Below are 60,948 nucleotides of genomic sequence, written 5' to 3'. Positions count from 1 at the left end.
CACCAACATTAACACACTACATACAACATAAAACACAGAAATACACTCAGAGGCGAGGCAACATTGCCACAGACACTTAAATTTTAAGATTCCAGTAATTGGAAAGGATTACCAACTGCAGTACACTTTAAAAATAGGCATTTGCTAACTCTCAATTTTAAGACATAGCCATGGTTCACTACATAACAGAGTGGAATTATCACAGTATCATGTAGTAATTGTAGGAGAGTATTGCCACGTGTGAAATTTAACAATAAAGCTAAAACTAAAACACTTTAAATTTAAAACTGGTTAATAGACTAGCAAGCACTGGCAAAATCAGCTTTTTTATGTGATGCAGAACTAATTTATTTTAAGGAACTTTGCGATAACTGCATGCTGTTTCTCTTAATAGTAGTATCGACAATGACAATCCAAAGAAAATTTGCACCATTGTTACGGACTTTCTAACAAGTCTGGCATAAACATTTTTGTCTGCTACTTAATTACCTGCTTGTAAAAAAATAAAATATAAAACTGCTTAACCTGAAAAAGAACAATCCTGCAGGTGCCACAGTAGCAGACGCAGTTTACAAAGCCCTGGAGTTTTGATTGCATCATAAATTCCAGATTTCCTAAATCCATTGATAGAAATGTCCGGTCTGCTTTTAATTTTTTTAAGCAAATTGGATTCATCACATTGCAATTCTCATATTCACTCTGACATCTGACACATTGTGATCCAATCCAAACTGTCAATAAAACCAAAATAAATTCCACTCCAAAATGTGTTTCTTATGCTTTTCACTTAAAACCTGACATTAGGGCGCCTGGGCTTAATAATTCCTGCCACCCGAACACAGATGCCAATTCCCATACTGTCCATATCCGACAGGTGGTAACCCTAGGTGTATTTAATGAGTGGTTTGTAAAGATGTATTGAGTGATTTGAAGGTGTGGTTTTGTTGTATTATTGTTTGGGTTGGGTGTGGTCTGGCAGAGGAGATGGTAGCAGCTCGTCGTGAGAATGCATGATAGGCAGTGAATTAATTAACAGTTGCTGTCGACCATGCAGATATCAAAAACAGAATATGACCATCTCCAGGTGATTAATTTATTAATCTGTATATGGTTGCATGTATAAAAACCTGCAGCATCTTCTGATCGGTGTGGTTGTTTTGGAAGGAAGAACGAGAGAGACGGCAAAATTGAAATTGAAATTGCAAGTGAAAACGAAACGGAATGTAAAAACGAAAATAATAAATTGCTACACGTGCTAGAAGCAACAGCACGGTACTTGTTTGTGTCAGTTTGTGTCGAGATTTGATTTTGTTTTATTACTTATTTTGCTCTGTGAGCAGTGTTTTGTTTAGTTTTTTTTTTGTGTGTTTAAATAAATACGTGTGCACCAGCGCTTTCAACCCTGCAAGTACCTGACTGACTCCTAGTCTGTTATATGTCACCACTAAAGTCGTCCTGCCACAAAGCCATAAAGTCCTCTATAGTAGAGAACGTGAATGCTGTCTGTTTTACCAGGAGAAGAGTCAACCAGGTGGTGAAAAGGTGAAATTCAGATATTAGGTCTCGGTTGACTTGCGGAGCGAGACAATAACGCCTTACCATGCATCCTCCGGCATCCCAAACAAAGCTGAGCGAGCAAGCATGTAAATGGGTGGAAGCTAAAACATAAAAATAATTGTGAGTGAGCTGTTTTCTGAAAAAACAGAAGAACAAATGCATCGGAGAACAGAAGTTTGCTAACTTAGAGGCTTTCTTTTAAATACAAACTGCATTCGCGAAATTGGATTAATTTAGATTTAAATAATGTGCTGAGTCTATACCTGTGGCAGGATGGGATGTGTGGTGTGTGACAAGACCAGGCAGGAGTACACATAACTCTGCAGCAGTATGTTTAAATAAAAACAAAAGACTTTTCAAACAAAACAAAACACTCTTGAAAACACAAAACAAAAGGGCACGCGGGCCGAAACAAAAGGTTCACAAAACAAAATACAACAACTCTAACCAAATGAGTACTTTGTAAAAACTTCACAAAACTAGTAGCAATCGTCTGTTTGGTGTTCTGTCTCTGTGCATCCTTCCCCAACCACCCCCTTAATGAGTCCAGAGTTAGTTCTTTTATACAGTGGCTGGAGCCTTAACTACACATCAATCAAATGACCTCATTAAGGCTCCAGCTACATTCTACATTTTATGAATGAAGAATTAACCCCATCCTTGCCACAATACACAATTAAAAAGAATAAACAATTGCAATACTTACAAAAATGAAACAAAGTAATATTTATTGGAAACAATAATAATGCAAAAAATAATCAAAACAGCACACCTTTATACACATATTCATAAGGGAGTGGAGCACCCCACACATGGCCAAGCTGGTGAGCCCAGACGAAGCGGTACTGGTTACCCCAGGCGAAGCAGAGCTGGCGAGCCCAGACAAAGCGGTACTGGTTACCCCAGGCAAAGCCGATCTGGCGAGCCCAGACGAAGCGGTACTGGTTACCCCAGGTGAAGCCGATCTGGCGAGCCCAGGCGAAGCCGCTCTGGCGAGCCCAGACGAAGCGGCGCTGGTGAGTAGGCCTCCATAGGACATGCAGCCCCAGGAGCCTAAGGGTTGCAGACTCAGCAGCTTTAGGTGGTGCAGGACAGGGCAGGAGAAGTCCCTCCGAAGGCGACAGCAGCATGGGACCCTCAGGAGGAGACAGTAGGTGCCGACCCTTGGGAGGCGAAGACACATGCGGACCCTCGGGAGGCAATGGCAGCTCCAGCCTGACCCGTGCCAGATGCTGGACATCTGGCTTTCACCCCACTCCCCGCAGCAGCACCTACAATGGTCATGGAGGTAGCAGGTCATTTTGCTCTGCTGGTGGAGGCAGGAGTAGCAGGTAGTCTCCCTCCTGCTCTGAGACAGCGGTGGGGCTTCTCCCTCCTGCCATGGAGACAGTGGCGGGGCTTCTCCCTCCCTCTGTGGAAACAGCGGCGAGGCTTCTCCCTCCTGCCGTGGAGACAGCGGAGGGGCTTCTCCCTCCTACCGTGGAGACAGCGGCGGGGCTTCTCCCCCCCACCATGGAGACAGCAATGGGGCTTCTCCCTCCCTCCGTGGAGACAGCAGTGGGGCTTCTCCCTCCTGTCATGGAGACATAATAAACGATTGCAATACATTAGAACCAGGTACCATTTACAAAAATGAAACACAGTAATATTTATTTAATGGAAACATTAATAATGCAAATAATAATCATAATAGCGCATTATAAATATTCATAAGGGGCACCTCGCCACAGTACCCCTTATACAAGAAGATTAAAAAAAAATCAAATGTGACATCATCCAGCAGAGAACACAAAAGGGATGATTTCAAACATTATTTAGGGAGATGCGGGTATGTGCCTGTGGAAGGGTGGTGGGTAATTCACTGACATGGGAGACAGAACAGATGTACTTGAAACACCACAACGGTGCCCAGTTTTGCCCAGAAAACACGTCAGGAAACTCCGCCACCAGACCGTGAGCCTGACATTTCTGTGCTGGTGTCAGATTCTCCGCAATCTGTACCGACCCTTTTCTGGAATGGACCCGTGGAATGGCTCTAGGGCTGGCCTTCTGACATTCCCCACAATGATCACAAAACCACTTGACGTCGCCATCCAGCCCCATCCAGAAGAACCGTGACACAAGCTTTGCTTTAGTTTTATCCCTTCCTAAATGACCAAATAGGGGAATAGCATGAGCCAGCTGCAACAAATCCTCCTTAAAGGGCTGAGGATGAGCAACAGATGCGCACTTCCCCGGTCTGGGGTAATTTATCAACACGGTACAGGTCTCGATTAATTTTGAAGTGAGGGAACGTGGTGGCGCGTCTGGGCTCGACCACCCGACCATTACCCACAGCTGCTTGGTCAAAGAGCCTGCCCAGCATGTCATCACGCCCTTGCTCGAGGTGGAAGTCATGGGAGCGAGCTAACAAATCAGCTCCCATGGCTTCCAGCTTGGGGTCAGGTAGATCCCGATCAGAGGCAGCCGAGCCAGACCCCTGCGCTGGCTCCACGGCCTCCCCCCCAGACTCTTCACCAACCGCCCCCACCTGAAACTTCTCAGACCCCCCTCCATTGCAAGCCCTCATTCTTAGTGACCCAACGCCCCTATTTAGTTTTACGGGGTTTAAATTTATGACAAAACCATTCTGGATCAAGAAAGGGAAAAATCTTTCCAATTACTTCCTCTTTCTTAGCCAATAAGGAGGACAGGGCTGTCAGGACAGCCAACCAATCTTTAAACTGCTCACAGTCCCGTCCCAGAACTACCGGTACTGGCAATTGAGGACATAATCCTACCTGCACCTGTGTCACCTGCTGGCAAATAGTCATATTCACACTGATCTTGGGCTAGGAGTGTACATCCCCATGAATACATTTAATATGCACCTGTCCCAATATATGTTTATGCCCCGGTGAGATTAGGCTCTCCTGTACTAGAGACTGACCACACCCTGAATCCAGGAGAACCTGGGTTTTTGTACCATCCACTGTCACAGGAAAAACAACATCTGTATGCTGAAGTGACTGAGGTAATTGAACGCGCCTACCTGGTCGGCCAAAGTCACACTCCATCACGAGGCAATCCCGGGTGAGGTGGCCCACCTCCCTGCACATCCAACACCTCGGTGGGCTTGTTTCTCACCCCGAGACTTTGGCAAAAGTTAGAAAAACTGGAGCCATAAAAGGGGCTCGCCAATAAGGTGGCCGCGGGAGACCTCGGTCCGACACTGCAGCAGCCCGTGGGTAGCCCCACCCTGCCCCAGATCCTGAGCCAGGAGCTCCTGTCGACACCCCCCCCCCCACCCCCGACCAAATCTCTGACTACCCCTTCCCCCCAGTCCCTTTGCCCTCTCCGGGTCCATATGAGGGATGATCCAGTAGCCACTCTCCTTCTAGGCAGTCTCGCAGGGGTTGGCTCCACTGCCTGGTACTGTTCTGCCAACTCGACCTCCCGGTCCAGAGTATCAGGTGCCTGTCGCTGGACCCACAGCCGAGGTCCCAGGGTGACACACTCCAGAAACCGCTCCACCACAATTAGCTCCACAAACCTGGCTTTGGTGACCGCATCCGGGTTCAGCCAGCCCATTGCGTAATCCTTTAGGCGGTGGGCAATGGCTCGGGGGTGCTCCCCTGCCGCAAACTGCTCCTCCCAAATTCCTTCCAGTAGCCCTCCGGTGTGGCCCCCACAAGATTAAGGATGGCTGCCTTCAGCATGGGGCAATCCAGCATGCGCTCCGGGGACAGAGTCCTCGCCGCTGCTTGAGCCTCTCCGGTGAGCTGTGGCAACAAGTAGCTAGCCCACTTTGCTTGGGACCACCCGGCCGAGGTCGCCATGGCCTCAAACACCTTCAAATAGGTTTCAGGTCGATCCTCAGCCGTCATTTTAGTGGGTCTTTGCAGTTGGTGGTCTGGAGCTGCGGGTGGCTGTCTGGCATCCACGGCTTCTTTTGGTGGTGAGGTCTTTGTACTGGTTCTGTGGGTGCACTGCTTTTATGGGCAATGCCAGTGAATCCCACTTCCTAACAGCACGTGTGGAAGGGTGGTGGGTAATTCATTGACATGGAAGACAGAACCGATGTACTTGAAACACCACAACGGTGCCCAGTTTTATTTTCTGCAAATACACTCTTTTATCCACAGAGGGCACTGTTGCCCCTGAGCTGTCTATCAACGATGATAGACAGCACCAAGGGAACACCAAAGCTGGTAAATCAATTAACTGCGGGTGCACTTGCAGGTGCTCAAAATAATGATGAAAACAGAAGGCGAAAGGAAAAAGGAAAATAAAACAGTAATAAAACTACAAATAAAAGGTGCTGCACTTGGCAGCGTTATCCAGGTCGCCACTACCCGTACGACCCGGATCACCAACGTACAATAGCGGCTCCCTGCCTGCTCTAAACAATATTTCAGGGGTCTGCTCAAGGGTTCCCCACTGTCAATGTCTAGCTTGTGGGTTGGTGTCTTTCTCCCAGCTGGTTCTCGTTCCTCGACCAGCGCTTCCGCACATACAATGCATCAAAAAGAGCAGACCTGAGGAAACAGTACAGCATTATCTTATAGGGCTAACAATCTCCCCAAGACCCGCCTCCCAGCCATTCAGAAAGAGGGAAAGTCCACACACACCCTTTCCAAACTCCTGTGTCACTGCCATGACTCACAGACGGTTATTGGACGACTGCTGCCCTCTTCCTGCAGCACTATGTAGATGCCAGCAGAGTCAGCACAGATCTCCCCCTGCTACAGTGACAGTGAGAGATGTTTTAGGTATTTTAGAATGACAAGTGAAAGGTTTGATGATCTGTTAAGGCTGTATGCCTTGATAATAATAATAATATTTAGAACAAAAATGCTCATAAGCCTCATAAGCAGTGCTTGAAATGGGGCGGTACTCAATGGTATGGAGTACCGCCACTTCTCAATTTCACATATTCGAGTCCCACCACATCTGAATTTAAAACATTTGAGTAGCACTTTGGCGCTTATCACTGACCATTTGCCTGTTTCCTTTTCCAAACTGTCAGCTGCAATTATGTGACTTTCTAGTTGTTACTTTGTTGTCCCAGCAGCAATGGCAAGGTTTAAGTTACAGCAGAGCAAAGACTGCAACTCCCAGAGTGCATTACAAAACAACTGCAACTCCCTGAGTGTATTGCAAAACAGAGCGGGGGAATGGTCCAGGTCAAGTTGTGATTACACGCAATACTGATTAGATGGGATGATCTGGAGAGAGAGAGAGAGAGAGAGAGAGAGAGAGAGAGAGAGAGAGAGAGAGAGAGAGAGAGAGAGAGAGAGAGAGAGAGAGAGAGAGAGAGAGAGAGAGAGAGAGCTGGACAGGGAGATAGAGGCATTTCAAGCACTGCTCATAAGAAATGTTACAATAAATCTGCAAATACAAGTCCATTCAAAGAAACACAGTGGTACTCAATTACTCCTGAAGCAAGGGGTGTATATTCAGGAAGAAACTCCTGACATTTCAACAGACTCACTGACTGACTCACAAACCTCATTGCAAAATGTACAAACAGACCTGCCTTTGCAGATAGAAGGGATATGAACATGAGCTTATTCAGAGGGGGCAGGTAAAGTCTGGTCTCCTATCACTGGGATAGGCACATGAAAGGCACAGCAGGGTTGTCTGGTTTGGTTTGGTGGGTACTGCAACTCCAGAGGTTCAAACAGCAAACTAAATGTATTACTTCAATTTGGTGCTGCCCTCGTATTAAAGACGCCCTCGTATTAACGCCACAGTCATATATCAGCTTTATAATAGAGGCCGCCCTCAAATAAACGCCGCTATCAATAAAGAAACATTAAGGTATTTTTTTCTCCCCCCTACTAAAAAACACACAGTAAACAAATGTGCAACACTGACTATGTACCTGTAACGCTCTTGAAAAGACATGGGGGCCTCAGTCTAGCAAGTAAATTACAAACTAATGTACACACATAGTAAGCACTTTTTTTTTAAATGTAGTACATAATAAACTACTTACAGAACAGCAGTCTGAAGTTCTTGTTTTGTTTTTAGTTCAATTGTAATTCCTGTACAAATATAAACAATGTGCTTACTATCTATGAGAAGATTTAGTTTTGGTTTCTCTTGCAGAGAAATTACAAACAAGCAAGTTACAGTGAGAGAAGCCCCGAACCACTACGACAAAGCTGTTCCAAGCCGCTTTCTCCTTACTAGTGAGCTTCTTGGGGAATTCATTGCACTCCAGGATCTTCTTTATCTGTGGTCCAGTGAAGACACCGGCTTTGACCTTTGCCTCAGACAGCTTAGGGAAGAAGTCTTGAAGGTACTTGAAGGCTGCCGACTCCTTATCTAAAGCACTGACAAATTGTTTCATAAGGCCCAATTTGATGTGCAGTGGTGGCATCAGCACCTTCCGGGGGTCCACCAGTGGCTCCCACTTGACGTTGTTCCTCCCCACAGAGAATTCGGTCCGCTGTGGCCAGTCCCGCCTGTGGTAGTGCGCCTTGGTGTCCCTGCTGTCCCAAAGGCAAAGATAGCAGGCGGAAAACCGCCTTGGAGACCCATCAGGAATGCCACCATTTTGAAGTCTCCTATGACCTCCCCGCCGTACTCATCATACTTCAAGGTGTCCACCAAGGTCTTGATGCTGTTGTAATCCTCTTTGAGGTGCACCGAGTGAGCCAGGGGAAGAGATGGGTACTTGTTACCATTATGGAGCAGCACGACGTTGAGGCTCCTGGATGAGCTGTCAATGAAGAGGGGCCACTCATTCTGGTTACAACCGATTCCGATTGCCTCGAACAGACTGGTCACATTGTGGCAGAAGCAGAGCCCATCTTGACGGGTGAAGAAGCTGGAAAAAGGTTGGTGATGCTTTCTCTGATCTGCGACTTGCACACTTTCATCCAACAAGTTCCATTGCTTGAGCCTAGATGTCAAAAGCTCAGCATTGGACTTGGTGAGACCAAGATCTCTAATCAAGTCATTGAGGTCTTTTTGGTTAGGGTAGTATGGGTTTCTCTCCTCAGCTCCACCTGTTCTGGAAAATAGGTAAATTTCAAAATATCACTGTCCTGGTCACAAAAGCAAAGTTTGTGGGGAATAATGGCTATTTTCTATACTTTTGAAGCATAAGCAATTAGGAAATAACACTTACTAACCAGGAACCAAAAAAAAAAAAAATTGTTACACGGTGTCATTACATAGGTGCACCTTGTGCTGGGGACAATAAAAGGGTACTCTAAAATGTGCAGTTTTGTCACACAACACAATGCCACAGATGTCTTAAGTTTTGAGGAATGTCCACCAGAGCTGTTGCCAGAGAACTGAATGTTCATTTCTCTACCATAAGCCGCCTCCAATGTCGTTTTAGAGAATTTGGCAATACATCGAACTGGCCTCACTACCGCAGACCACATGTAACAACGCCAGCCCAGGACCTCCACACCTGGCTTCTTCACCTATGGGATTGTCTGAGACCAGCCACCCGAACAGCTGATGAAACTGTAGGTTTGCACAACGGAAGAATTTCTGCACAAACTGTCAGAAACCGTCTCAGGGAAGCTCATCTGCGTGCTCGGCATCCTCACCAGGGTCTTGACCTGACTGCATAACCGACTTCAGTGGACAAATGCTCACCTTCGATGGTCACTGGCACACTGGAAACTGGCACACTGTGTGCTCTTCACGGATAAATCCCGGTTTCAATTGTACCGGGCAGATGGCGTCGTGTGGGAGAGCGGTTTGCTGATATCAACGTTGTGAACAGAGTGTCCCATGGTGGCACTGGGGTTATGGTATGGGCAGGCATAAGCTACGGACAACGAACACAATTGCATTTTATCGATGGCAATTTGAATGCACAGAGATACCGTGACGAGATCCTGAGGCCCATTGTCGTGCCATTCATCCGCCGCCATCGCCTCATGTTTCAGCATGATAATGCACGGCCCCATGTCGCAAGGATCTGAACACAATTCCTGGAAGCTGAAAATGTCCCAGTTCTTTCATGGCCTGCATACTCACCAGACATGTCAGCCATTGAGCATGTTTGGGATTCTCTGGATTGACGTGTACGACAGCGTGTTCCAGTTCCTGCCAATATCCAACAACTTCGCACAGCCATTGAAGAGGAGTGGGACAACATTCCACAGGCCACAATCAACAGCCTGATCAACTCTATATGAAGGAGATGTGCCGCTCGGCATGAGGTAAATGGTGGTTACACCAGATACTCACTGGTTTTCTGATCCATGCCCCTACCTTTTTTTTAAGGTGTCTGTGACCAACAGATGCATATCCATCCATAGATTAGGGCCTAATGAATTTATTTAAATTGACTGATTTCCTTATATGAACTGTAACTCAGTAAGATCAAATTGTTGCATGTGGCATTTATATATTTGTTCAGTGTATATCTATCTATCTATCTATATATCTATCTATCTATCTATCTATCTATATAGATATAGATAGATACTGTGTGTGTGTATATTTATTTTTAGTAATAAACATTAGCATGCTCGCTGTTCACATGACAATGTAGGTTGGCTGTAACACGCCATACCAATCTATTGAGTGGCTGTAGCACGTCATACCACTAATCAATTTGAGCGGCTTTAACACGCCATACCATCAATTTGTTGAGTGGCTTTAAGACTCCATGCCACCAATCGATTTAGTGGGCTATAACATGTCATGCCACCAATCTACTGCTTACCCGGAAGACAAATTTTTTTAGAAAATATACAATAGTCCATAGGTAGAGTGTTTATATAAAATGATTAAAATGTTACAGGCAAACTATCTGGGTATTAGTGCTCAATTTGTCTGCTCGTCAGGTGTGATTACTTACAAGAATAAACATTTTATTTATCTACATATACTACCAATGTTTGAGTCTCTACATATACTACCAATGTTTGCGGGCTTTTCCAGGCCTTCACACAGTGCAAGCCAGGGAGTGGATGCACACATTGTGATCAGTAGCAATGCATAGACTGCAACATGCTCAGTAATGCATAGACTGCAACACGCTCAGTAATGCATAGACTGCAACACGCTCAGTAATGCATAGACTGCAACACGCTCAGTAATGCATAGACTGCAACACGCTCAGTAATGCATAGACTGCAACACGCTCAGTAATGCATAGACTGCAACATGCTCAGTAATACATAGACTGCTAAATGCTCAATTAGCATATTATGTAGCCAGTTATGTTATTATAGTTACTGTAACATATTTTTCTTAACACTTTACATTGTATAATTCTGTACAGGTTTACAAGTAAACATTTTATACCAATCAAACGTTGATATTAAGCCTAATATGAATCAACTACACATGAACATTGCCGTAGATACTAAACACTTTTACATACTTTTTATATGCGGACATATTACAAAGATTAAAGTCAGCGAAGTAAAGTTAAAAGGACAATGACGAAATTTGCGTCTAAATAGGATTCACAAAATAATAGCATATTTTTAAGTTTCAAATGCTCTTCTGTGTGTGAGCCAGTGTGGGAAAGCAAGGGTGGGGGGTGGGACCACCAGGAGTGAAAGAAGGGACTGCATTGGCTCCGATATGAGACCAGCTCTTGTAGTGTAAGAAACTAGGCTTGTACTCCGGTCCTTCCCAGTCTCAAATAGAAACATTCAGGTGAGACACTCCTTAGTGGGGTTTTCAGAAAACCTGACACGACTCACTGTATTTTATTTATTGTCATTTTCAATATTAGTCACAGGAGCAATTGGGACAGCATTTCATAATGGCAGTGACACACTTCACTGGGACAAGGCCACTCCTCAGGTAGACATACCTTCTCTGTGAGGAGCACATCCTCTGTGTCAACCATCCTGACTCTCCAGGAAATGTGTTAAATGGAATTACATCATGTCAGTCCACAGATAGGCCTTTGTTATTTTGCAAGTTTCACTGTAATTACAGCATGATGAACGCAGTGTCTGCATAAAGCGCAGTTTATCCTGCTCCATTTTCTACACCTGCTGTGCCAAAACTGGGGTCTCTGTGTCCAACATACCCCAAAGGTATTTCACTTAACTGGTTTCACAAACATGTGTAGCAGACAGTGGGCCTCATTTACAAAAGGGCACTAAACATTCTGGTGCACCATAATTGCAATTAGTGTGCAGCACGTTCATGATTTCTGTATTTACTACTGCAATTTTATTCATTATCGTGGAAAACTGAGGTATATTATGGCGCACACTGATTTTATTATTCCACACTATGGCAATCAGAATGAACATTTGTATGGTAATGCAAGATAATGTATTTAAATGAGACACCCTGCTCTGAATAATGAGATGAGATTTATTCACACTGTATTTACTAAAGGGCGATAATCGCAGTGTGCACCTTAAAGAGAGTGAGATAATTAGTTTGTTTGGAAACCAGGCTTTTGCCACTGATAGGTGCACTATATAAACCTATTGTTCTGGGCTGAAATCAATCTGGCATCATGAAGGCATTATAAAGTTCTCATGTAGAGCCTTGAAAATTACCTGTAAATAACAGGTTATATTAAGTGAGAATTAATGTTACAATTTCTTAGATTTTAGTTTATAGTTCATTACACTGGTACAAATAATAGAGTGGTTAAATAAAACACAGGACCAAACCAGGTACTATAATTTAAAACAAACTCTCTCACTAGAATTTCTAACTTTTTAGTTTGCGTTGCCTCTGCCTGTCCCCTGCTGAGTGCTGTGTGTTGAGTGCTCATTTTCAGTCATTGTAAGCCACCCCCATCTTCACAATATGCTACTGACCAAAAGATATGCTTGCATGCTCTCTGATAATTCCATGAACTCAAGTCTATGATGTGAGAGCATTAACTCACTTCCGGGGTCTACTCAGAAGTTACTCCTCCCTCTCTTCATTATCATCTGAAGCAGAACTACACACTTCCTTTCACAACTGATTGAGTTAGCAGACAGCAGCAGCAGCGTGTGCTGGAGCATGGTAACTGGGGTTAAGATGTGCTCTCCAATCAGGACTGAATTACTGCTTTGCTTGTTCCTACTCTCCCTGGTCGCATTGGACTGCAAATACACCCCAAGAGTGATTCACCCTGCAACAGGTAGGACTGTTCTGAAGAGTCAGTTATACTGTAGAGTCCAGCAGTTCAGTTAATAGTCGTATTGCTACAGTATGGAATCTACTGGCATGTCCCTGGTCATTTACTCTTTATTTTCTTGCTGCAATTTGGTATTAAATTAATTTATATAAACTATTAATGCATATAATGTTTTACAGCTGTCTGACAGAGATGTGTACTGCATATAGGACAGTTGGCTCTGTTTTAGAATGTACTGCCATGCTAACGAGTGACATGCTTATTATCTTGTCTGCCAGGATTGTGTAAATAAGACAGCATGTGCTCCCTGAGATTAGAAACAAACCCAGATCACCACTTATATTCTCACATGCACACTTGCTAAAATTATGTTTTGCTGCAATTTACAATTCTAACAAATAAAGTCCACTGAGCTGTATATATGAGTTGAGTAACTGAAACTGGGGTTCTGGTGACGGGTGACTGGGAGCTCTGGTCATTAAGAGTAATCCCTTCATTGGCAATAAACCCCATAACATTAGGGGCACATCTGATCACGATGGGGTTATAGTTTGACTTCTATGTCTCTTAACAGCCATATAATTCAATACAAGTATTAGATTGTATTGTTTTACGCTGATAGCCTTTTGTTTAAAATAACAAAGTGAAATTAAACAGCGTCCTAAATCTGAAAACACACACAATAAATATGTACTGTCAGGCTACAGAGTATTAGTATAGAAATCCTAATAACCGTATAGAACCTGCATACTGGGAGTCCTTGACAATCTGAAACTATACTTTTCATAGGTTTAATAGATGCCAAGTAGTAAAGTTATTAAAACATGTGTGGTAGTAAAACCTGATATAATTAAACAAATACCCCTCTGACATTCACAGCACATATACAGTAGCTTATTGTTAAAGATAGCACTAACAAAAAACAATTCCATTATTTTAATCAAAGGCTATAAGTATAGTGAATGAGTCTCTGAATATCACAAATGTTTGTGTTAGTAAAAGTCAGAATATTGGCAAATCTTAAGATTTACTGGTAGAAGTTGGCATTTAACAAGTAAAGCTGTACATGTCTGAAATAAACATGGAAAAACTTTACTTCAGACATTTATCGGTAAATCTCAAGAAAGGCTAAGTAGCTTTGGATAATGACTGAGTATTTCTAATCGCTTTAGTTCAATATATATAATTGAATTTGTATTTAACAGCATGTTATTTTTCATCAAACTACTGCTATTTGGAGTTCAATATCCTTCAACATCATTGTCAATTGTTTCATACTCAAATTTGGTAAAATGTGGGTTGTTCTACATGTTCAGTACCATGTTGAACTAGTTCATGATTCATGATTATTTTGTTAATGGAACATTTGTATGCAGAAATACATATACTGTTCTGACATCAATGTTTTTTTGTTAATGGAAAATGTGTATGCAGAAATATATTCTTTGACATTAATGATAATTTGGTTAATTGACAATGCAGGAATAAATACATTAGTTGATGAGATATCTGCATTTACCAATAATCTTTGGTAAATCATAAGATTAACTAGTAAATATCTGCAAGGCAATCTATTTCCTGATCATTTCTGACATTTACCACCTTATTTGGTAAATGTTGACTTTTACTGGTAAAACTTAAGATTGACCAGATTCAGACTTTTACCGTAACATATGCATGTCAAGCATTGATCACTGTTACTGTGGCGGGGTTTACATGCAAGTTTTAATCGCGCTACTATAGTGCATTCAAGATGTGTCACACACAAATGACGCATGACTGTGCTCGTTCCAAAAGCGCACGGCAAAAAAAGTGTGCGACTTAAGTGCAATACATTTGGTAAAGTGCGTGCTAATTGGCCTAATTAGTCCCATAGCAATAAACTCGACAGTCGTGCAAAATACCTCACGATAGACTTTCATGAAATACCACGATGCCTCCTCCACTTCCCCTATATAAAAGAATGCTCTTCTCTGGGAACGTTCCTTCCATCCTGTTGTCCTCCTCTAGACTGCAGCGTAAGATTTTCCTTGTCCCAGTCTTACTAATACAAATCAGTTAAATATCCATCCATACATTATTATCAATCCGCTTTATATATATATATATATATATATATATATATATAATATATATATATATATATATATAATATATGATGGACTTCAAAAAGGGTCATTATATTGTCGACAGCAGAGAGGAAACCTTTTCTGCATCAAGGTTGGTTATTGTAATTAAAACTAAAGGTGCTTTTCTCAACTACTAAAACTCTGTTTAAGATTCTACTTTAATTGATTATTGCTCCTAACATGTCAAATGCAGATATAAGAGTATTTACTTGACTTAGACAGATGCATTTGTGATGCGGCACAGGCTCAGTTTGATTTGAACTGTTTAGAACGCACATCCAGATGTCTTGAACATCATCTTCATATTGTACTTGCATTTCTTACTGCTCTTCGTGCACTACCCATACCAAATGTATATATTTACCGATACCTTAAATCTGAACTTACTGCGCATATAGACGATGTATTAATTCTAACATAAAGTAAAATCAATATAATGCAAGTGCTCATTTTTGTTCTTCATTTGTTTTTTGATGTTTCCGTCAAGCTTGCAGAGCGCGTGTTCTGACTCCAGATTTACTGGACACTTTTAGACAAAACGGGATTTCAAATTTACTCGAATTTACACATCAATTACATTCAGGGGAATTTCGAAAATCCATTCTGTCTCAAAGCGTCCAGTAAATCTGGAGTCAGGTGGCCCCCTAACTACAACCTTTAGGTTTTTGTTGTTGTTGTTGTTTGTTTTTTTTTTTTTTTTTTTTTTTGACGCTATGCAGCGGTTCACAAATACTGTACGCAACACTCCTATTATTCATTACAGATTAGGAGGAAAGGCGAAAGGCCCTTAGTAGTCCAACGGAATGCCTCATTCAAAATAATATACCGGTATATATTAATTATTTATTATTTGTTCATTTAAAAAATATACAATTTTAATAACGTTTTGGTTAAAATGAATGTTAGGCTACATGTATTACAAAAGTAAGTATCAGGACCCCGCTGAGCTTACTAACAATGTGCCTGCTCCAAGTCAATCCATATATATCAGACATTGATGTGTGTGTGTGTGTGTGTGTGTATATATATATATATATATATATATATATATATATATATATATATATATATATAAGACACACACACACAAGTACATTTACTTTCAAACTGCATGAATTCATAACGATTCCTGTCAGGGTCATTCTCAATAGCCTAATTAATGCCAGTCCTAATTTGCTCATTTGTTTCAGTACCTAGGGGTCTACAGATCACACACATACCTCATGACAAGACTCACTGATGAGTGTTCAGAGGCGTGGTCTCTCTTCTCATCCAGTCACAGTGAGTCTGTATTGTGTAACAGAGGGATTTCCTGATAGGAAGTGCTACACATTGCATGCCTCATGTCAGTGTTCTGGTTTCAAACACAAAAAATAGAGCACTTTAGTCATACTGTATTTGCTAATTGAGCAAGCTCTTTGAGTAACTATATAAAATGAGCTCATGTCATTTATTTTGGACCAGTTCCAGTCATGTAACATGGTTCCTTAACCAAAAGTATACAGTGCTAAATTATACATTCCTCAAATATAAATACAAAATGGAATACACACCAGGATATTCCTCACATACAAAATTAAATAGGCCCGAAACTAAAATCATACAGCATCCCCTGAGGGAGTACCTCAGTGTGGGAAAATCACTAAAGAGGAAGAGTCCATGCATTATGAAACAATGCACTCAAAAGGTCAAACATTTTAGAGAAGTTAAGAGAACCAGTAAGAAAATGAAAGAAATCAGTAGGAACCAGCAAAGCTTCTTCTCCCAGCCCTGTAAGCATGCGCGCCTCAGTTCTGACCCACACACCCCCTGCCTGCCGTTCAGTCCCTGGCCTCTCCCGGAAGACTGTTACCCCCTGCCTGCTGTTTAGTACCTGGCCTCTCTCCCAGGAAGAGAGGCCCCCTGCCTGCCGCTCAGGAAGGGTTGAGTGCTTGAGATGAAAACATTAGACTGAAGTGTTACGTCTAACACCATCTCAAGGAAGGGTTGAGTGCTTGAGATGAAAACACCAGACTGCAGTGTTAACTGCAACATATTTAGGCATATTTATGAAGTTTTTTTTTTTCACAGCAGCATAACTTTATGACAGCCATCATTTACAAAAGAAAATGATATTTAGAGCCAATCGTTCAAGGCTCCTGCATTACTAACCTGCTATAGTGTTATTAAAAGAGAAAACCAAAACTGTGGTATTTTCTGGTATACTACCGGAACCTTGCAAAGGACCATATGGACAGCTGGAAATAATTAATCTAAACGCATGGCTGAAGATGTGGTGCACACGGGAAGGCTTCACCTGTCTTGATCATTGGACCACATTCTACAACGAGGACTATCTGTATAGACGGGATGGACTGCATTTAAATAAAAAGGGAACCAGTCTACTTGGAGAAAAGATCCTCGAGCAGGTTCAGAAGCATTTAAACTAGAAAAGAAGGGGGTAAAAATCAACAAAAAAACAGAAGGGAGACCGCATCAAAACAAGAACAACAACTCAGGTAAGACAACCATTAAATGTATTTATCTAAATGCTAGAAGTATCAGAAACAAAATTCTAGAACTTGAAGCTACTGCACTAACAGGTAACTATGATGTGATAGGTGTTACAGAAACGTGGTTATCTGAGAGTGATGGGGACGAATATAATATTTGTGGATATACACTGTATAGGAAAGACAGGCAGGACAGAAGAGGAGGAGGGGTAGCGCTATACATAAGAAACAGTCTTGAAGCCCAGGTGATAAACCTGGACAAAGAAAATAAAGCTGAATCAATATAGGTCAGAATAACGGACAAAAATTCAAAGGGCATAATAATAGGAGCATGCTATAGACCGCCAGATTCAGACGGTGAGCAAAATAATCTGTTATACAATGACATTAGAAATGTGTGTAGCAAAGGAGAAGCCATACTAATGGGGGATTTCAACTTCCCCCAAATAAAATGGGAAAACCCGATGAGTAGCACGAAGGATGAAATTGAAATGGTGGAAATGACAAATGACTGCTTCCTAACACAATTTGTGAAGGCACCCACTAGAGGGGAGGCATGCCTTGATTTAGTCTTTTCAAATAACAAAGACAGAATAACTAAAACAGAGGTCAGAGAAACACAGGCAAACTCAGACCACAACATGGTCTCATTTGAGTGTTTTTTAAAACCCCAAAAGTAATGACTAAAGCTAAGGTTTACAATTTTAGAAAAGCAAACTATGAAGGTATGAAACAGAGACTAACAGAAGTAGATTGGAGTAAAATAGAGAAAACACCCACAGAAGAAGGATGGTTGTTCTTCAAAAATGTAGTACTAGAGGCGCAAAACAATTACATCCCTAAAGTAGACAAATCTAAATGTAAAACTAAATTGCCAAAATGGTTTAATAGATCAATTTAAAAAAAATATTCAGCGAAAAAAGGCACTTTACACAGCATTAAAAAAGGACTAAAAAGAAAGTACGCAGAAAGAGTCCACAGAACTGCAAACGCAAGTCAAAAAGGAAGTTAGAAAGGCCAAGAGAGAAATAGAAATGAACATTGCTAAGGGAGCTAAAACCAATTCCAAAATGTTTTTCCAATATTACAACAGAAAGAGAACATTCAAAGAGGAGATTAAATGTTTAAGAGATACAAATGGCAAAATCGTAGATGAAGAAAAAAAAATAGCAAATATATTAAATGATTACTTTTCACAAGTTTTTACAAAGGAAGATACTGACAACATGCTCCACATGTCATCCAGTTCCTATCCAGTTTTAAATAACTTTAGCATAACTGAGGCAGAAGTGTTAAAGGGACTAGGAGCTCTTAAAATAAACAAATCCCCTGGGCCAGATGAGATCCTCCCAGTAGTACTCAAAGAAATGAAAGAAGTAATTTACAAACCGCTAACCAAGATCATGCAGCAGTCTCTTGACACAGGGGTGGTACCGACAGACTGGAAAATTGCAAACGTAATACCGATCCACAAAAAGGGAAACAAAACTGAACCAGGTAACTACAGACCAGTAAGCCTGACTTCTATTATATGCAAACTTATGGAAACTATAATAAGATCCAAAATGGAAAATTACCTATATGGTAACAGGGTCCTGGGAGACAGTCAACATGGTTTTAGGAAAGGGAGATCGTGTCTAACTAACTTGCTTGATTTTTTTGAGGATGCAACATCGATAATGGATAATTGCAAAGCATATGACATGGTTTATTTAGATTTCCAGAAAGCTTTTGACAAAGTCCCACACAAAAGATTAATTCTCAAACTGAACGCAGTTGGATTCAAGGAAACACATGTACATGGATTAGGGAGTGGTTAACATGTAGAAAACAGAAAGTACTGATTAGAGGAAAAACCTCAGAATGGAGTGTGGTAACCAGTGGTGTACCACAGGGATCAGTATTAGGTCCTCTGCTATTCCTAATCTACATTAATGATTTAGATTCTGGTATAGTAAGCAAACTTGTTAAATTTGCAGACGACACAAAAGTAAGAGGAGTGGCAAACACTGTTGCAGCAGCAAAGGTCATTCAAAATGATCTAGACAAGATTCAGAACTGGGCAGACACATGGCAAATGACATTTAATAGAGAAAAGTGTAAGGTACTGCACGCAGGAAATAAAAATGTACATTATAAATATCATATGGGAGATACTGAAATTGGAGAAGGAATCTATGAAAAAGACCTAGGAGTTTTTGTTGACTCAGAAATGTCTTCATCTAGACAAAGTGGGGAAGCTATAAAAAAGGCTAACAAGATGCTCGGACACATTGTGAAAAGTGTTGAATTTAAATCAAGGGAAGTAATGTTAAAACTGTACAATGCACTTGTAAGACCTCATCTTGAATATTGTGTGCAGTTCTGGTCACCTCGCTATAAAAAAGATATTGCTGCTCTAGAAAGAGTGCAAAGAAGAGCGACCAGAATTATTCCGGGCTTAAAAAGCATGTCATTTGCAGACAGGCTAAAAGAACTGAGTCTGTTCAGTCTTGAACAAAGAAGACTACGTGGCGACCTAATTCAGCATTCAGAATTCTAAAAGGTATTGACAGTGTCGACCAAGGTACTTTTTCAGCCTGAAAAAAGAAACAAGGACCAGGGGTCACAAATGGAGATTAGACAAAGGGGCATAAAGAACAGAAAATAGGAGGCAATTTTTTACACAGAGAATTATGAGGGTCTGGAATCAACTCCCCAGTAATGTTGTTGAAGCTGACACCCTGTGATCCTTCTAGAAGCTGCTGATGAGATTCTGGGATCAATAAGCTACTAACAACCAAACGAGCAAGATGGGCCGAATGGCCTCCTCTCATTTGTAAACTTTCTTATGTTCTTATGTTCTTATGTTCTAATTATACACTGAACAAAAATATAAACGCAACACACAACAATTTCAAAGATTTTATTGAATTACAGTTCATAAGGAAATCAGTCAACTGAAATAAATTCATTAGACCCTAATCTCTGGATTTCACATGACTTGTAATACAGATTTGCATCTGTTGGTCACAGATACCTTAAAAAAAAGGTAGGGGCATGGATCAGAAACCCAGTGAGTATCTGGTGTGACCACCATTTGCCTCATGAAGTGCAACACATCTCCTTCACATGGAGTTGATCAGGCTGTTGATTGTGACCTGTGGAATGTTGTCCCACTCCTCTTCAATGGCTGTGCCAAGTTGCTAGATATTGGCGGGAACTGGAACACGCTGTCATACACGTCAATCCAGAGAATCCCAAACATGCTCAATGGGTGACATGTCTGGTGAGTATGCAGGCCATGGAAGAACTGGGACATTTTCAGCTTCCAGGAATTGTGTACAGATCCTTGCGACATGGGGCCGTGCATTATCATGCTGAAACATGAGGTGATGGCGGCGGATGTATGGCACGACAATGGGCCTCAGGATCTCGTCACGGTATCTCTGTGCATTCAAATTGCCATCGATAAAATGCAATTGTGCTCATTGTCCATAGCTTATACCTGCCCATACCATAACCCTACCGCCACCATGGGGAACTCTGTTCACAACGTTGACATCAGCAAACCGCTCTCCCGCACGATGCCAAACACGCTGTCTGCCATCTGCCCGGTACAGTTGAATCCGGGATTCATCCGTGAAAGCACACTTCTCCAGCGTGCCAGTGGCCATCGAAGGTAAGCATTTGCCCACTGAAGTCAGTTATGACGCCGAACTGCAATCAGGTCAAGACCCTGGTGAGGACGACGAGCACGCAAATGAGCTTCCCTGAGGCGGTTTCTGATAGTTTGTTAAAAAATTCTTTGGTTGTACAAACCCAGAGTTTCATCAGTTGTCCGGGTGGCTGGTCTCAGACAATCCCGCAGGTGAAGAAGCCGGATGTAGAGGTCCTGGACTGGCATGGTCACACGTGGTCTGCGGTTGTGAGGCTGGTTGGACGTTCTGCTAAATTCTCTAAAAAGACATTGGTGGCGGCTTATGGTAGGGAAATGAACATTCAATTCTCCGGCAACAGCTCTGGTGGACATTCCTGCAGTCAGCATGCCAGTTGCACGCTGCCTCAAAACTTGAGACATCTGTGGCATTGTGTTGTTTGACAAAACTGCACATTTTTGAGTGGCCTTTTATTGTCCCCAGCTCAAGGTGCACCTGTGTAATGATCATGCTGTTTATTTAGCTTTTTGATATGCCACACCTGTCAGGTGGATGGATTATCTTGGCAAAGGAGAAATGCTCGCTAACAGGGATGTAATCAAATTTGTACACAAGATTTGAGAGAAATAAGCTTTTAGTGTGTTTAGAAAATTTCTGGGATCTTTTATTTTAGCTCATGAAACATGGGACCAACACTTTACATGTTGCATTTATATTTTTGTTCAGTGTAAATCTAACGTGGAGACAAGAATGAATTTCAACTGGCAAGGAATTCAGTAAAGCAACTCCAAACAGGGGTTTACATATTTAACTCATATTTCATTTTTATTTCATTAAATAGGAGCAAAAAATAAGTTATTTTACTGTTTTAATGAGTTCATTGTGTAAAGAGTTTTCTGATAAGTTTGCTGGATAGCACTTTACATTGTGTCTCTAATTACTGTGTATTTCCATGGTAGTTACTTAGTACATGCATAACTATAATGTTATTATTATAAGAGCTATTTGTTTAGGAAACTAAATCAGAATATGTTAATATGATAGAACATTTAATCATGTAACAATATGTATATGGTTGGATAAGATGTGCAAAAGCAGGAGTATAGTGGGAGTTACTGTATTTAAAGGAGGAGGAGGTAAAGAATGGGAACTTGTCAGTCTCAAACATATAGCTCGACAGGCTGTGATTGGTTGATTCGGCAGCTGCGGTTATAGGACTGATTGTTTTTATTGGTGCAAAGTAGTGTTTAGCTGGTTTTGGTGGATAATAAAATAAATTTGGACTAATTGTGTCCTTGTTTAGTATTTACTGTCCAATAGATGGGAACTGAGCGTTCGTTATGGCAAGTCACAATGAAAAAGGCTGCACTTTTGCAGATTGATTTTGAGTTTGATTCACAGGTGATGCTGTGATGTTCCAGTCAACTGATTGGCTGATGGTACTGAATCAATTTCTAATTCGTTTTACATTCACACATTACAAAATCATTTTTATGACAAAGTAATACAATCTTACACTCTGGCATGAATACGTGTGTATATGTGGCTATGTCTGGTGTGGGGTACGTAGCGTCATTTGTACCAAAACTATCCAGCCATTACTTTGTCAATTTGTTTGTCAATTCATTTGTCAATTCATGAATTGGTCAATTTGTTTGTCAATTCGTGAATTGGTCAATTTGTCCAGCAATTCATCCATGAATTGGTCAATTCATAAACATATTTGTTAATTCATCTAATAATTCATTATTTTATTTTTCAATTCATTAATACGAAAGGCTGTATGGACCTGAAAATTTCCAATCAACCAGACAAACTTCCAACTGTTAATCTCACACTGTGCCAAAAACACTGCCACCTTTCTAGCCAATGCCAGCACATACTAATATTTTAATCATTGAAAATCCAGCCTCGCTCAAAATTGTTTCAGTTGATAATATTGCAGTTTATTAGAAGGGCGTTTCAAAAGATATTCTATTTAATAAGATACTCGACTGCATTAATTTTCAATGGAGACTTCCATCTCGCTGAGCGCAAAGCATTGTAGTATATAGAGAGTTAGGCAAAAAAAAAAAAAATGGTATGGGGAGTCAATGGAGGCGTAAGAAATGTTGCTGGTTTGTGCTAGTTTTTGCGATATTATAAAAATGCATCAAACTTTTGAAGTAGGTTTCACATTTGCCCAATGCCTTTTGAAGAAAATGGCAACATTAGCAAATTCTGACAATATGTAGTTATGAAAAATGCTATTTCTGACCACTGTCCCATTCCGCGGCTCATTTGCAGTAACTATGGTTACTGCTGAGCACACGTCATCGATGATAATATCTATTGACAGCTTTCGGAAGTGGGTAACGGGAAATTTAAGCTCTATCATATCAGATATATTTTATTACTATTTTTGTGTATGTTAATTCTTTGTGAAATCATTTTATAACAAATATAAAGATGAACATTACCTTTTTTTTTTACCTACTTTTTCCAAGTAGCTACCGGTAGTTTGTTTACTGTACTTTATTGCTGTGCGTTGATAATATTTTCTCTGCCACTCTGTATTTAAATCCTGCACAATGGGGTTAAAGCAGAGATGCAGCCCAGCTGGAGATACTTCTGGTGGCTGTTTATTGTCTGAATCACTATATCATGCGTCTCCAATCCTGGTCTCAGAGGGCCGGTGTCCCAATTGGTTTGTGTTCCATCTGTGCCCTAAATTACTTAATTGGACCAATGAAGTGCTTATTAGAAGACTCAAAAGGACCAGTTTAGAGACACTGGCCCTCCAGGACCAGAATTGGCGACCCCTGCTTTATACTAAAAGTCAGCATGTTGCAACAGCAGAGAGCTGCATCTTTAACAAAACAAACAAGGTGGCAGAGACAGGCACTGCGACCCCCCTGGAACAGCTGTGTGCCCCCCTGGGGAGGAACACCTCACAATGTGAGAACCCCTACCCTACAGTTCAGAAATGTTATAATCTCAATCTTGCATTTCTTTCCAGTAGAGGCAGGCACATGTAGAACCTTTGGAGCCAGTTACCCTTCCTGTAAAAATACCTGGGTAACCTTCTGGGTAATTTTAAACTGACAGCTGGTAGCCTAGTGTTAATGAATTACATTAATATAGAAATACCACGATGTCGTTGAGTGGTTCCCCTGGTAAAGACATGCCCGTGTGGTGTGCTTGGTGAGGCAGGGGATTTATGATCTTCCATGGGGATTCGAGAAGGGGCGGGCCTCATTGTTAACCGTACTTGTGTGAACACAGAGTATTCCACGTTATAACACAGTGTACAAAACGACTTTCATCAGACATGTTGGGGAATTCTCATTTTCTTCATTATAATGGGATATTTCATCACAGCGGCCTGCCATTCAGCTTATTTAAATCTCAATTTAATTTACCAGTTTTTTGCACTTCAAAGAGAACCAGAGCCAGGGCTAGAGGGAGGTCTCAGAGGATGCTCACATTTGGGCGTTGTAACATTTCCGTGGTTGTTTTTCTTATGCTACTGTAAAATGTTCAGTTCCCTGGAGGTGCATAGATACAGTTATATTTGTTTTTCTTTGCTCTGAAGCTAAGTGTATGTTTTTATAATAAAGAAATTGTTAGCACTAGCACATCAAGTAGAGTACATGCACATTTCAAAACTGGAGCTCTAGAATTAAAATAGAACTGGTAAAGACAACAACATTTCAAGGCAGGAGCTATAGAATTCAAATACACCAGGTAAAGACAATAACGTTTCAAGACTGGCGCTCTATAATTCAAATAGAACAGGTAAAGACAATAACATTTCAAGACTAGAGCTCTAGAATTCAAATAGAATGGGTAAAGACAATTATTAATTGTTCTTATTAATTTTTTTAAATCAATAAACACAGCGTCTGTTTTACAAATACAAACCCGAGATGAAAGATAAAAAAGCAGTAATTTATAAAGTTAACAGCAGTACATTACTGCTGAAAAAAACAACTACATATGAAGACAAACTTGAAACCAGCAAAAAGACACTCGCTTCCCTGCTACCCATCTGTTCCTCTCCTTTTCAAGGACTCTGTGGAAATGACTGAGCTTCCAGGTGACCCTGCAGGGAGGACAACACAGGCCAATCTCTGGAGAGAGACAGCAAAGATTTTAATAGAATAAAAACAGCATGGCCAATGAATCAATGTGAACAGAAAAATAAACACAAATACATCCTATATTTCAGTACACTGAATATTTCAAAACAAACCAAAATGTTTTACAGTAAGAAGACATGTGCATCAAAAAAAGTTCTGGAGCATGCAGAAGCCAAGCAATTACATCAATTTCTTGATGAAGGCAAGTTACATGAAAAGTTTCAGCCAAGATTTCGGTCAGCACACAGTACTGAAACAACTCTTATCAGAGTTGTTGATGACATATAAGAACATAAGAACATAAGAAAGTTTAGAAATGAGAGGAGGCCATTCGGCCCATCATGTTCGTTTGGTTGTTAGTAGCTTATTGATCCCAGAATCTCATCAAGCAGCTTCTTGAAGGATCCCAAGGTGTCAGCTTCAACAACATTACTGGGGAGTTGATTCCAGACCCTCACAATTCTCTGTGTAAAAAAGTGCCTCCTATTTTCTGTTCTGAATGCCCCTTTATCTAATCTCCATTTGTGACCCCTGGTCCTTGTTTCTTTTTTCAGGATGAAAAAGTCCCTTGGGTCGACACTGTCAATACCTTTTAGAATTTTGAATGCTTGAATTAGGTCGCCACGTAATCTTCTTTGTTCAAGACTGAACAGATTCAATTCTTTTAGCCTGTCTGCATATGACATGCCTTTTAAGCCCGGAATAATTCTGGTCGCTCTTCTTTGCACTCTTTCTAGAGCAGCAATATCTTTTTTATAGCGAGGTGACCAGAACTGCACACAATATTCAAGATGAGGTCTTACTAGTGCATTGTAGAGTTTTAACATTACTTCCCTTGATTTAAATTCAACACTTTTCACAATGTATCCGAGCATCTTGTTAGCCTTTTTTATAGCTTCCCCACTTTGTCTAGATGAAGACATTTCTGAGTCAACAAAAACTCCTAGGTCTTTTTCATAGATTCCTTCTCCAATTTCAATATCTCCCATATGATATTTATAATGTACATTTTTATTTCCTGCGTGCAGTACCTTACACTTTTTTCTATTGAATGTCATTTTCCATGTGTCTGCCCAATTCTGAATCTTGTCTAAATCATTTTGAATGACCTTTGCTGCTACAGCAGTGTTTGCCACTCTTCCTACTTTTGTGTCGTCTGCAAATTTAACAAGTTTGCTTACTATACCAGAATCTAAATCATTAATGTAGATTAGGAATAGCAGAGGACCTAATACTGATCCCTGTGGTACACCACTGGTTACCACACTCCATTCTGAGGTTTTTCCTCTAATCAGTACTTTCTGTTTTCTACATGTTAACCACTCCCTAATCCATGTACATGTGTTTCCTTGAATCCCAACTGCGTTCAGTTTGAGAATTAATCTTTTGTGCGGGACTTTGTCAAAAGCTTTCTGGAAATCTAAATAAACCATGTCATATGCTTTGCAATTATCCATTATCGATGTTGCATCCTCAAAAAAATCAAGCAAGTTAGTTAGACACGATCTCCCTTTCCTAAAACCATGTTGACTGTCTCCCAGGACCCTGTTACCATATAGGTAATTTTCCATTTTGGATCTTATTATAGTTTCCATAAGTTTGCATATAATAGAAGTCAGGCTTACTGGTCTGTAGTTACCTGGTTCAGTTTTGTTTCCCTTTTTGTGGATCGGTATTACGTTTGCAATTTTCCAGTCTGTCGGTACCACCCCTGTGTCAAGAGACTGCTGCATGATCTTGGTTAGCGGTTTGTAAATTACTTCTTTCATTTCTTTGAGTACTACTGGGAGGATCTCATCCGGCCCAGGGGATTTGTTTATTTTAAGAGCTCCTAGTCCCTTTAACACTTCTGCCTCAGTTATGCTAAAGTTATTTAAAACTGGATAGGAACTGGATGACATGTGGGGCATGTTGTCAGTATCTTCCTTTGTAAAAACTTGTGAAAAGTAATCATTTAATATATTTGCTATTTTTTTTCTTCATCTACGATTTTGCCATTTGTATCTCTTAAACATTTAATCTCCTCTTTGAATGTTCTCTTGCTGTTGTAATATTGGAAAAACATTTTGGAATTGGTTTTAGCTCCCTTAGCAATGTTCATTTCTATTTCTCTCTTGGCCTTTCTAACTTCCTTTTTGACTTGCGTTTGCAGTTCCGTGTACTCTTTCTGTGTACTTTCTTTTTGGTCCTTTTTTAATGCTCTGTAAAGTGCCTTTTTTTGCTGAATATTTTTTTTAATTGATCTATTAAACCATTTTGGCAATTTAGTTTTACATTTAGATTTGTCTACTTTAGGGATATAATTGTTTTGCGCCTCTAGTACTACATTTTTGAAGAACAACCATCATTCTTCTGTGGGTGTTTTCTCTATTTTACTCCAATCTACTTCTGTTAGTCTCTGTTTCATACCTTCATAGTTTGCTTTTCTAAAATTGTAAACCTTAGCTTTAGTCATTACTTTTGGGGTTTTAAAAAACACTTCAAATGAGACCATGTTGTGGTCTGAGTTTGCCAGTGGTTCTCTGACCTCTGTTTTAGTTATTCTGTCTTCGTTATTTGAAAAGACTAAATCAAGGCATGCCTCCCCTCTAGTCGGTGCCTTGACAAATTGTGTTAGGAAGCAGTCATTTGTCATTTCCACCATTTCTATTTCATCCTTTGTGCTACCCATCGGGTTTTCCCATTTTATATGGGGAAAGTTGAAATCCCCCATTAGTATGGCTTCTCCTTTGCTACACGCATTTCTAATGTCATTGTATAACAGATTATTTTGCTCACCGTCTGAATCTGGCGGTCTATAGCATGCTCCTATTATTATGCCCTTTGAATTTTTGTCCGTTATTCTGACCCATATTGATTCGGCTTTATTTTCTTTGTCCAGGTTTAACACCTGGGCTTCAAGACTGTTTCTTATGTATAGTGCTACCCCTCATCCTCTTCTGTCCTGCCTGTCTTTCCTATACAGTGTATACCCACAAATATTATATTCGTCCCCATCACTCTCAGACAAACAAGTTTCTGTAACACCTATCACATCATAGTTACTTGTTAGTGCAGTAGCTTCAAGTTCTAGAATTTTGTTTCTGATACTTCTAGCATTTAGATAAATACATTTAATGGTTGTCTTACCCGAGTTGTTGTTCTTGTTTTGATGCGGTCTCCCTTCTGTTTTTTTGTTGATTTCTCCCCCCTTCCTTTCTAGTTTAAATGCTTCTGAACCTGCTCGAGTATCTTTTCTCCAAGTAGGCTGATTCCCTTGTTATTTAAGTGCAGCCTAATATTGGCCAGCTGTTGTTCTGTTAGAGCAGAGCCCAGATTTTGATGCTGTCGATCATTCTGTTGTCCATCACAGTCTTGAACACTGTATATGCTTATCTAGTGCTGTATTGACTATCATTCAAACAGGAAACAGTTCAATTCAGTATCATCCACTTCTGAAGTTGCTTCTGGCATCCCCAGACTCAATATTGGGTCCTGTTGCCACTTTATCTGTTACCTCTAGGCAATATTATTCAGCACCATCGAGATACACCATCAGCTTTATCTGTCTGTCAAACACGATTTCACTCTGACTGTGGCTGTCTTTCTGACATATAAAAATGGATGCAGCAACATCATTGTTATGAATATAGTAATCCGTTGCATATCCATTTATCCGTCATAATCAATCTCTTTAGCAAGATTAGGTTATTATATTATAGAGAAGATTAGTTCAAAGATTGAAGATCCCACCAAAGTTTTAGTACACTGTGTTGTATATGTCCCATGCGCTGCCATTGCTGGTAGTGTCCTGTTCACCTGCGGGGCGTATCAACTTCAACCTCCGTCTCGATCTCCTGCCTGTCACTCAGCAGCGAATATACACACCCACACTGTAGACGGCTACCGTAACAAGCATTAATAGCCTATATCTTTCTAAACAAGGGATTTTGAGGAGCTCCATAATAAAAGCTGAATCTCAAAACAATAATTGTGTGAATATAGTAATTGTTACAGCTGTGTATAATGGTATTTAAAACAGGATTCATCCAACGTTTTACACATCCGCACTTCAACTCGTCCCACCGCAGTCGGATGTGCGATGGATTACTGTACTGATGAAACAGAGGTAATGATTAATTTTCCAGACTTTGCTGGCAATGGTTTGTCTCTGGAACCAGAATCTCAAATACTGGACTTAAGTGTTATTTCTGATCCTGAGCTGTTAGTTTCTTAACTTCTTGCAACTTTTCTGCCACTGAATTGAACAGGAATTCAGCAGAAACAAGAAGTTATTTAGCTTGAAGAAACAAAACAAACACTTAAGTAAGAGGTGTTTCCGCTTTGGTAAAAAGATTATACAGGAAAAAAGATACAGCTGATGTGTTCAACATGTCCTTAAAAGGAATTGGAGAAAAGACTGCTCTCTGATTGGCTAAGAGAAGGACATGACCTGTCAAGAGGATCAGTCAGTCAATTCATCGTTGACACATTGTTTATTTACTACGACGAATAGAGTAATAAAAAAAAAAGTTTTTAAACTGTAAGACACTCAGAACACACGCTGATTACATGGAATATTTCAAAGAGCTGTGCATTGGTATATAGGCAGGGTGTTTGATCATACACCACCTGAAAAAGACACAAAACCATATATACCAATTGCATTTATATAGCGTCCTTCATGTGCAAGCATCCCAGGATGCTTTACAAAAAAGAGCAAGCCAACAGCACTCCACACTGCCCACTAGTGAAAGGCCAGATCAAAGAGATATGTTTTGAGCTTTGATTTAAAAATAGTGTCAAACTCAGCATTTTGGATACAATCTGGAAGTGAGTTTCGAAGTGATGGAGCTCTAGAACTAAAAGCCCTTGAACCAAAAGGTTCTTAATCGAGTTATTGGAATAAACAAGAGTCCATCATCAAATTACGAGCTGGTTATAGGGAATAAGTAACTCACGCAGACAAGCAGGGCCAGAATCTTTTAAGTGAGGATCAGTGTTTTAAAATCAAAGCGCTGCTTCACAGAAGGCCATTGTAGTGACCTTAAAACTGAGGTGAAATGACAAAAACACTTAGTGTCCATCAGTGTCTTAGTGTCAGTCTGGGAAAGCATAGCTCTCCATCAGTGTCTCAGCGTCAGTGTGGGAAAGCATAGCTCTCCATCAGTGTCTCAGCATCAGTCTGGGAAAGCATAGCTCTCCATCAGTGTCTCAGTATCAGCAGCATAGCTCTTTGCCAGTGTCTCAGTGTCACCCTGGAACAGCATAGCCACAGAAGCAGTGACACAGAAACAGTGAGTTGAGCCCAAAGCCAGCTCCCAAACCCATGTGTAATCTGTTTCTGACTTGTATCTTCTTTTTCACACATTGTGTTCTCAGGTGAAGGTTATGTTTGCTACGAGTTCCCTAGACCACAGGAACACATTGTGTTTCTCCACGGGCAAGAGGATGGAACTCTTTATGTTGGTGGCCAAAACATGCTTTTCAACATTAACTTCAACTCGCTAAATCAATCCACAGTGGTAAATTCATTTTAAACACTTCAATGTTTTCCATACTGCTAATCACTTCCAAAGCCCATGTGAATTGTAAATCGTACTGTTCCTAGTGACACATTGTTGAGATGGGTACCAGTAGCCTCTTTAGTAAAGGTCTAGTAAATGGTCTAGCAGATAGTACCTGCTGTGAAGAGTATTACTATCATTATGAGCGTCTTTTGTGGGTTTTTATGGTACCTGACTGCTTCAGCATGCTTAAAAATCTTAGATTTTATAAAATCTATGATGCTATTAAAGGAATGTGTGTTTTCTTTTATTAGCCTTATCAGCATAATCACTGGTCTCTCTCTCTTTTGTTGGAGCTCTTTAATTGTTTTGCTTGTTTTTTATAGTGATGTAATATAGGTTATTCAGATAGTATGGTGTGGTAGGTGACATGATGTGGTAGCAGGTACACTATGGATTGAAGCTGAGATACAGCACAGGAAGTAGCAGGAACTTCTACTTCTATAGATTTGCTTTTAAAATATCTAAAACTTAAAATGTAAGATACAAGCAAGTCATCAAGCGACTTTGGAGAACAAGGTCTATTGCTACTAATGCTTATAAGAGTGTATGGGGCAAGAAAATTGATTTTAAAGCAAATTTGACACTGAAACCAAGAATATGTGTTATAAAAATGAATAGCAGCTGATTTGTATTTGTATTTGTTTCCTATAGATTCCTTTCCCATTGAAAGTCTCTACAGGCTATAAGGTATGTTCACTGTGTGTAGTGCTGGGGAGGTGTATTCTATCAAGACTGGAGTCACATTGAATGTGTAAAGAAGTGGCAACACCACTGCTGCAGAACAAGAAGAGCAGATATCCCTCCCAGAAACCTGCACGGGGCGGAGATGGGTAGCATGTGGGGATGCACTGCGTTTGTGGGACAGCTTGCTTAATGAAATAATGAACATATATTTGAAGAGTAGACGAGCATCTTAGTATTATCTACACCAGACACTCCAACCCTACCATGCTGCCTGCAGTCGTTGTTTCCCCATACACTGAACAGAACCTCAGTGCAGTTTATCACTAGTAGTTACTGTATTTGAAAGGGCTAACAAGTGTAGCAATTGATTATCAGATATTGAGGTATTATTGTAAAGCAACTAGACTTACAGATATTTATAGTAAATATAAATAAATACACAAATAATGTACATATTTTCACAACCAGTTTCATACTTTAATACACACATGATTAAAATGACGTCATTATTATTATTATTATTATTATTATTATTATTATTATTATTATTATTATTATAATAATAATAATAATAATAATAATAATAATAATAATAATAATAATCCCATGAGTAACAGTACCCCACTCCCCCTTCTCGTTCACTGTCCTATTGCAGCTGCGAGCGAATGAGACTGCTGTGGTTTTGAAGTGCATTCTTTTGCAAAAAAAGATGTGTAAGGCCACAGGTACCCTTTATTTGCTTGTTGCGATTGAGTTTTATCTTAAATAAAAGTTTAGCTTATTTTTTCTACATTATTTCTTTTATATTGGTCTACAAATAAGAACTCTTCCAGTTATTACATCTAATTGTAAAACGCTGACACCTCAGCAAAGTGTTAATACAGGTTCCATTCACCTCTCTACATTATTAACACCTGTTGTTCCAGACCAGGCACACTATATTCAAACTTTTTCATTATTTATCTCTCATGGGCTATTGTGGCAAAGTGGTTAATAGTGTGTAGGTGCAGGTGATCAAAGAACAGACAGACAATTGTAATCCAGGTGCAAAAGGTTTGTGTTATTTTATTCCTTATGTCCAGTGCCTGATGTCAAAACATACAGTAAATAATAATGCTGCTGTAGGGTCGCAAAATGAAGTGCAGAGATGATCAGAGACAATCGATCACACCGATCGTTGCATCAAAGGTTTATTGCAGTGGTCATCAAAATACAGAGCGCTCCGGAGAATAACAGTCACTTCATCAGTAACTAGTGTATTCTGCCGGGGTAAAGCACATACATGGGTTATATAGTTTCTACATAAAGTTCCCTGCTCCTATCAGGATTTGGCACTCAGCAGACAATTCATCCATCCCTACCCCCTAAACTCATATACTCAACCAATAAAGGATAGCTGTGGGGCATGATTGCCCCCTCCGTTGCGGTTGTTATGTTCACTTCAGCCTGGAATTTATGACCTAGCAAGCAAGCAGGCATTGCCCTTCTTCTACCACCCCTCCACTGCCCCTGGACATCTGACCCAACCTAATGGTGTACTGAAACATTCCACCCTTCCCCCCTCCTTTTACAAATTCCTTACTAAAGGACTCAAAGAACAGACAGACAATTGTAACCCAGGTGCAAAAGGTTTGTTATTTTATTCCTTATGTCCAGTGCCTGATGGGAAAACATACAGTAAATAATAATGCTGCTGTAGGGTCGTAAAATGAAGTGCAGAGATGATCAGAGACAATCAATCACACCGATCGTTACATCAAAGGTTTATTAGAACATAAGAACATAAGAACATGAGAAAGTTTACAAACGAGAGGAGGCCATTCGGCCCATCTTGCTCGTTTGGTTGTTAGTAGCTTATTGATCCCAAAATCTCATCAAGCAGCTTCTTGAAGGATCCCAGGGTGTCAGCTTCAACAACATTACTGGGGAGTTGATTCCAGACCCTCACAATTCTCTGTGTAAAAAAGTGTCTCCTATTTTCTGTTCTGAATGCCCCTTTTTCTAAACTCCATTTGTGACCCCTGGTCCTTGTTTCTTTTTTCAGGCTGAAAAAGTCCCTTGCGTCGACACTGTCAATACCTTTTAGAATTTTGAATGCTTGAATTAGGTCGCCACGTAGTCTTCTTTGTTCAAGACTGAACAGATTCAATTCTTTTAGCCTGTCTGCATATGACATGCCTTTTAAGCCCGGAATAATTCTGGTCGCTCTTCTTTGCACTCTTTCTAGAGCAGCAATATCTTTTTTATAGCGAGGTGACCAGAACTGCACACAATATTCAAGATGAGGTCTTACAAGTGCATTGTACAGTTTTAACATTACTTCCCTTGATTTAAATTCAACACTTTTCACAATGTATCCGAGTATCTTGTTAGCCTTTTTTATAGCTTCCCCACATTGCCTAGATGAAGACATTTCTGAGTCAACAAAAACTCCTAGGTCTTTTTCATAGATTCCTTCTCCAATTTCAATATCTCCCATATGATATTTATAATGTACATTTTTATTTCCTGCGTGCAGTACCTTACACTTTTCTCTATTAAATGTCATTTGCCATGTGTCTGCCCAGTTCTGAATCTTGTCTAGATCATTTTGAATGACCTTTGCTGCTGCAACAGTGTTTGCCACTCCTCCTACTTTTTGTGTCGTCTGCAAATTTAACAAGTTTGCTTACTATACCAGAATCTAAATCATTAATGTAGATTAGGAATAGCAGAGGACCTAATACTGATCCCTGTGGTACACCGCTGGTTACCACACTCCATTCTGAGGTTTTTCCTCTAATCAGTACTTTCTGTTTTCTACATGTTAACCACTCCCTAATCCATGTACATGTGTTTCCTTGAATCCCAACTGCGTTCAGTTTGAGAATTAATCTTTTGTGCGGGACTTTGTCAAAAGCTTTCTGGAAATCTAAATAAACCATGTCATATGCTTTGCAATTATCCATTATCGATGTTGCATCCTCAAAAAAATCAAGCAAGTTAGTTAGGCACGATCTCCCTTTCCTAAAACCATGTTGACTGTCTCCCAGTACCCTGTTACCATATAGGTAATTTTCCATTTTGGATCTTATTATAGTTTCCATAAGTTTGCATATAATAGAAGTCAGGCTTACTGGTCTGTAGTTACCTGGTTCAGTTTTGTTTCCTTTTTTGTGGATCGGTATTACGTTTGCAATTTTCCAGTCTGTCGGTACCACCCCTGTGTCAAGAGACTGCTGCATGATCTTGGTTAGCGGTTTGTAAATTACTTCTTTCATTTCTTTGAGTACTACTGGGAGGATCTCATCCGGCCCAGGGGATTTGTTTATTTTAAGAGCTCCTAGTCCCTTTAACACTTCTGCCTCAGTTATGCTAAAGTTATTTAAAACTGGATAGGAACTGGATGACATGTGGGGCATGTTGTCAGTATCTTCAGATAGACCATACGACTTGATCTTCAGCTCCCCGCCAGAGGTTACTAGCACTTGTCGGAAACCTAATGTCTTAAATGCTCAAAGCATTTTGATAGATGGGTGCAGGTCTCAGGGGTTAATTTTGTAGATGTCTGCGCTCTTGTTGGTGCGCATGTTCCTCCACATTCTCCAGAATAGGATGAGTACAATAATCAGGCACACAAATGAGCCTAAGGATGCACCCCTACCCGAGATGTTTCACCACCCAAACCAGTCAGGTCCACCTTTACCAAACTCCCAATCTTTACCAGATAGTAATGGGCATACTACAGCCCTCAATATTAGTGATTAGTTGCATTCATGCGAGCATTACAAGAACATTCAATATTAAACATGCTACCATTACCTACCCATCCTATATTATTAAGGGTATAGACATGGTTTCCCTCTGGCATCCCCAGCGTTTGCACCCGACGCAACGCCTGCCGTTGCATCGGTGTCCTTGAAAGGATCATAATTTGGTAATGTATGTCTGGAGTCTCCTAAGAACATAAGAACATAAGAAAGTTTACAAACGAGAGGAGGCCATTCGGCCCATCTTGCTCGTTTGGTTGTTAGTAGCTTATTGATCCCAGAATCTCATCAAGCAGCTTCTTGAAGGATCCCAGGGTGTCAGCTTCAACAACATTACTGGGGAGTTGATTCCAGACCCTCACAATTCTCTGTGTAAAAAAGTGCCTCCTATTTTCTGTTCTGAATGCTCCTTTGTCTAATCTCCATTTGTGACCCCTGGTCCTTGTTTCTTTTTTCAGGCTGAAAAGGTCCCTTGAGTCGACACTGTCAATACCTTTTAGAATTTTGAATGCTTGAATTAGGTCGCCACGTAGTCTTCTTTGTTCAAGACTGAACAGATTCAATTCTTTTAGCCTGTTTGCATATGACATGCCTTTTAAGCTCGGAATAATTCTGGTCGCTCTTTTTTGCACTCTTTCTAGAGCAGCAATATCTTTTTTATAGCGAGGTGACCAGAACTGCAAACTCACTCATGCAAACCTGGCATAGCACTCAAGTGGTACTTTTATTTGTATATCTGTCAAAACTAGGCTTTGACTTCCTGAAGGCACCAGGTAGTCATACGCGCTGTATAAATCAAGACCAGCTGCCATCGGCAAAGCCCTAGTGGGCAAGTACCCCGCAGGGGTCAATTTGACCACTTGGAGGACATCCGCTTCTGCAGTTAGACACGCCACCTTTTATGGGGGTGGCTCATGTGTCAATCGTTTTTGGTAGATCTTCGCCTGGGTTTTGTGAACCCATTGCCCTTGGTTTTGTTTTAGGATACATACACAGTGTATAGTGTGTTTTCACTGTGATTTGGTGATGAAAATCCCTAGCTGGACTGGGTATGCCTAGTGCAGGGGCCTCACTGATCTTTTGTTTCAGGTCGTTGAACCCCTGCTCTGCTTCCTCAGTCCACTCAATAGCTTCATATTTCTCTGGTGTGTCTTTTAGTAGTGAGTACATAGGTCCTGCTGCTATAGCATAGTCCTCTGTGTATTCCCTGACGTAATTAATAGTACCCAAAAACTCTTAACTCAGTAACAGTTTGAGGCTTGGGTATCAAGGTGAGGGCTAATTTCCTATCTGGGCTCATAGTCTTTCTGTTATAGCTGAGAATATGTCCCAGGTACTTTACCTCTTGTTGTAAGAGCTGAGCATTCTTTGGGTTGACCTTGAACCCTTGGACTTTAAGGAGCAGCAAGGTGGCCCTCAGCATTTCCTTCGCTTCTGTAAGAGAGGTACAACAACAAGTCATCCACATATTGCAAAATAGTGCCATGTGGGTTGTCTTTCAAGGGTCTCAGAGCCTTGGCAAGACACTGGTGGAACACTACTGGGGTACTAATATGATACCCATGTGGCATGCGTGTCCAGGTGTATTGAACCCCTTGCACCGTGAAAGCAAACTTCCATTGATCTGGAGGCCTTATCGATAGGCTCCAGAATCTGTTGCTTATATCAAGGACTGAGAACCAGCTGGCCTCAGCTGGTACTTCAGTCAATATAGTGTGGGGGTTAGCTACTATCTCTATCCATCTTGGGCAGGGTTTGGTTCAAGCATTGGTAGTCGATTGTAAGCCTCCACTTGCCCTCTCCCTTAGGGACTGGCCAAATTAGGCTGTTGGTGGGGAAGTTACACTCGACTACAATCCCTTGCATTAGTAAGTCAGTAATAATGCCTTACTGCTGTCACTGCTTCAGGCTTGACAGGGTACTGGAAGATGAGCGTCTCCTTCAATAGTGATAAGCACGCCCACTGCCTTACTGCAGCCATTGCTGTGCAGAGCCCACACTTCTGGGTACTGCTCAGTCAAGTCCTGGATTGTGAGAGGGAAAGATGAGACATACATTACCTCTAACTCTAAAATGTTTTGCTCATGTGTTTTAACATGATACATTTCGACTAACGCGGATTGTGAGCCAATTACAAATTCCACGAGTTCAGTTCTAAATGCTATTTACGTACCTCCATTGACTCATTCGATTACTACAAACTCTTTTGTTACTGGGATTGGCAGATTCCAGCCCCATTATCAACTAACATTTTACATGGGTGGCCTCTTACCTGTTCAAAGTTTCGGATATTTTTTTATAACCCAACCCTGATCTGTACTTCTCCACAACTTTGTCCCTGACCTGTTTGGAGAGCTCCTTGGTCTTCATGGTGCCGCTTGCTTGGTGGTGCCCCTTGCTTAGTGGTGTTGCAGACTCTGTGGCCTTTAAGAACAGGCGTATATATACTGAGATCATATGACAGATCATGTGACACTTAGATTGCACACAAGTGGACTTTATTTAACTAATTATGTGACTTCTGAAGGTAATTGGTTGCACCAAATCTTATTTAGAGGCTTAATAGCAAAGGGGGTGAATACATATGCATGCACCACTTTTCCGTTATTTATTTTTTAGAATTTTTTGAAACAAGTTATTTTTTTTATTTCACTTCACCAATTTGGACTATTTTGTGTATGTCCATTACATGAAATCCAAATACAAATCAATTTTAATTCCAGGTTGTAAGGCAACAAAATAGGAAAAATGCCAAGGGGGGTGAATACTTTCGCAAGCCACTGTACCTATTAGGACAGAACTGCACCCAAACCCATGTCTGATGCATCGATGTGGAGGATGAATCTCTTAGAAAAACCTGTGTGATAAGAGTGGGGGCCTGGCAAAGTTTACACTTAATAGTATCAAACGCCCCCTGACCATTTAATCAAATTTGGAGCACTATTTTTGGTGAGTTCTACTAAAGGTTTAACCACTGTGGCATACTTGGGGATAAAGCGGCGGTAATAATTGACTAATCCCAGTAGTGATCTCACCTGAGTCTTACTTTTGGGGATTGCTGTGTCAACCAAAGCCTGGATTATGGTGACCATGGGTCTCACCCTTTTATTTCCCATTAAAAATTCCAAATAGTGAGTCTCTGTTTTGGCAAACGCCCATTTTCTCAATTTGGCTGTTAGCAGGGCTGCCCTTAGAGATTGAAGGACAGCTGTAATCCTAGCCAAATGCTCTCACCAGGTGGAGCTGTAAATCACCACATAAATATACACAGCTTCATATTCATGATGTGGGTGTAAAACCTGGTCCATCAGTCTCTGAAAGGCAGTGGGCGCACCATGTAGCCCAAATGGCATGGTTTTGAAATGAAAAAGACCTTCTTGTGTTGAAAATGTGGTTTTCTCTCTAGAACTTCAGGTTAAGGGGATCTGCCGGTATCCCTTTGTCAGATCCAGAGTCGAGATAAACTTCGCCTTTTCCAGTTGGTCTAAAAGTTTGTCGACCAGAGGCATAAGGGTATGCATCGAACTTGGCAATAACTGTTACCTTCCGGAAGTCTACACAGAAGAGATTGGTGCCATCTTTCTTGGCCACTATGACAATTGGACTGTACCACTCACTCCTGGAAGGTTCAATCACCCCAAGCTCGAGCTTGTCCCATACCTCTTTACGAACGCCACTTCGTCGACTTTCTGAGATCCGGTACAGTCTTTCTCGTATTGTGATTCCTGGTGGAGAGATAATGTCATATTCAACTAAGTTTTTTCTGCCGGGCAAGTCTGAAAAAACTTCTCAATAAGCTTATGCAACTCGCTTTGCTGATTTGGAACCAATTGTTCCCCCATAGAAATGGTTTTAGTGCTAGGGGTCTCTGGACAGGGGCCTAAATCATCGTCTATACTGCCTGGGGCTATAAATAAGACCTCCCTGGCCTGCCAGAGCTTTAATAAATTGACATGATAAATTTCCTATTCATTATGGTGATCAGGCTGTCTAATTTCATGATTCACCTTTCCTATTGGCCGAATCACTTCTTATGGCCCCAGCCATTTAGCACATAATTTCGATTGTGAGGAGGGAAGCAGCAGCATTACTTTGTCTCCTTGTCTAAAGGTTCTAATTAGTGCAATATTATTGTAATGCTGCTGTAGTCGGTGCTGAGCCGATTTGAGGTTGTCCTGGGCCAAACAACCGACCAAATCCAGGTGATCTCTTACTAGGAGCACATGCTTCACTACATTTTTGGATAAGCCTTTGTGCTCCTCCCACCCCTCTCTCAACAGATTGAGGATGCCGCGAGGCTGTCGGCCGTACAAGAGCTCAAAGGTTGAGAACCCTGTCAAATTCAATGGCACCACTCATTGCAAAAAGGAGGTAGGGAAGAAGCGATACCCAATATTTTTGCTCCTGATTTACACACCATCTCAGCATCGACTTCAAGGTCTGATTAAAATGTTCCACCAAATTGTCCATCTGTGGATGATAAACAGACGTCCTGATGAGACATATTTTTAATATTTTATACATATTTAATATTTTATACTGCTGTATTGTGTTAGACAGAAAATTGGTTCCACGATCAGTCAAGATCTTCTTGGGGATCTCTACTATAGCCATAATCTGCACTATTTCTGTTACTATTGCAGCAGCACTAGTGGACCTCAATAGAACTGCCTCCAGGTATCTACCACTACTAATATATTCATATACCCAGAGTCAGAAGGTAGCAAAGAGCCCATATGTCCATTGTAACGTGTTCAAAAGCAATGGAAATAATTAGCAGTGGAACCAAAGGGGTGGGGCACACTTGACCCGGCGCTACTCACTGGCAGTCTGGCATGTGGCTACATATCTGGACACATCAGTATGAAGACCTACCCAATAAAATCAAGCCAATATCCACACCCTTGTCTGCTCCGGTGGACAGGAGCTGTGGCCAGGTTGGTGTGGGTTCAGAACAGGGAGTACCCTGTGTGTTTCCCCCGGGATGTTGAGCCGGCATAGGATGGCTCACTTTACCAGGTTGTAGTCGGCAGCTTCGGTGTCCATCATGCCCTAATACACTGCCTGAGCCTCCCCGATCAGGTAGGATTCCAGTTGGCTCACCCCGTCTGTTCTGGGCCATGACGCTGTGGTAACCAGCCACTCAAAAGCGACCAGGTGAGCCTTGGGGGTCATCCTTCTCCATCATTTTCATAGCCTGTGCCACTGGGACCATCATCGTGGGTGCCATTGGTACCGCAGTCTGGACTGCCAGACCGACCTTTTCCACCAACGCCATGTACCACTCCTCTCTCAATCTCTCTGCAGCCTCCTGTCTGGTGTCCAGCACCTGCAGCAGCGCTGAAAGTGCTGTATGATCCATAATCCCGTAATCTTACACTGCGTGTGGCAAATTGGTTGATAGTGTGCAGATGCAGGTGATCAAATAACAGACAGACAATTTTAATCCAGGTGCAAAAGGTTTGTTTTATTTTATTCCTTATGTCCAGTGCCTGATGGCGAAACAAACAGTAAATAAAAAAACTCATAAGTAATACAGCAGTGTGTATTACTTACATTTATAATCCCCGGGCTGGTCTTGAAATAAAAGTCCCGTTATTGTATCCCCACATTAAACACAAAACACATACACAAGTCCATTTAGTGTATAAATTTACAGTGATACAAGTGAAAGTGCTGATCCAGCTTTGTGTTGGCTCAAGATGGCAGTTCCGGATACGTGTTAGTCGTCTGGTGGTTTATAAACACAATTATTAACAGACACAAACAAAACACTGAAAAATATTCTTATTTCAGCAGTGGTTACTGCGTTTCTCACAGTCCTTCAGGTTCAAGTTCACAAACCAAGTGAAGGAACTGATTACAAGTCTCCGCCTCCTTTATATGTTGTCATGCATGACCCCATGTTAAACGAATGCAGCTGCCTTTTTACAATCTGCAGCTGCTGTATTGTTTCCCTTCTAGGTCAAGATGTTCTTGCAGCTGAGTCTGGTCATTTTCCAGACTGACCGACTTCCCGACCCAGGGAAAGAACTGTCAGGCCAGCCTGTCAAAAAATCTGTGTCCTCGCTTAGTACCCTCACAGGTTGGGAGGGAGATTTACACCAAGGTTCATTGTATTTCTGTCACAGCTATACACATGTATATCTCTGTATATTAATAGGAGAACAACAGTTCAATATTCTACACGTGAAGCATGGAAGCAGTGCTCTCCCTACCCAAGAGAAGTGGGGGAGTGGTGCTCCTGTGAGACCCCCCCATCACTACACCCTTGCTGCTCTTACTCTGTAGAGAAAAGGATAACTGACAGGGTCTCATTTAGCAACATAACAAGAAGCAGCCCTGACATTGCTTGAAAACCTCATTTAAATGGTGCTGATTTACCATACTGAAAACATTAGGGAGGTTTCCTCACTGTGTACAGGAGTTGCTATTACACTGCAGGGCTCATGTTTGTTTGTTTGTTTTAGTCAGGGAGGGGGTAACGTGGAGCTACAATTACACTGCAGGGCTCATGTTTATTTGTCTCTTTGTTTTAATCAGGAGAGGTGTGACGTTACAATCCTGCACAGATATAACTTCTCTCATCTGTTTGTCTGTGGAACGGACGGTGAGACCCCTCAGTGCTACATGATGGTAAGTGCTGCTGGCTCACCCAATTAATAGGGCTGGGTGCCTGCTGTTTGTATTTTTGCCCAGTCTTTATCAATGTATAAGGAGCTAAGGGCTCAGCTCAGTTCAATCAATAAATGAAGCACATGTGCAGCTAAGTTTAATTGAATTCAATTAACACATGGTGGACAATGAAATAAAATAAAACAAAAATAACCCACAAGTTTGTAGAATTAATTTGTATTTACTTATTCTCTGGTTAGAACAAGTATGCAGATGCTACTTTCAAAACACTCTCCAGACAGTCTACATTCAAAATGATCTAGACAAGATTCAGAACTGGGCAGACACATGGCAAATGACATTTAATAGAGAAAAGTGTAAGGTACTGCACGCAGGAAATAAAAATGTACATTATAAATATCATATGGGAGATACTGAAATTGGAGAAGGAATCTATGAAAAAGACCTAGGAGTTTTTGTTGACTCAGAAATGTCTTCATCTAGACAATGTGGGGAAGCTATAAAAAAGGCTAACAAGATGCTCGGATACATTGTGAAAAGTGTTGAATTTAAATCAAGGGAAGTAATGTTAAAACTCTACAATGCACTAGTAAGACCTCATCTTGAATATTGTGTGCAGTTCTGGTCACCTCGCTATAAAAAAGATATTGCTGCTCTAGAAAGAGTGCAAAGAAGAGCGACCAGAATTATTCCGAGCTTAAAAGGCATGTCATATGCAGACAGGCTAAAAGAATTGAATCTGTTCAGTCTTGAACAAAGAAGACTACGTGGCGACCTAATTCAAGCATTCAAAATTCTAAAAGGTATTGACAATGTCGACCCAAGGGACTTTTTCATCCTGAAAAAAGAAACAAGGACCAGGGGTCACAAATGGAGATTAGACAAAGGGGCATTCAGAACAGAAAATAGGAGGCACTTTTTTACACAGAGAATTGTGAGGGTCTGGAATCAACTCCCCAGTAATGTTGTTGAAGCTGACACCCTGGGATCCTTCAAGAAGCTGCTTGATGAGATTCTGGGATCAATAAGCTACTAACAACCAAACGAGCAAGATGGGCCAAATGGCCTCCTCTCGTTTGTAAACTTTCTTATGTTCTTATGTTCTTATGTTCTTATGTACATTGAAAACCCTGGGAGACACATTCTCCAGAGTCATTGTAAATCCATCCCAGGTTATTACTGGAGCCCACAGAAGATTGAAACAGATCTCGCAAGATGAATGAAGGGGCTTCCTCAGCCTCTGCACATGGAAAACAATTAGTAAAGTTCATCTAAACTCATCAAAGCACACCTACAGACCCTTCCTCATCTTTTGCACTCACATTCACATGACACCCACCCTGGGACCCCTTTCACATGTGGTTTATGTATCATCATCAACTACAAATGGAATTCAGTTATGGTAATTGGAGATTTTAAGTGGCCTATGCTTACTTTTGTCTAATTTGTCGATCAGGGTAAACTTTTTCATTTTTAAATTGTTTTATACATATCCCTAACCAGACAGACACATGGAATTCATCTGAAAAGGTTAGCCCTGCTGGAATTTCGCCATTTTCTACAACTGAAAAAGCACCGTCCCTGTTTGTAGGTGAGTCATTGTTTTGAAGGGAGTCTCCCACCTCCACCATACAAACAGTGTGCAAGGGTGGCTCCTAACATTGATATCAATTTGGTTTCTATGCCTTTCTCAGAGGGAGAACTTTACAGCACCAGTAGGCTTTACAAAGAAGGAAATGGCAAAGATCTACGCAGAAGTTGGGGGGAAAAGAAAAAGGTTTGGATGCATGACAAATCAAAGAAAGGCAAGTAGGTTTAATTTCTTCTGTTGTTTTTAAGTGTCTGTTTCTGTAGCGAGGAAAATAATTTCATAACTCTTGCACATCATGTGTTTTGATTCACAATACAGGCTTCAAATGTGCAGTTTTCAGAGAAACACAAGTTCTAGCAAAAACATTTACATAAAACACGACATCAAGCATTATGCTGGGTTAAAAAGTTTTCAATTTGCTTGCTTTGCCTTTCAGGAAGTCTGTTACTGCTTCACTTCCTACATCAGTTTTAGGTTTCAGATAGGTTTCAGATATTGAATGAAAGTTGACTGAATATGCTTCCTGTCCCCTTGGACCCTCTTGCTGAAGAAATGATTCATCACAAGGGTTTGATTCTGGACAGTGAATGTTTCAAATAAAATAATAAATCGTGCCACAGCATACACATTGGGGTATTATTTTAAATTAGTTTTCTCCAGTCTTTAATTCAAAACAGGAATGACAGAGAAAAGGAGAACTTAAATTATAGTACTTTCTTTTTTTAATAAAATCAACAGCTTTATAAATGTTAATAATCTCACTTAAAAAATTGCTTATAATTTTAGATCCAATTTATATTGCCATAACATCAGTGAGCAGGAAGGAGGATCCGTTGAACGATAAAATCTACACGTTCTTCCAGGAGAAGAATCCCGATACCAGTCCTGATGCTGATCCATGGATCTCCCGGGTCGCTCAAGTCTGCAAGGTACTGCTGTGTCACAAATATACAGAGCATCAAAAGAAACTTATGATTATTATAACACATTTGTATTCGAAGAAAATAAGGTATATAAATGATGGACATTGACAAAATGTTTTTGTTTTCTTTTTAATCACTCGATCATTCTTTCTTGACCATGACACGCTTGAGTAACTGTGGCTGAAGCATATGCACTTAATCACCTAATTAGTGAGACAGTTGATTGGAAACTGGATATGAAGTGATTTCAGCTGTTGAACTGCAAGCTTGAATAAAAGCAATAAAGAAAATCACAGAAAAAAAGGCTGGACTAGGGCAGCGTACTGTGGCTCGACGTCTTGGGTGCTCACAACCAGCAATTTCAAACCTGGCGAGACGGTATAACTAGACATACTCTGTTAATGATAGGCCACAAACTGGGAGACCAAGAGTCACAACACCTATCCAAGATTGACAGATCATTTTGCAGCATCTTCGTGATGTCAATTATTAATCAGCACAATTTAAAAAGTCACTGCACCTGCTCTAAAACAGAGTTTGTCATTTTTCAATCACATCTAGTGAATTTTATCAAAATATAAGTGATCAGTTTCTTTTGATTCTCAGATATAAGTGACACATTTCTTTTGATTCTCAGATATGTGATCAGTTGCTTTTGATGCTCAGATATAAGTGATCAGTTGCTTTTGATGCTCAGATATAAGCGATCAGTTGCTTTTGATGCTCAAATATAAGTGATAAGTTTCTTTTGATTCTCAGATATAAGTGATAAGTTTCTTTTGATTCTCAGATATAAGTGATTAGTTTCTTTTGTGCAGACTCTGAGCTGTAGCTGGAAAGAATAGCAAGAGAGCAGCAGTTATAATTTGACTGAATATTATTATTATTATTATTATTATTATTATTATTATTATTATTATTATTATTATTATTGGTTCTACTGAAGATGGTGTTACAGGGCAATACAAGGTTACAGTGCAAAAACAATGTTTATATACAGTATAGTTTACAGTAACTGCACATACTACTAGAATACAATATGCGATATGTAGTAACACGTTTAAGATTAAAACAATGTGTATCTACAATGATATAATAGTAGTGCAATAGTGCAAGGTTAGTGCACTAAGCATCGTGTAAAACGGTGCTTAGGTCAAGCAAGACCAGTACATAGTAGGATAAAATTGTAAAAATTTGCAAAGCTTGCAGGATCTAAAATGAATCTGAGTTCAGCATAGCAAAGGAGCAAAACACAGTCTGCAGTTCTGGCCAAAGACTTTGTATCACCTAGAATTTTAGGATTGAGACCCAATTTAGAGCTTTTATTTAATAGCATGTAATCAAAACAACTACAAGAGGATACCAGAAGCCATAATAGTAGTACATTAATGTCACATTTTTTGGTTTGTTTGTTTTTTGTTAAGTATATGGAAAACTACAAAGTGGTATATAATTAAATATGTTAACATACATTCTTCAGCAGGTTTCATTCAACTTTATGAAGCAAAATGAATGTATTCTATAGGGTGATGCAAAACTTTTGGCAATAGCTGTAGACTCTGCAGTAACAGGCAGTTGGCAAGAGAATATCACACAATTAATATATAAGAGACTGGGTTAGGACTGGGGAATGAATCTAGCTGAGAGGGACAGACCAGACCAGGTGTGTCCAGATGCTGGGCTGAGCTGCTTCATCCCAGGATAGGTCTGCTCCTACTGTGTCTCATATAGGACTGCTACACTGTATCAGACAAGATATATGTGTTAATGGAATTGTGTGCTTGGGGTCTCATAGCCAAGCATTAAATAATATTACATGTAAAACCTATTAACTTGCATGCTATAGAATGCTGTGTGTACTAGTTGTGTGAATAAATTAAATAGTTTTGCGCCACTTTTTGGGGCATCATTTTATTTTCTAACTTGTGCCTGGAGGCCTGAACCAAGGTTGAATGTGTGTGAGTGAACATTAGAGTGTCATTTTTCTAACAGTACACTGCAATAGCTAATAACAGAAAGACAGCACTCTTCACACTGATTTCACTTTCTGCACCCATCCAATAAAGAAATGTGCTCATACAAGCAGAGACATGGTTTTGATTGCACACATTTACAAATCTGTATATACAGAACAGTTCCACTATATCCTTGAGTAGGTTGTCATTTATATGGGAGAAAGGGGAAATTACACTGCTTCAGCTGTCAAAGGTCATGCTAAATGTACACTGTTCCACACAGTTCTCATTATAAAATCTGAACATCCTGTATTGAAATAGTCCAACGAGCTAGTGAGACTTCTCCAGACTCTGACCTCCCCTGTTCTCTCCAGGTGGATCAGGGAGGCAGCAGGAGTATACTGCATAGCATGTGGACGTCGTTCCTAAAAGCACGGCTGGCATGCGGGGTTCCCTCTGAGAACATGTTCTATAATCGGCTCCAGGAGGTGTATGTGCTGCATGCGGAGAACTGGGCGGACAGCAGGGTCTATGGGGTCTTCTCAAGTGCCTGGTGAGTGGGGGGATACATTGTGGATGCTTGTCTAGTGTGGTTAATTTCCTGCGTACTTGACCAATACATTTAAAAAAGGACAAAAAATATTTCAACAAAAAAATCCAAAGATCAGCCATAGAAAGATGTGAGAAAAATGGCAGAGGGACCCAATTTGGTCTAACTTTGCCTCCCAGTTTTGTTAACTTGAATGTCAACACTATTTCATAGACAGTAAACATGCCTCCAATAACGGCTTGTTTAAAAGTTTATGTTTCTTTAAAACAAGATACTTTGAGACTGCATATTGCTGCTCACCTGCTGTGTAGACCTGCAAAGAAACACAACAATATTACCAATGTTAACTAATGCAGTCACTTGATATAGAGTGCTAGACAATGTTTTAAAATCCCTTAAATCTGAACATTGAAAATTGATGTTCTGTTTAATAGCATAGCATTATTTTGTCTTCAAGAACAAAGCATCTGTGTTAATATTGCTACACTCCTAGACACTAATCCAATAAACTCTCAATGTTATTTACAAGATTGTAACTTTTCAGGTACTAAAAGATTATTACTGATTATGAGGAGATCTATTATATATATATGATATACTTAGATTATATATATATATATATATATATATATATATATATATATATATATATATTATATATATATATTAATATGAATCTCTCTCTCTCTCTCTCTCTCTCTCTCTCTCTCTCTCTCTCTCTCTCTCTCTCTCTCTCTTCTCTCTCTCCTGCTGCCCCAGGAACATGACAGCCATCTGCATCTACTCTATTAAGGAGATTGACAGTGTGTTCACCCACTCCCAGTTTCAAGGTTATTCAGGGGTAATTCCAAACCCCAGGCCAGGAACAGTATGTACTTTAATCAATCTTTATTTTTCTGTAGTTCATTACCTGTTAACAAATTGGTTACTCACATTTTAACAATTTGCCATGCTTCTTTATAAAGACTCCTCCATGCTGATGAGATGGGGGAGAGTTTCAATGTTGCACCATACACTGAATTCCCTTGGTCAAGCATCGTGCCCTGAAACCTGTACAATCCTGATATGCTTCCCCACCTCAATCCCTTACAATCACCCCTGGTCTTTTTAGAAGAAATTTCTGATGGAACAGTTAGTAACCATGGCAACTAATTCTTTTCAACAGCATTGCCCCCCCCCCCCCCTTATTGAAGAGCACGCACATTGCAAAGTATAATTGGACTCTCCTTTGGTTTCAGTGTGTTAATAACAGTCAGACATTGAAAGAAAATGTTTTAAAGTTGGCAAAAGACCACCCAGAGATGTCAGATTGGATTCAGCCCATTGTCAAAGCAGCTCCCTTTATGATCAGTGACCACCGCTACAAGAAGATCCAAGTGGACAGAGTCACAGTCCCTGGTCAGAAACCACACAATGTTCTACTGCTGGCCACAGGTAGGTGTCCACTTAGACCAGAGCGGAGGGGATCTGTGTTACACATTGCTTAGGTTGGGGTCTGAGGAGTCTGCAGCATGGAGGTGATCTGTGTTACACGATGCTCAGGCTGAGGTCTGAGGAGTCTGCAGAGTGGATGGGGATCTGTGTTACACAGTGATAAGGCTGAGGTCTGAGGAGTCTTCAGTATGGAGGGGATCTGTGTTACACGATGCTCAGGCTGAGGTCTGACGAGTCTGCAGAGCGGAGGGGATCTGTGTTACACGGTACGCAGGCTGAGGTCTGACGAGTCTGCCGAGCGGAGGGGATCTGTGTTACACGGTACGCAGGCTGAGGTCTGACAAGTTTGCAGAGAGGAGGGGATCTGTGTTACACAGTGATAAGGCTGAGGTCTGAGGAGTCTGCAGAGCGGAGGGGATCTGTGTTATAGGATACGCAGGCTGAGGTCTGACGAGTTTGCAGAGCGGAGGGGATCTGTGTTACACAGTGATAAGGCTGAGGTCTGAGGAGTCTGCAGAGCGGAGGGGATCTGTGTTACATGATGCTCAGGCTGAGGTCTGAGGAGTCTACAGAGCGGAGGGGATCTGTGTTATACGATGCTCAGGCTGGGGTCTGCTGACTGTGCTGGGTCATAGAGCTCTTCCTTAGTCCCAAACATTTAGAGAGGACTCCTAAAGAAAGACACAGGTCTACCAAGACTGAGAAAGGCATGAAATAAAACAAGAACCAGTTTACTCAGTGAGAGGAAGTGAAATTATAAAGATTGTGGAGTGTTCCAGGTGGGTTGATGTTGGAGTATGGTGGGATGTTCCAGGTGGGTTGATGTTGCAGTATGGTGGTGTTCCAGGTGGGTTGATGTTGGAGTGTGGTGGGTTGTTCCAGGTGGGTTGATGTTGGGGTATGGTGGGATGTTCCAGGTGGGTTGATGTTGGGGTATGGTGGTGTTCCAGGTGGGTTGATGTTGTAGTATGGTGGAGTGTTCCAGGTGGGTTGATGTTGGAGTATGGTGGAGTGTTCCAGGTGGGTTGATGTTGCAGTATGGTGGTGTTCCAGGTGGGTTGATGTTGGAGTGTGGTGGGTTGTTCCAGGTGGGTTGATGTTGGGGTATGGTGGGATGTTCCAGGTGGGTTGATGTTGGAGTATGGTGGAGTGTTCCAGGTGGGTTGATGTTGTAGTATGGTGGAGTGTTCCAGGTGGGTTGATGTTGGAGTATGGTGGAGTGTTCCAGGTGGGTTGATGTTGCAGTATGGTGGTGTTCCAGGTGGGTTGATGTTGGAGTGTGGTGGGTTGTTCCAGGTGGGTTGATGTTGGGGTATGGTGGGATGTTCCAGGTGGGTTGATGTTGGAGTATGGTGGAGTGTTCCAGGTGGGTTGATGTTGGAGTATGGTGGAGTGTTCCAGGTGGGTTGATGTTGCAGTATGGTGGTGTTCCAGGTGGTTGATGTTGGGGTATGGTGGTGTTCCAGGTGGGTTGATGTTGTAGTATGGTGGAGTGTTCCAGGTGGGTTGATGTTGGAGTATGGTGGAGTGTTCCAGGTGGGTTGATGTTGCAGTATGGTGGTGTTCCAGGTGGGTTGATGTTGGAGTGTGGTGGGTTGTTCCAGGTGGGTTGATGTTGGGGTATGGTGGGGTGTTCCAGGTGGGTTGATGTTGGAGTATGGTGGAGTGTTCCAGGTGGGTTGATGTTGGAGTATGGTGGAGTTTTCCAGGTGGGTTGATGTTGCAGTATGGTGGTGTTCCAGGTGGGTTGACGTTGGAGTGTGGTGGGTTGTTCCAGGTGGGTTGATGTTGGGGTATGGTGGGGTGTTCCAGGTGGGTTGATGTTGGAGTATGGTGGAGTGTTCCAGGTGGGTTGATGTTGGAGTATGGTGGAGTTTTCCAGGTGGGTTGATGTTGCAATATGGTGGTGTTCCAGGTGGGTTGATGTTGGAGTGTGGTGGGGTGTTCCAGGTGGGTTGATGTTGGAGTATGGTGGAGTGTTCCAGGTGGGTTGATGTTGCAGTGTGGTGGGTTGTTCCAGGTGGGTTGACATTGGAGTATGGTGGGGTGTTCCAGGAGGGCTTGATGTTGGAGTATGTTAGGGTGTTCCAGGTGGGCTTGATGTTGGAGTATGGTTGCCTAGCTCGGCCAGGGTGTCCTTGGCTCATCGACCCCTGTTGTCCGGCCGGGCGTCTACGGGGTTGCCTTTAAGTTGCCCAGAGCTGCGTTGTCTTCCGACGCTGTAGAACCTGGGTGGCTGCATGGTGAATCCGCAGTGTGTAAAGAAGTGGTCAGCTGACGGCACACGCTTCGGAGGACACCGTGTGTTCGTCTTTGCCACTCCCAAGTCAGCGCAGGGGTGGTAGCTGTGAGCTGAGCCTAAACAATAATTGGGCATTTCAAATTGGGAGAAAATAACAAAAAATAATTGGCAACAACTAAATTAAAAAAAAGAAACCCATTCAAAGTCAACTATTTATTTTTAAGACGTCATAGTGGTTTAATTAGACAGGCAGTAGTCAGTAGGTTGTGTATTTCTTATGTTGCAGAAAGACTAGAACAACTAATTCATAGTTTTAGTGTCTTGTACTGAAAAATAAAAAAAGGAAATACATAGGCTCTCCATTCCTTTACAACTAAGGTGGTTTGAGTGGAGTTATCATTCCTCGGCCTATCAGCTGCAGGACTGAAAGAGTTAAGGCACTCCTTTAGAAACATTTACCACAGTCATTTTTCAGTCTACTCTTTATAATGCTTTAAGATTCATATTTGAGATGTGCCTTACCATGTTTTCACTAAGCTGTACTATCCTGTCCCGTGCTGTACCCTGGTAAAATCACAGTACACTAAGGAACTATGAGCAATATATTTATCTAGAGTGGATGTTGTTTGAGCAGCATTCTGTTACTATGGCATCTAACGGTCTTGACCACAGTATCTGGGATATGATAGAAGTTCAAAAAATACTTAACCCAGGTTCCTCTGCTAAATGTAGACAAAGTCCAAGATTGACTGTAGTTCCCTGTTTTCAATCCCATCTTGAATGAATGATAATGACTATATAGTTTGATTGTCTGGTTCTGTGATTTATTTATTAAGTGTTTGCAATTAAATGTACTGCTGTCTGCTGCTGGTCATCTTAACGAGACAGCCATATAATGGGCCTGTTCCCGGCTAATAAATAATTCTTCTTCTTTCCAGAGAATGGCTTGATCCACAAGGTACTGGAGGTGAACTACAGTCCCTTCATTATTGCAGAGATTCATCCCTTCAAGAATGAATCTCACATCCAGTCGATGATTCTTGACTCCACAACGGTGAGTTTCCACAGTGGATCACTTACTCTTGCTGTCAGCAGTGAGCATTTGGTTTAAATGTCATTCTTAGAAAGTAGCTCTACATGATTATATTTTTATGGACACCTACATTTAGAAAGCACCGCCACAGGTTGTTATAGAAATGTGTCGGTAGGTTTGGCTTACAAACTAAATGTGACCGGAGACAAAAGCACAGAAGCCTTTCAATCACGAGTTTCTGATTTATTTTGATTTGTCTCTTAGAAAAAGCTGTATGTGGGTTCTCAGTACGAGGTGGTTGAGATTGATCTGCAGATTTGTGAGCAGTACGGCGACGGATGCGAGCAGTGTATTTTATCTCGAGATCCCTACTGCGGCTGGAGCAACAACAAGTGCACTAAAGCAGAACGGTACGTGCCAGCAGACACAAGAGATCCGCTATGGATTTTGTAAACCACAAGAACTGTACAAGCACCCCTAACCCCATCCGCTCTAAATATGTCTGTGCCTGTCACAGATTACTACACTAACAGCAAGTTTTGATAAATCTGCTACTACGAACCAGTTGGTTCAACAGGTGAACAGGTGGTCCAAGCGGCCTTCTCCTCATTTGTACATTTTCTTATAGCCTTCTAAGAAGATAAGATTTACTTTTTTATGTTTTGAAGCAGGTATTTTATAGGCTGTCAGGGTCTGATATGACTCTTGCCGCTGTTACCCACACACCAGTCCTACATTTTGGAAATCAGTACATGTAAACTTAATTAAAAGGTTATTTTAATTAAAATGTTTTTCTCTCTCTTTTTAGTGGCGCTGTTCAGCAGGTGGAGGATGGTGATCATAGCCATTGTACTCAGATTCCTAAATGTAAGCCATGCTTGTGTGACTGGATGCATATTTCAGTATTACCATTCTGTGCAATGTCTAGCTCTGGGTGTTCAGCTCTACAGACAAGCTATCCTCTCAGCTGTGATTGGTGTAACAAGGCAGTGTGCCACACTGCTGTTAACAGATCAAGATTGTGACAGCACTTGATATTGGCATCCAAAACTCCTAAACACACTGTGCACAGGTTCATGGGTTCCATCCAAGCTTAAGATATCAGAGCATGTTCTCAAAGGGTTTCCTCCAGTCCTAACATCTTGTTTTTTTGAAAGGTTATTAAAAAAAAAAAAAAAAAAAAAAAACCTGCTACAAAACTGGATCCCAAATGTCAGAATGTAACTCCAGAACTCTTCTATTGTTTTCCTGGTTCCTGGTTGTGCATGCTACAGTGAGTGGTTGAGAAGCAGGCCATACCAAACTTGAATAAAGAAACACTAAATTGTGTCTGTATTACAATCAAGACTTTTCTTTATCTTCTTTATTTTAGACACATGGTAAAATACATGTTGTTACTGAGGGTGAATAAAATAACTACATTCAGTCAACCATTGGGTGACCCAAGTAGAAGTGAGATACAGAGCAGACCCTTTTATGAACCAACCTGCTCTGGAACAAGCCTTAAAGTGCTACAGAGAAAGCTTTTTTTTCAGAAATGGTGATCTGCAATACGACTTGGTCAGCTTCATTTTATAACTCAGAGTTCATTTTTAATTAATAAGTCGTAAGACACATTAGTTGAAACAGTATTCACTACTAATGAGATTTGAATTTGGGCAAGAGCAGTAAAACACATTATTAACCAGCCAGGCACAAGGCATTTTACTTTATTACAGCAGCTTAGATTCACTTGTGTACCAGTTCTCTGTGCATGGAAGCCACATTTTCACAAAATTTCACTAGTAATCTTCAGAAACATCATGAGTACTTTAAGCATAGCTAATTTACATATCAACCCCCACCTTTCCCATTCATTTGCATGACATTGGGTGAAAAACCTGGTTTACTCAAGTAAAATAAACTGAGCGAATGGAAACCCAAAAAAGCATTTTACACAAGACATTTTTCTCGTGTAAATGTCTCGAGTTGAAAAAAAATAACTTGCATGGAAACCCCATGAATATCTTCTGAATTCACAACATCAGCTGCTTGATCCCACCTGTTCAATCAGAAACACGTCATTGATTCCTGACTCCTCTCACGAAGTTCAGCATTGCAATTGGTTTACAGACCCCTGCTTGGTTAGAGAGAAGATGCAAGATGTACAGGGGATGCACCTCCAAGCAGTATTCATATTCATGTTTATACTCAAAGTGTGCCTATGATATTGGCACACAGGACACTTTATAGCCTCGGCAGTGAAATCTCACTTAAGATTTTAATACTGGTTCTTATACCACCCTAAACCACAAAATGAATTTATTTATTTATTTATTGCTATTAGATGGGGCTTGTCATGTGTATTCATAAACCAGATCCCGTCTGTCTGAACCTGTGCAGAAGCGAGCCGGCAGGACGGGAAGATGAACCAATCAAAATGCTTTATGAGAGGAGTCGGGAACCTATGAAATGCTTCTGATTGAACTGGTTTGATTGAAGCAGCTGATGTTGTGAATTAAAAAGACGTGAAGACCTGATGCAAAACCGAGTGAATCAAAAATAATAAAACGGATTAATGACTAGGGGTATGTTAATAAAAATATCAAAACAATTGTGATTATGCTGAAAATACTATTGCAGGAATACCTTAGACAAAGCAGAAAGCTCGGGAAGGTAATGTTCAGTGAAACTTTAACTCTGTCTTTTCTTCTGTTTTAGTTGAACATTATCGATCCCAGAGGGGAAACCCTGAAGACCTGCAGCTGAAAAGCATTGCACCCCTGTCTGCCCCCTACTTCCTATCCTGTCCCATGACCTCCCATCATGCCTCATACTCCTGGCACCATAACAACAGGTCCATTGACTGCCAGTTCAGCAAATCGAACTGCCTCCACCTGATTGAAAGAATGACACCAGTCCTCTACGGAAAGTATCAGTGCTTTGCTGTGGAAAAGGGATACCAACGACTGGTGACAGAATACACACTGGTGCCCAGTTCAGGAAGAACAGCGCTCAGCTCCAAGGTGCAAGTCCTGGGGACCATCATTCTGCTCATGGTGCTCATTCTCTGAAGAGGGAAGGACTGGCTGTGCTTCTGCTGCTGTACTCCTTTAACACCCACTGAATTGAAGGGAAACTACCAACAGCACGTTTACAGGCATTTAAATTCGGATTACTCATTAAACAGAATATTCAGCATATGTCCAGTAGTATGTGCCAGTAGTATGTGGAATACCAGCAGTCCCTTGTGCTGTAGGTAGCACACTGATGGAATTGCTAAAGAAGTGACAGACATGCTATTAGAAGTAGTGAAAGTAGAATTTACAGTTACTTAAAAGAGAGAAATATATATATATATATTCACATACTTCAATTTTTGACAGCAAATACATATTTGACTTGTATTTTTCTTACAAGGTCTCCATGACCTGTCCGTTCTTTAAATGTTGCTGTTGATTTAAATCTGGTAGTTTAAACATTTACAGAAAATGTAAACCTGGCTTTGAACAAGCACCTTTAGTGAGCAGCTCATAGGAGACACGATTTCAAGTGTACACATGTTTTATATATATCATATTATAATATAATATATATATATATATATATATATATATATATATATATATATATATTAGTAACGTGTGCATATATATATATATAATATATATATATATATATATATATATATATATATATATATACACACACACACACACACACACACACACACACACACACACACACAGCAGTGCACTCTGTTTATAAGAATCACTGATATAAGAATCAACCACATATAGTGATCAAAACCACTGGGACAAAATAATTCCTATACTAACCAATGTAAATTCTCTGCTTGTAAGAATCAAGCAATCCGCTTACATTTTGGGTCAAACTGACTACATGTAATACAATACTTGATCAACAGCCAATAAAGCCATTTTTGAAATTGAGTTTGATCACATCTCTTGTATAAGGCACATATGCAGCGTGGATAGTGCAATGATGCAGGAAACACTGCATTGTATGTAATCAAACGTGATTGCGCCACTGCATTGTGCAGGTATGTATTTTTGTTCTCTGTTAGTGAAAAGGTGTTTCATTAAAGTGAATAAACATTCATTGAGTACATACTGAGTGCAACAGTATTACTGTATGATATGCACGTAGAGGGAGTGGGATTTCTGCATGGTGAAGAAGAGAACATAAGAACATAAGAAAGTTTACAAACGAGAGGAGAAAATTGAGTTGTCTCCAATTTTTTACCCCTGTTTTCTCCCCAATTTAGTATGCCCAATTATTATCTGTATCCATGGCTCACTGTTTGCAACCCCCCTGCCGACTTGGGGAACAGAGGCTGGAGCACACATCCTCTGAAACATGCTCCTGCAAATCTGTAATTTTTTGCACTGTGAATCCACAGTGAGGCCACCAGACTTATAGTGCTGGAGGACAACACAGATCTGGCAGCTACACTGCAGAACCACAGGCGCCCTATTGGGGACTCGGGAGCCCCGGACCTGTTACGTTTGATGAAAATCAAACACTGCATTCCAAAGTAAGAACCTCATACTAACGGTCAAGCATGGTGGTGGTAGTGTCATGATTTGGGGATGCTTTGCTGCATCAGGGCCTGGACGACTTGCCATCATTGAAGGAACTATGAATTCTGCTCTGTATCAGAGAATTCTACAGGAGAATGTCAGGCCATCTGTCCGTGAGCTGAAGCTGAAGCGCAGCTGAGTCATGCAGCAAGACAATGATCCGAAACACACAAGCAAGTCTACATCAGAATGGTTGAGGAACAAGAAATTTAAAGTTTTGGAATGGTCTACTCAAAGTCCAGACCTAAATCCCACTGAGATGTTGTGGTAGGACCCGAAACTAGCAGTTTATGCTCGAAAACCCACAAAGCAGTTGTGAATGAAGGGGTGGGCCAAAATTCCTCCATGACACTGTGAGAGACTGATCAATAACTACAGAAAGCATTTGGTTGCAGTTATTGCTGCTAAAGGTGGCGTAACCAGTTATTGAGTCTAAGGGGGCGATTACTTTTTCACACGGGGGCATTGGGTGTTGCATAACTTTCTTTAATAAATAAATGACTATCAAAATTTTGTTATTTGTTCACTCAGGGTCCCTTTTATCTAATATTAGATTTTGGTTGAAGATCTGATAACAGTTCTACAGTATCTAAAATATACAAAAATGCCAAAAAACAGACTGGGCAAATACTTTTTCACGGCACTGTATTTGCATTGTTTATTTCAATCTTTTTTTTATAAACAAGTCAAATAGTAAATGTGTGATTGTTTATCATTGTTATATATCAAGTTTTATAATTAATAGATTCAATGTATATCGCTTTGAATAAAGTGTGATTGTTTATCATTGTTATATAGTAATAAAAATATTTAAATACAATGCATTTGAATAAAGGTACACTGCATGTGGCCTTGCAAATGTATCTTTTAATAACATAGTCAATTATTATTCCCTTTTTTGTATTTGATGCATTGATGGTTTTGTAAATGTATGTACAGCTGTATTATTTATTTTTTTATATTCTGTTTTTTTGAAAAACTGGAAAATCAATAAACTTTTTTTTTAATTATGAAATCAATAATAGGTGTAAAATAAGATACGTACTTAAAATGCTGTTTGGACATTACAGAACTTACCGGTATGTTAAAACAGCACTGTTTATAAATTATGTTAGCAATCTACTTTTAGGGAGTCTTCAGAAATCCAGGTCTTTATCATCCAGACTGAAGCAGGAGGGGCAGACTTAGGACTCTGCTAATGGGAGTGCCCTCCCACTGCCAAGCTGAAGGGAATCACCATTAAAGGCTACAAGTTACAGAGCTGTCTGAGAGGAAGACAAGTACTCTCTCTGTCAGTGGAAGAACTCAGACTGTTTCTAATTCAATACCCTTGCAAAGAGCCTCCCTGCCTGCCAGTCTATGACTGTTGTGACTTCATGGGCAACATCTGAAAATAGGGAACAAAATCAAGACGATAATGAACACAGAGGGTTTTGTTTATTCAAATAAGGTACAGATTAGACCAGCCCAACCCCTGCTGTAGTTCAAAGGAGTTCCACAGGATCTTCAGTGTCCACTGAGGAGACGTCTCCTCGGAAGCTGGGTTCCTCCTGTCAACATGAGGGGTTGGGTGAGCTGCAGACCAGAGCAGAGTGCTCCCTACTCAGCATACCCACTCCCTGAGGTTCCATAGATTACTATCAGCTAATGAAGAGTGCTCCCAACTCAGCTTACCCACTCCCTGTGGTTCCATAGATTACTGTCAGCTAAATACTGCCCAGGTCCAGCTTGGCCTGGAATTACAGCAAACCCCCTTAACGTTTTTCTTGAAATGATTATTTTGTATTATTTTTATTTTGTCAATATATTCATGGTACTCCAATGCTTTCTGATGTGGCCCGCAGGGCTCCAATACATGGTCCAACCTGGTCTGTACATATACTGTAGCAGGGCAGGGGCCCTGCAAGTGTAAAGTGTAAAAACCTCCCTGCCAAGATAATAGTTTTTGTTTAATTTCATTGTTTAATTTATGTAATTGTTTTATTGTTTTGGCAGCTGGCCTCGTTATTGTTATTAGAACCAGCTGCCAATACCTGTTTCTCTGGGGCATATAAACCCCAGAGTTAGTTTATTTTGGGCTGCTGTTATTAGAGAGGATACAGCCCAGATACAGCCCTAAACCAGGACGAGTAGTGCCCAGGAAGTTTTCTGTGAGTACAATTGTGTAACTTGCAACGCTGTACCTTAGGTTTTATTTGTATTGTTGTTTTGACAGGTAAACAGCTTAGCCATCCTGCTATGGTTCCTGACAAAAGTGTTTAGTTAGTGCTCCAAGGTGAAGCTAGGTTTGTGTTTTATTTATTTTGTATTATTAGAATTGGATGTAAAAGCGCTGAAAAAAAGTTCAAGTCTTTGGGTCATGTTTTTATAGGGGCACGAACCCAAAATACGGCCATTCCTAATATACAGTGCCTCTAGAAAGTCTACACCCTCTTGAACTTTGTTCACATTTTGTTGTGTCAGTGCCTCAGAGTTTCATACATTTAAATGAGGATTTTTTCCACTTATCTACACACCATACTCCACACTGTTAAGGGGTCAAAAGTTTTTATTGAGAAAAAAATAAAATATTAAAAATACAAAACAGAAAGATAATAATTGAATTACAGCTGTGAGTCTGTTGGGATAGGTCTCTACCAACTTTGCACACCTAGATTTGGCAATATTTGACCATTCTTTACAAAACTGTTCAAGCTCTGTCAACTTCCTTGGGGAGTGTTTTGGCCGCTTTGGGTCATTGTCATGCTGAAAGGTGAACATCCATCCCAGTTTCAGCTTTCTTGCAGAGGGCAGCAGGTTTTCCTTAATCTCTTAAACCCCCAGCCTCCCACAGGCAATTTCCCCCTGGAGGGCTATGGCTATGGCCCATAAATCACATTATCTTCCAAAGTATAGACAGCACAGGCATAGTTCAGGGCTTGAGTTCAAGGTACCCCCCTGGCCATTAGGACTAAAACTCAGATTTGATATAAGTCTTACTCAGTACCACACTGGAAGGAGATATCCAGAATGTAGCACATGAAAAGAGCCATATTTTTTTTCCAGTGCTTCTCCAACATGTCTACTACACTGGATAAAAATTTGAAACTGATTGAATAAAGGGATCAAATTCTACAAGAGTTTTTACAAAGCTAGGCCCAAGGGTCCCCAAACCTCTCCAAAAATGAATATTGTGTAAATCTTTATGGCCAGTCATACACTAGTTGCTTGAGCAAGATCTAAAAGGGAGGTTACCTTCTGGCACCTCACATGCTATACATTGCTACATAAAATAGATTTTGAAATCCTCTTTTTTTTTTACTTATTTGTCAAATATTTCATTCAAAAGGTGGCTTTTTTGGAGAGCTGTGGGGTGCCCGAAATATATCCATGATAAGTATGCATGACAAATACTCTCAGTTCATATGCCACAACTGTCAGGCACATTGCTCTCGCATAACTGTATGTTTGTGCAGGAGAATGTTGCTACTGAGATTTTTTTGTAGCTCTGAATTTTCAGTACCTGACTGCATTACTTGCTTGAAAGTATGTAAATGTCAAGAAGCAAAATAATGAGTTTTTTTTTTTTTTTCAAAATAAAGTGGTTACACTCATTCAAGCACTGCTGATACGTGAACATATGTTTATTATTGGATAAAGGCATCTGCTAAGTGTCTATAATAATAATAATAATAATAATAATAATAATAATAATAATAATAATAATAATAATAATAATAATAATATTGTAGACACCTTTGCTGCTCTAAATCAGGCTGCCAGACTGAAAACACCTCAGGTTGCATTTTCTAATAACATTTACAGTAAAAATGCATATTGAAAATTACACATTAATAATAATAATAATAATAATAATAATAATAATAATAATAATAATAATAATAATAATAAATGTAGTGTGGATCCATTATACTTACAAATTCTGAAGAGGCTCCAATCCATCTTCAAATGCTGCTTTACAGACGCTGAATCAGCGCTCTCCAACCCAGAAAGTCATTTCGCCGTCACTTTTACTATTATCCATCTCCTCCAAAACTTCAAAAAGACTGAATCGACTTCTTTTGGGATGCTTTTGAACACTGCTCGCCATTTCGTTCGATTTTATAAATTTTACAAACCTTGATCCTATGTGCGTAACACTGCGCTCTCGCTTGCAAATATGTGTCTTCTTTACATACGAACATTGATTACTCTTCAATGGATTAGGCTACAAACAAAGTCAAGGTATGAATGGACAGCTGTGACCTCCCCTACAATGTGATCAGGGAGATTTCACCATCAACAGATACATGTAAGGCCAGAGCAGCGAAACGCACAGCTAGTCGATCATCGGAGTTGTTTTTGCACCGTGAGGTACTAAATACATTGAGAAGGGAATATCTTAGTGGTGAAATGGCGAATTCGAAAAATTCTTTGCTGTTTGACGGTAGGAAAACAACGTTTTTGATATTGAGTCAAATTTTTTTGCTGTTTTGCTTTTGTAATAATATTACTGATAATTTTTGAAATATAATGTGTAATTGCAGTACCGATGTTCCGCCCACGGAACAGAGGGACATAAGAGGTTAAGGACTTCTCTGTACTTTGCTTCATTCATTTACCCTTCTGTCTTGACAAGTGCTCCAGTCCCTGTCAATGAGAAACATTCCCATAACATGATGCTGCCACCACCATGCTTCACAGTAGGGATGGTGTACTTTGGGTGATGCGCTGTGTTGGGTTTGCGCCAAACATAACGCTTTGCATTTAGGCCAAAAAGTTCCATTTTATTTTCGTCAGACCACAAAACTTTTTTGCACATGGCTACATGCTTCAAACAGGATTCAAGGTGGAATTTCTTGAGTAATGGTTTCCTTCTTGCCACCCTACCATACATGCCAGATTTGTGTGTGCTTGGGATATTGTTGTCACATGCACACTTTGACCAGAACTTTTTGGTGATTTTCAAGGTTATTACTTTTTTCAACGATTTTTCTATTTTCCTTGCTGTCAAAATGTCGGAGCATAAGAAAGA

At 40.7% G+C, this 60,948-nt stretch overlaps 1 protein-coding gene across 3 annotated transcripts; it reads left to right on the top strand.

Annotated features, from left to right (window-relative positions):
• Positions 1 to 12,473: 12,473 nt before the first annotated feature.
• On the top strand, positions 12,474 to 54,864 carry LOC121294275 (semaphorin-7A-like). Of its 3 annotated transcripts, none has more exons than XM_041217839.1 (14): positions 12,474 to 12,628; positions 30,367 to 30,509; positions 31,206 to 31,241; positions 41,531 to 41,623; positions 43,127 to 43,214; positions 43,318 to 43,428; positions 44,001 to 44,143; positions 46,467 to 46,645; positions 47,402 to 47,510; positions 47,881 to 48,076; positions 51,257 to 51,372; positions 51,616 to 51,761; positions 52,160 to 52,218; positions 54,052 to 54,864. In XM_041217839.1, exons 1-14 carry the CDS (start codon positions 12,508 to 12,510, stop codon positions 54,402 to 54,404), a joined length of 1,893 nt encoding a protein of 630 aa, XP_041073773.1. In that variant the 5' UTR covers positions 12,474 to 12,507; the 3' UTR covers positions 54,405 to 54,864. The 3 variants fall into 3 exon arrangements, with proteins under 3 accessions (XP_041073773.1, XP_041073775.1, XP_041073774.1); XM_041217840.1 differs by lacking the exon at positions 12,474 to 12,628 and adding an exon at positions 15,970 to 16,035; XM_041217841.1 differs by lacking the exons at positions 30,367 to 30,509; positions 31,206 to 31,241.
• The last annotated feature ends 6,084 nt before the right edge of the window (positions 54,865 to 60,948 follow it).

This window comes from Polyodon spathula, chromosome 19 (assembly GCF_017654505.1).
Source record: "Polyodon spathula isolate WHYD16114869_AA chromosome 19, ASM1765450v1, whole genome shotgun sequence".
Taxonomy (NCBI): Eukaryota; Metazoa; Chordata; class Actinopteri; order Acipenseriformes; family Polyodontidae; genus Polyodon; species Polyodon spathula.
This window is presented reverse-complemented; position numbering and strand designations above follow the sequence as displayed.

Excerpts from the sequence above, each read along its gene's own strand:
- LOC121294275 (XM_041217839.1), top strand. The coding sequence starts at position 12,508 with ATGGTAACTGGGGTTAAGATGTGCTCTCCAATCAGGACTGAATTACTG. Across the intron at positions 43,429-44,000 it reads GCATGACAAATCAAAGAAAG|ATCCAATTTATATTGCCATA; the intron begins GCAAGTAGGTTT and ends TTATAATTTTAG. Across the intron at positions 51,762-52,159 it reads AAGTGCACTAAAGCAGAACG|TGGCGCTGTTCAGCAGGTGG; the intron begins GTACGTGCCAGC and ends CTCTCTTTTTAG.